This window comes from Papilio polytes, unplaced genomic scaffold (genome assembly GCF_000836215.1).
Source record: "Papilio polytes unplaced genomic scaffold, Ppol_1.0 DF823731.1, whole genome shotgun sequence".
NCBI classification, from domain to species: domain Eukaryota; kingdom Metazoa; phylum Arthropoda; class Insecta; order Lepidoptera; family Papilionidae; genus Papilio; species Papilio polytes.
Window position 1 is genome coordinate 1,398,366 of NW_013525473.1, and position 60,201 is coordinate 1,458,566.

At 31.7% G+C, this 60,201-nt stretch overlaps 9 protein-coding genes and 1 non-coding gene across 10 annotated transcripts; 5 read left to right on the forward strand and 5 right to left on the reverse strand.

Annotated features, from left to right (window-relative positions):
• Positions 1–25,489: 25,489 nt before the first annotated feature.
• Trnag-ucc lies at positions 25,490–25,561 on the reverse strand. The gene has a single exon. It is a non-coding gene; the product is annotated as a tRNA-Gly (tRNA).
• Positions 25,562–29,075: 3,514 nt separating this feature from the next.
• On the forward strand, positions 29,076–32,575 carry LOC106103575. Its single transcript, XM_013283355.1, has 4 exons — positions 29,076–29,156; positions 30,803–30,898; positions 31,059–31,142; positions 31,279–32,575. Exons 1-4 carry the CDS (start codon positions 29,099–29,101, stop codon positions 32,505–32,507), a joined length of 1,467 nt encoding a protein of 488 aa, XP_013138809.1. The 5' UTR covers positions 29,076–29,098; the 3' UTR covers positions 32,508–32,575.
• Positions 32,576–32,640: 65 nt separating this feature from the next.
• Positions 32,641–33,749, reverse strand: LOC106103526 (signal recognition particle 19 kDa protein). Its single transcript, XM_013283305.1, has 4 exons — positions 33,571–33,749; positions 33,313–33,490; positions 32,900–33,039; positions 32,641–32,746 (listed from the first exon to the last, which is right to left on the reverse strand). The coding sequence occupies exons 1-4, from the start codon at positions 33,624–33,626 to the stop codon at positions 32,677–32,679; spliced, it is 444 nt and encodes a 147-aa protein (XP_013138759.1). The 5' UTR covers positions 33,627–33,749; the 3' UTR covers positions 32,641–32,676.
• A 201-nt stretch (positions 33,750–33,950) lies between these two features.
• LOC106103525 (tRNA (guanine-N(7)-)-methyltransferase non-catalytic subunit wuho) lies at positions 33,951–35,304 on the forward strand. The gene has a single exon (XM_013283304.1). It carries the CDS (start codon positions 34,094–34,096, stop codon positions 35,204–35,206), a length of 1,113 nt encoding a protein of 370 aa, XP_013138758.1. The 5' UTR covers positions 33,951–34,093; the 3' UTR covers positions 35,207–35,304.
• A 504-nt stretch (positions 35,305–35,808) lies between these two features.
• LOC106103686 lies at positions 35,809–44,990 on the reverse strand. Its single transcript, XM_013283512.1, has 14 exons — positions 44,579–44,990; positions 44,148–44,352; positions 43,436–43,632; positions 42,438–42,690; positions 41,952–42,123; positions 41,375–41,514; positions 40,238–40,784; positions 39,980–40,164; positions 39,376–39,677; positions 37,336–39,289; positions 37,012–37,259; positions 36,828–36,924; positions 36,581–36,750; positions 35,809–36,214 (listed from the first exon to the last, which is right to left on the reverse strand). Exons 1-14 carry the CDS (start codon positions 44,704–44,706, stop codon positions 36,040–36,042), a joined length of 4,773 nt encoding a protein of 1,590 aa, XP_013138966.1. The 5' UTR covers positions 44,707–44,990; the 3' UTR covers positions 35,809–36,039.
• Positions 44,991–45,452: 462 nt separating this feature from the next.
• Positions 45,453–48,811, forward strand: LOC106103692 (zinc finger protein 830). The gene is made up of 4 exons (XM_013283519.1): positions 45,453–46,014; positions 46,159–46,277; positions 48,303–48,472; positions 48,616–48,811. Exons 1-4 carry the CDS (start codon positions 45,555–45,557, stop codon positions 48,758–48,760), a joined length of 894 nt encoding a protein of 297 aa, XP_013138973.1. The 5' UTR covers positions 45,453–45,554; the 3' UTR covers positions 48,761–48,811.
• Positions 46,699–48,089, reverse strand: LOC106103691 (ATP-dependent (S)-NAD(P)H-hydrate dehydratase-like). The gene is made up of 2 exons (XM_013283518.1): positions 47,697–48,089; positions 46,699–47,592 (listed from the first exon to the last, which is right to left on the reverse strand). Exons 1-2 carry the CDS (start codon positions 47,925–47,927, stop codon positions 46,855–46,857), a joined length of 969 nt encoding a protein of 322 aa, XP_013138972.1. The 5' UTR covers positions 47,928–48,089; the 3' UTR covers positions 46,699–46,854.
• Positions 48,812–49,273: 462 nt separating the features above from the next.
• LOC106103690 (26S proteasome non-ATPase regulatory subunit 5) lies at positions 49,274–52,475 on the forward strand. Its single transcript, XM_013283517.1, has 7 exons — positions 49,274–49,538; positions 49,609–49,753; positions 49,820–50,041; positions 50,588–50,840; positions 51,175–51,366; positions 51,604–51,924; positions 52,186–52,475. Exons 1-7 carry the CDS (start codon positions 49,354–49,356, stop codon positions 52,380–52,382), a joined length of 1,515 nt encoding a protein of 504 aa, XP_013138971.1. The 5' UTR covers positions 49,274–49,353; the 3' UTR covers positions 52,383–52,475.
• On the reverse strand, positions 52,419–55,067 carry LOC106103693 (dnaJ homolog subfamily C member 9). The gene is made up of 5 exons (XM_013283520.1): positions 54,839–55,067; positions 54,264–54,530; positions 53,377–53,504; positions 52,995–53,136; positions 52,419–52,658 (listed from the first exon to the last, which is right to left on the reverse strand). The coding sequence occupies exons 1-5, from the start codon at positions 54,927–54,929 to the stop codon at positions 52,489–52,491; spliced, it is 798 nt and encodes a 265-aa protein (XP_013138974.1). The 5' UTR covers positions 54,930–55,067; the 3' UTR covers positions 52,419–52,488.
• Positions 55,068–55,835: 768 nt separating this feature from the next.
• Positions 55,836–56,765, forward strand: LOC106103694. The gene has a single exon (XM_013283521.1). The coding sequence runs from the start codon at positions 55,897–55,899 to the stop codon at positions 56,686–56,688; it is 792 nt and encodes a 263-aa protein (XP_013138975.1). The 5' UTR covers positions 55,836–55,896; the 3' UTR covers positions 56,689–56,765.
• The last annotated feature ends 3,436 nt before the right edge of the window (positions 56,766–60,201 follow it).

Below are 60,201 nucleotides of genomic sequence, written 5' to 3' on the forward strand. Positions count from 1 at the left end.
CAAACGAGCGGCGGGAACACAGAGGTGGTCAAGGACGCCCATAGACATCCGCAACACCAGAGGAACTACAGATGCGTTGCCGGCCTTTGGGGAAATTGTAGGCTCGCTTCTTGAAGGTCCCTAAGTCGTATTGGTTTGGAAATACCGCCGAGGACAGACCGTTCAACAACGCGGCTGTGCGGGGCAGAAAGTTCCGCAATAAAGTGTAGTATTATAATTATTTACTGGTTATTTTTAATTATAAATTTAAAAGAAAAGTTTAAACTCGTCAATACGGAATATATTATTTATTGTGTATTGGAATTACTTTGTGTATTAATCCTATCAAAGGTTTAAATTAAAATTGTTGTGTTAACCAAGAAGATTAACAGTCAATATTTCATTGGCATACATTTAATTAATAAATACAACATTGTTTCTATATAATATTGTGCAGCCATCACCGAGAATTACGTACGTTATTATTTATTAACGCTTGCCGCAGGCGATTTGCAAACATGTGCAGATTAGAATAATCTTTGTTATTTATGTGCTGATTGTTGTTCTAATATTCTAACATTAATTCCTCGAAAATTATTGTTTATTGCTGCTTTTATAAAAGAACATACGAATGAATTCTCGAAATAAAATGAAATCTTAATGTCCTAGGACCCAAAAGTGGGACAGAGTTGTATTTAAAGTAACGATTCATCATCACCAAAGGAATTTAGGTTTCATTGAAGAGAGAGCAAACTGATTTATACAAAATTTTCTAGTACTACGTTGTAATGTTATAAATTATTGCTCTGTTATTATAGAGAGCGTTGTCTCCTAGTAACTTGACTTTTGATCTCTGTAGATTAGTGCCCTTGTACTGGATTCATGTTTTTCAATTTTGGAATTTTATATGTACCTGCCTGTTTTTTTCCTTCACCTTAAAAAAGTTATGGTCAAGGAAAACAACGAAGAAATTCTAAGATATGTATGTCAACCAATCCGTACTGAGGTATGTTTACTATGTCCAAGTCACCCCTGTCTTACAGTATGCTCCGAGACGTTCAGTGGAGACGTACAGTGAGCCGATAATGATGGTAATTTAAATTCCCAAAGCTGTTGTATTTAAAATGTGTCATGTTACATATCTATTTTCTATTCAACGAGGCATTAACGTTGTATTTAGCTAACTACTTACAGTTTACTTAATATATCGCTGATGTCTTTGAGATATTAAATACGTTTACACGTAGATGCGGGTCTCTTATAGCCATCGATGAATACAAATTCGACCGCTTCTAACGGGGAGAACGGCGGAATCCGTTTAATGAACTGAAATCTCGCGTGAGGGTTAGATACCCTCGCTTACGAAATTTCTTCTCGCGTTTCTAATACTTGATCGAAGAATTCTTTGAAATTCTTTCATCATAAATATTTATGCTGTGATGGACCTCTATATAAACACATGTTTTTTAACATTATAAGTGAAATATTTTATCAAATATTAGTATAACGATATTAATCTAAATAATATTTTATGTTACCCATGTTTGTATTTATAAAGCAGTAATTTTGTAAATACAGAACGCAGTTCATTAGTCAAATTGCATCACTTCGATTGACCGGCGCTCAGTCTTGTTTAAATACATGTACGAATGGAACTTACGTTGCAGTTCCGACGACTTGATGTGAGGAAAATACCGAAGTAAATTTCATTTACGTAATGGAAATTTGATGTTCAATATCTATTTAAATAAGTGACTCGATAAACATTTGAACTTACTATTTATTGAAGCGAAATTGAAGTATTTAAATTTAATAAATCGTCTAGTTTAGTTTAACTTTTATCTCACTCTACAATACATACAAAACTACTAAATCAAATCAATATAAAAATATGTTTTAGTATGTACATTAATATGTCTTTTTAATCTTAGATAATATGCTAAATACATTTTATAACATCCGAATGTTTAATTTAAATGATAACAACAGACTTTTGAAATTTAAAAAGGTAATTTCGCTAGCAACATAAAATAAGAGGCCGTAAAGTTTGCACTACTAAAGGAATACGCCTAAATACAATGTATCGCCGACGGTTATTGCCTCGACGTGACTGTCGCTTGCTCAACACCCTGTATATCAGAACATTCGACGTCTAGAAATTCTTTTTCAATTTCATGCAGCATTTTTCTTCTTGACATGAAACATTTTATTATTTCATGTTGTGGCAAATTCAAACGGATTGAAACTCAATACCATTACAGTTTTAATTAACTGATTTATCATGTATTTGTCGCTTTTTTTTATTATTCAAATCATAAATAAGTTTGCCTAAAGCGATAATAAAATTGTGAATTTATTTCGCAATTTAGTTTTACAGATGAGAGGAAAATGGGAGCAATCTAAATATCGTTTATGTCAACTCAGTATCGTTCCTTCTGATAAATTTTAAGCAACATCTTTATGTGTTTACTTTGTACCATAAAATGTTATGAAAATATAAACGATCCTACGGAACTTTGGCGGAGCGATAATATTTGGAGAAAAACATTCAATGTTGCAGCAATTGGTTATACTTTATCATAGTAATTGTGTGGGAAATCTTTCATATTTTCGTTGTTAAAATGTTTCCTTGCTGTACTTTCATATCCTTTTTGTTGTTAAAATTTTTTTTATTAGTACAAAATAAAAAATAAACCAGAATCGTACACGGTGTTAATAAAAAGAGATTCTTTAGTTACGCAATAATCTATCACGATAAAATATATGGTATGTTTACGTACAGTAAGAATAAAAAATAACTTTAACAATCCAAAAATAAATAATTTAAAATTGAGCATTTGTACAGGTTAATAGATATTAAAGCACCAAAATTCCATTAAGAAAATCGGATTGACTTCCCTATTTTACCCTCTTCAAGTTGTCGAAACTGCTAAGTACGTTTTCATCGGTATGTAAATAAGAAGTCGACCACTAGCAGATCGACTCGAAATGGAACTCCGCAAAACTCTATTCCCAAGTTTGTAGCATTTAATTTACAAATTTAATTCCTTTACGGTTTCAATTTAAATTTATCAGTATTTGTGTATTATTTTATTTCATAAACATTTAATTTAATCTCGATCGAATCCTCTAAATTAATCGATTTATAATGTTCACGTTAGTTAGAAAACAAGAACAATAAGTTCGTGTATAATATTTATAACGTACTAGCTGTTACGAACAGACTTCATCCGCATAAAATTATGAAAATGTTATTTTATTGTTTACATGTGTCAAATTATCAATTGCAAATGTCAAAATGACATGACATAATTACAAACCATGGCAATCTTGCTTCGTTGATGTTGGCAGCAACTTATAGTCTATTTCCCACATTAGGGTTTTTATCCAAAAATTTAACCCCCTAAGTTGAATGGCGTGAAAATGTATAGTCTTAAGCGTGACGTAAGTGTAGGGCTTTTAATTAAGAAAAAGAATTATTAAAAAATATGCTGTAATTGCTGACATCTTAGGCAACAAAGAAGTGTGTGTTTACGCTTTATTATAATAGTACAGATACAGATAACATAAATTTGAAGAAATGTATGGGTCCCTGTCCGTGGATTCCCGTACATATGAATCAAGTGGTCTTCAGATAGTTTCTTATCATTACTACATACATAAATTACATTCACTAACGGAGGCTTGACAAGGGTCAAGTTTGCGTAGTTTTATGTTTATCATTTGTTGCTGTACTTCAAATAAAACGTATACAATTCTTTTATTAGCATAATATGTAACCCTTCTAAAATAATAAGTGCGTATATTGCGTATATTAATCTCAAGAATAAACAAGTAGTTAAATCTTATGACCAAGAATTTTAATTGGTTGGTATAGTTGGCTATACTATTGATCTAATATAATAATTTATATTACTTTGAATATAAAATTACCCAGTATAACATTATTAGTTGCTGATTTTTGACAAACTGTGTTTTCAAATAACGATATCAAAAAACACGTACATGTTAAAAAAGGAAAAATTAAATGTTATCATCGTAAAATTGTTCTAAAATGATCCCATAATAAACAGAAACTTTTCCTATCTTTTAATATCCCTTCAGGGTTCTTAGGCCGCCTTATCATTTTTATTTGAAATTTCATAAAAGTAAAAAAGGTCTTCCTTTGTTGAGCTTACAATATAACGTAATAATAATTTTCTGTTAAAACAAAACTTGAAGCTATGTGAATTGTGAGAAATTTCTCTTAAAATATTATAACATCGGAATCAATATACTATTTAAGAAATGACTAATTCTACTTCACACGTCACGGTATAAAATTGGTCATACCGTTTAAATTATAGGCAGTCACAATAAAAACAAATATCCCAAGCCACATTTAAATACATACGCCTAACATTACCATCCTATCAGTCAGGCAATTACATTTGTTACATAACAACATTTTCACGCAAAATTTGTTAAAATTAGACTCGTCCCCTCAGAAAGAACAGCCGTTTTTGGTAATAGCAACGAGCTTTATGGAGCATAAAATTTAAGGTAACGATACCAAAGAGATGTATTGAACTTACAATGTCTTTTTTGCACGTTATGCTAATGTTAAAATATTGCAACTCTTACATGTGTTTTTGCAGAAAATGCTAACATTTACATGCTATTTTTTAACACGATTAATGGTTAAAATAAATTCGTATTTTTGTGCTGAAGGTAAAAATATTACGACATTTATCTATGAATACGTGAAGCGGAGACTTTTTACTTTAAGGAAATTGTTTGAATAGATAAACGTCAAGCAGCGCATAAAGCTACTTTAATTAAAAAGAGATGAATTTGAATCATGATCGAATTTCAAGTATTAGTACTGAAACAAAAGTGCAATATAATGCAGTTAAGTATAGAGTAACTTTATTGCTTTATGCGACTAGGTAACTTTGAATACTCCATGATCATCTTGCCCTTATCACTACGGAGGGTCGGCACAATATATGCTGCTCTTCCATACATTTCGATCAGCCGTCATATCTGAATCCACTCCCTTAAGGATATCCTCTTTCACACAATCCATCCATACTTTTTTCAGTCTTCCTCTACCTTTGTAGTCATCCGCATTTAATCTTAACACTTTCTAGTTTATGTCGCACGCTAATAATCGTGACTGAATACTAATGCTAATATTAATATGCATCTTTAGCATATTCATTAGCATCGTTGAAGCGTTCAAAATGGAGCCCGGGTATTGGAACGTATTCGAAATGTTGGCACCATGTTGGATCGATCACAGCGTGTGGTACGTGCATACCTTCACATCGTCACAACGCCACAGTAAGACAGAGATATTTAATCTGCAGTTTACGAGTCACCGTAGTGTTTCCACTATCGAAGCACATGTACAATATGTAGATATCGCTGTTTCTTTAAAGAGCATGAGAGGACCATGTATAGCGCTTTCGTTGTAAGTAGTTTTAGATATGACAATGACAAGGTGTTAACGTTATAAAATAGTTACGCTATTCATAAGAATTTTTATTAATTCCTATGATTCAAAATGAACTCCTTGGAACCTCAGATTTGATTTGTTTGATTGAAAAATGGCCCCTAGTTATGTTTTATTTGAATTACTAAACATAAGAAATGTTTTAAAGGAAATAAAAATACAAATTTTGTACGTACTAGATAGTATTTATTGAAAATTCAGAGCTGTAGCTACAACCGTTTGTGGTAAGAGCTCGGAGCTTTATGGAGCATAAAATGTAAGGTAACGATACTAAGATGTATCGAGTTGAAACAATGTACGTAAATACTCTTATTGTACGAAACCTTTGCAACTATTTTATTGCTCAACATTGTTTTAATATAAAATAACATAATTTTGCAACCATTATGCATCAAGATTTCATACATTTCTTGCAATTGGTACTAGAATAATTTTATTAAATTATATCAAATGGCGAGAAGACTAAATCAAGAAATCAACACACCCATGGATATCATCTAAGTTAGAAATATTTTTTTAAAGAAAAATGTACTTGTATGCCACAAAAGCGATTACCTTGAAACTTCAATAAATAGATAATTAAAATAAGTTAAACGATACTTGCAAAACAAATTTCTTTCTTTACCTTGAAGTATATTCTTAGAAAATTTTACCTGTCAAATTTCTTTAATACAAATTGAAAAGTAGTTAAAATGACCATAACGATCTAATTATTTTATTCTGATACGTTTATGTAATTGAAATAGTAAGAACATAAATAAATGTTTTTTCTACATATATTACCAATTAAGAGACTATAAGTTGAGTGAAAGTCGAAAGCAGAATGTTTTATTATCTACAAGCAAAATTCATTTGCGTATTTCCGCCGCTTAATTGTATTCTTTGGTAAAATGAAAACAGAAAATAAAAATCATTCTGTTAATTCAGCAATAAAAATGTATTTTATTGGTAAAAGTATACGGATTTTGTCGACGTTTTTTTTCCTTTTAGTAAAAAATGGCTACAAAATCATGCAAAAGATCAACGTTCTCTGCTTACCCATTTGGTTCAATGTGCATATACATTTGTTATTTATATAACTTATATAACATTTTGAAACAATTGTTGACAATGTTTGCGGTTCTAGAAACGATATGTCCGTTCCGAAACCAGATTTAAATGAAACTTTGTATTTGCGGTTCGTATTGTTACCTGACAAATCTGTCCGCAATGTAAATTTTTGTCTCAATACAGAATTTTCCGGTTACCGATATTTATTTAACGTCAGCGTGCAAATTTTATTCGTTATTTTTCATGAAATATGTGTAGCATTTTTAAATAACGGGGCTCAGGGATATATAGAGACATGCTTTTCTTTCTAACATAGATTTTTTTGCAAAATGTTTTGTGCAGTATTAGATCCTGCTCAATTATAAATCCAGGATAAAGAAACATTCTTGTAAAATAGTAATAGCCAATAATAGTAACCCGGCCTAATGTTTGTTTACTGTTTATTTTTATGTTCTTCTATTCTATGGCTAGCATATCACTTCCTCATAATTTCATCCAACGCGAAGTTCTTCCTCATCACAGTCCTAAAATAGAAAACCACTTTGTGGCACAGAAAATCTTCAACCTACAAAATAAAACGAAATTTGGTGAAAGTTGTGTATTCAATAGCAGCTTCTGAGTCTTGTAGTTGTTTGTTTTTAAGCCGGTAAAGTTTGCGCCGCCCAAGTTCACTTGTTAACCTCGAGCGACTTCGTTATACTAGAGTTGACGAGCTTTGAGAAATAATGCTCTTGTATTTTTCATTCAAATTTCCACAATACGATATCATATTTTCTAAGTCGAAGTTAGTACTTTACCAACATCTCATTAATGCATAAAATGTATTGTAATTCAAGCGTTTGAACACAGAATGTGAATCTATAGTTAAGTAGAACTATGTAAATAGTTGCACAAAATCTTTTTATTAAAAATTTGAGCATTTCGGTTGGAATATATTTAGTATTCGCAATCCGGGCACGAAACAGACACGAGTAACAGCTGAGGAGCAAGTTTAATTACTCTCTCCGTGCCACAGCGAACGTTGACTTGGTGTATTTTAATGACCAGACCAGTCTATACTCTGGACGACATTGTTTTCTCACGTCACGTTACACATGTTTTGTTTTGGACATAGTTGTTCACTTGTGCTACGAAATAACGACGTATCGGTTTACCTATTCCTTTAGGAAACACTTTAGTGTAGCAAACTTTAATAGACAAATAAATGTCCCTTCAATAACCGTTTACCTGATGATAGATGTTTAAAAATTAGCGATATCCTCGCTATATTAGGGTTACCAAGTGACTGCATGTTCATTTAACACATTCTGTTTCGAAAAATAATCATTTGTAACCATAAACGAACTTTTGTTACGCCATTTGATGGAGTAATTATACAACTTCTAAGGTCACGTTTTGTAGTCCGGTGTGGGTACTGACTAGTTTCGGTCCCACCGGGAATGCTTACTCTATTTCAGTGGAACTAGTAATAATTGACGTCCGCAGCCACCTCCTTCTTTAAAACATCGGCATTTTAAGATAGAGTAAAAAAAAACGTTTTTTTTTTTATTTACAATATAATGAAATTATTTAATAACCTTTCTATTATTACCTTTCTTAATATTATTCTATTACCTTTATTAATATTCGCTTGTAAATGTTAAGTGTTTTATCTCAATTAATAATTTCAATATATGATATTCATAAGAATCTCTTGACGTCTTGATCCAAAGTTTATCCGTCGCATAGACGGGAGTTCCCAGTTAATACAGGCATCCAATTTGTTCCGCTAGCTTAAACAGTGATGAGCCCGCTTGCAGTTAATCTATTTTGCAACATCTAAATTTAGTCTATAGTTACGAGATTTGAAAATTTATTCAATAATATAATAATTATAATTTTAAAAACGTATTAGTCTTTTCTTAAACGTACGACAATGAAAGAAATTTTAAACATTAGCTGTGTTCCCAGTATTATTAGTTTACGCCTTTATGCAAATATTTATTTGTGTTTTAATTAACGTTTAAAAAGTAAATGTCTACGTCTCTCTGCTACTGACAGAGACGGAGTACAAGTTCTTTTGCAGACGAAACGTGACTGGAATATAAAAATGTTTCACAACTCAATTATAATACATTTCACTTCGGTGTATTTGTAAATATATTTCAAGTGGAAACGTGACAAACAAATGCTTAAATTAATACCTAATGAACTTTAATAGCATTACCACAAACATAGACATTGTTTAGTGAACTCAGTTTCAACTCTTTGAACGCTGAATGTTATAATGCACTTCAACACGGTTATATGATAAATGCTTTCGTCACAAAACAAAAGAAAGTAGCCGATGAATTCTTCCAGACTTTTATCTATATCTGTGCCAAATTTCTTCGAGATCCGTTTAACAGTTTAGGTTATAAACTCTAACAAACATCCATAGTAAGGAGTAAGATCAGTCAAGATCACGTTTTGCAAGCCAAAGCAAAGTAAATAGTAATGTTTCAATAAACCAAGAATTGTTAATCCACGCCGGGCGCTAATCAATGTCTATAAGACCCTATAAGACAATAAACATATGTTTAAATTAAAATGATATTGAAAGAATTTCAAAATGTAAAAAAAAGGTAAAATATAAAAAGGCAATTGTGGATAATAGACGCAACTCATCACTACACTTTTAAAATATACAGACAAATTGAGTACCTCCTTCTTTTGGGAAGTCGGTCAAAAAGTTTATATAGTTAATAGGTGTTAAATAAATAAAAAGATTGCATACATTTAATAAGAATTAAGTTAAATCGTTATTCATTACCCTATCCTTTGTTCCGTATAAAAAAACAATGGTCGTTACTAACATATACAATTTCAAATCAATTTATGTAAAGTGGGGTCGAGCCTTTTTCTTTTGAAATGGATTTAGTTAAGACAACAATATTCCTCTGTAATGGAATTGTACTTAAGTGAGATCTTAAAGAAAATAACCAATACGTACCCTTTCCGTATTTCTTTGGCATTTTACGCAAATTCTTATTTTAAAAAAAAAAACAGCGTAGTCTGGTGCTAAAGTATCGTTTAACATTTTCTCAACACTAACTGTAGCACTCAGAGTTTACCAGCCACTCAGGGCGTTTCATAGCGTAGTTAAAAAATTACATGTATACCACATATGTAACCATTATGCTAAAAGTTTAAAGAATATCAAAAAAATAAATATGTTCCTCAACTTCGAGTTACGATACATTTTCTGTGTAGGAATTTGAATATTAGTTAGAAGATAAATATTTTCTATCAGAACAGTCACATGTTGTATCTTTTGCCCTGTTATTTAGGTTATTTCACCATCTCTTTTGGTTTTGATTAGCAGCTTTATAAAACGATTGTCTTGTACTAATAAAGTAGAGTAAAGTGGCGTTTTGCTTTTTAGCGACGTAACTGAAACCCTCTTCACATCTCTGGGAATGTGTCGCCGCAGGATCCTTACGCTCTCAGCGGACACCTGTCTCAAAGTTACCTCTCGACTTTACTCTTACTTTTCCCTTTGTTACATAGATAATACTTTATATCCCTTTTTCCTTATCCCTTTAATGTGTAGTTGACAAACGAGCAAGCGGTCTGGTATCTTTAGGCTGGCGTGACCACTACCCACAGACATTAAGAAGTTAAAAGTTTACCTTTCCTATTTTTAACTGTAAGAAGTAACCTGCACACGATTATGCAATAGATTTAAAACATAAGAGAAAGTGTAACCTCTGATCAAACCTAGACGTAAACTATACATCTTCGTAGATTCACATAACAACTCACTCATAAGATAAACAAATACACTGCAATTTAAACTTACATTATAGACATTAAACAAATATTCTATAGAGAATCAATCACTAGTATTATATTGCTTTTGTAATGTTTGCTAAGCGGTATGATCCTCGGTCTTAATAACAAAAGCCCAAGCTTTGTCAATACAACTATTGAAACTAAATCATTGGAGAAGGAATCTATTTCTACTGTATAATACTCTATGTAATTTGTATCGATTAAAAGCTATAAGTAATAAATCTCTTTTTTAGCCCAGTTCATTCTAAACTATGTAATCGCATGAATTACTAAAATACCTTATAAAATGTTATTAGATTATTCCAAATCATTTATTTTAGGCACATTGACGTCTCATTTACAAATATTGTTTTATGTTTTATTACAATACTAACTTTCGCCCGCGACTCCGTCCGGGTGGCATTAAAAAAACAATTGTGACAGCCTATCTGTTCTTCCAGACAATCATTTACGTCTATGCCAAATTTCATCAAGAACCGTTCAGCCGTTTAGGCTTCAAATTTAAAAAAAAATATCTATCCATCCATCCATCTATCTAAACTTTCTCATTTATCATATTAGTACCAAATTTCATCAAGATCCGTTCAGCCGTTTAGGCTACAAACTCTAACAAACATCTATCCATCTAAACTTTCACATTTATAATATTTGTTAGTAAGATTCTATACGTATAATTTGATTCATAAGATACACATAATTGGAGAAATAAACAGTTTCATATTTAATAATTACTACGATAAACATTTACATACAATTAAATAAAGCTCATTACGACTGATATTTGCAGAGAAGAAAGAGGTACATGTTCGCAAAGTTAACATTTACGAGCGTCATCCAATTTGCATGTCTTTAGAGTCAAAGCAGATGTCACTTATCCTCGTACACGCGTGACTGGCATCAACATTTAGTCATTTGTCTCCTAAAATATCTTACCATGTTAAACATTTACTTAGCATGTTACTAAATAAGGCGTCAATATTTGGACAAAAACAAATCTACCTGAGGTTGAAAACTTACCACACACAAAACTGGCAGTGGATAGATAGAAGATGAATTAAATTCAACATAATCTAAACGTAACTTTTTTACAGAAAAATCAGGCGCAAACGAGCAGCGAATCGCTTGTTATCAAATGATCCGACGCCCATGAACATCCGCAACGCCAAGGGAACTACAAATGCGCTGCCGGCCTTTAAGGCCCTTTACTTGTTAATAAAATAATTAAATATCACTAATCTATGTAGTGGTAAATATATTTTGGTATAAGCTCATTCGACCACAAATATTTTACAACCGATAAACTTTGTGAATAGTTCAATTTGTAACTATGAATAGTTCAGAAAATGGTTTACAATGTTATTAATATTATACTATGCTGATACATGTTAATAGAAAATTCCACGATTCCTGGATAAAACGTTCAAATAATAGTATAGATATCCATTGTAATCGTGTTTACGTAGAGTTTTATTTCTTCAGGGAGTTCCAGTGAATTATCGACAGCGTTCGACTGGAGCCAGATTGACACACGGATTTAAAATGTAGCGCTCGCTCCGACGCCGACGGATTTATGGTTGAGGGCATTCGAAAAACTCCAACGTTAAAGTGCTTATTACGCTATGTAGGTAGTTGCTATTTAAAATGCATATATGTAGGACCATGATTCGACAATATAGAGATACTTTGGTCTTTATTAATCTAATTACAATGTAGAATGATTCTTAAATTATGCTTTTAAAACTGTAAATGATTGACAAATCATAAGCATTCTATTGATTCCATGCTTAGCAAGAACCGGTGACCTTACTCATATTTAACATGATTATTAAATAAATTTACTTTTTAAAATGAACCGATCGAAGATCAATATTCTAATTCTAAACGTCATTTTGCTTGTAATTTGTGATTGTTGTGTGTCAACAGCGAATACATTTAGGGTTTTCTCTAAGTATTTCGGGTGATTTCGATGCCCCACTAAATATTAAATGTTTTCAAGTCAAATGAAAATTAGGTAATCTACGAAATAAACTTATGATTGCTTGTCAATCTCCATTTTGTTATTGTCACACTTTAATACCTTAAACATGTATAAAAGTTTTAGATAATAGCGATATTCCGTCCGCTGACTGTCGCGGCTTTCGGTATCTATAAATAATTATCAGTTTCGAAACAATATATACATTTGTTTCTATACTGTGAGATGAGATGCATTGGGTATTGGCTTACGGGAATTCCAACTATTGACTTAACTTTGTTTAGTTCAGTTAGACTTTGAGATTCAAGTTTTTGTTCCGTCATTTATGGTCATCGATAGCACGCATACAAACTTTCAGTTTATTTCCTTCATTCAGAATTGCTGCATTATATATAATACTTGTAGAAATATATATCTAAAAATATATGGCCAAAAATTCGACTTTGGAATACAATTTTAAAATTATTTCTTATGTACTGAAGTACAAAAATTATTAGAGTTTCGTTTAAAAAGATCATTTTTGATTGCTATTGCTTTAAGATAGGTTAAATTTTATCCAAATGGATTAAAAACGTTACTAAAAAATTTGGCGGATAAACAAAAGAAATTGATTATTACCTATTATTGAGAAGGTTAATAAAGTAATCATTCAAAACAGAGATGTCAAACTGAATAGCAAGAGTTTACTAATCTACCAATCGGTTTCATGGCGACATGAGCAGCGTGTACAAGCGATTAATCCTTTGACACACATCGAATTCTGGCCTCAAGAGGTGTACCACAAGCTTTGTGTTGAACGAATACTATTGTTCACAATTCTATTTATCAAAGCGGTTACACCTCACGCACCATTCGTGTTCGTTTTCTCTGTAATTGCACATTTTTTACACATGATAATTGTGATTTTTTAACTATTTTATTGATACCACTAAATTCTATAAAATTGGATACTTTGTCTTGATTACCTCATTCAGTTACTGTAAAAAATGAGCAAATAAATTTTCCGTATAAGATGAATAGTTTTGGTTAATTTTTGTCAGTTCTTAAAACTGCCGGAACAAATTTGCAACTCTACTGAATTTATTTAAGTCGAAAACATTCTTTTTATCTTCTACATTTAGTTAAAAAATATTTTAACACAAACACGATTTACAGAATAAAGTCAAGCACTAAATTTACTCAATAAACGCACAATACTTAGCAATTTTATAAAGAGCAAAATCAATTTAATCCCTGTCAAAGCCACTGGTTGTTATTGGCGTGTGTCGAATATGCGAACGCCGTGCGTAAAATACAACGTACTGTTTACTTTTTATTCTCACAAGCAAAATATTGCTGAAAATACGAATATTTTGTGTGACGTAATACAACCCGGTCAACGCGATTCTTTTTTGTTTTAAAGCTTGAAACTATGTGAGGACAAAGTGGGGAGTTACAACTACAAAAAAACACCTACCTTTAAAAAAATGTTATAAATCGTATAGACGTAGGAAAGGAATATATTCGCTTTTTGTGAGTTTTCTCCTTTGTGATTACAGGTAGGCAACGCATCTATAATTGCATGTACATGGCCAGCGGTCGCTTAGTTATTTTGCGAATTCAGGCGGCAGCTTTATCTTTTGCTACCATAAACAAAATTATGCTATACGGTAGCCATAAAATTACACGGAATTATTTAAAAAGTTACTCTACATTTTTAAAACTCAAAGTTCGTCTTTCAATTACAAGAACCTCTCAATTTTATGGTGAAATACAGTTTAGAGTTACAAGATTTGTCTTTTAACGTCTCAACTGTTCAAAGATAACTACAACATGTAACCGGAGTCATTTAACTAACCCCAATAAAAGAGAATGGTACATAAAAACTTGTAGAAAATTTACTACAAAGTCATAAAAGTTTCTTTACAATATAAATTATTTAACAGCGTAGATAAAACATGCTTCAGACAAGAGGATACTGCGATTCCAACAACTGCGAATTTAAGGAAACGAGAATTATATTGTATTCTCCGCTCGTCGGATCATTTTATAACGAAACAAGGATTTCGGTTGCGATTGTTGACTGAAGGAGATCGACGGAATTAAAATAAATTACGGCCTTGAGAGTTGCGTATTTCTTAAGCCTTGTATCGATATTCGGTTCAATTCTGTTAGGACGTTATTGTTTTTTACTTATTTCCTGTAACATATGTATACCTTCGTTTATCTTACATTTGTACATTTCTCTTTTTGTAATTTCCCCTTAAAATCGCTTGGATTTAGCGCAAAGTCTTACAAGTAGTGTTTATTACTTTTTTTAAAAATGGGAGAGTAATGAGTTTCATGACAGTGGTAGTGCCCGCTTTAACATCTTAGCACGAATGGGCCGGCACGCCCGGTATAATACCACGACCACACAGAACACAGGCGTGAAATGGAACCAATGTCGTGTTTCGCCTGATGAGTGTGGTGCCGGAGGCCTAATTTAAGTCCCTCTCTCTTTACCACCCTTTTCTAATGAGAGGATGGGAAGCGCAAGTGGATTTGACGATGTAGGAGATGCATAGGAAGAGGAAATATCGTCTTTATGTGAGTCTCCTCCTACGTCGGATGGGGATAAGCAACGCATCTGCAATTGCAGATGTCTATGGGCAGTCGTCGCTTCGCCATTTTGGCGGATTCAGGTGGTCGCTTGCTCGTTTGCCATCTTATGTTATAAAAAAAATGACGGATGACAGTTATTTGGTGGACCAAAATATGATGCGCTGCATCTACGGGAGTAGAATAAGATAAGGAAGATGATGATGTTATTGTTTTTTTTTTTATATAAAGTAAACTTACCAACAGTAAATATGTTTTTATCTCCTCTCGTATTTTGCGGACGAGGCAGGAGTTTACCCCGAGTCTGCGAGTTTTCTCGGATCGTGTAATTAATCCCGCTGCTGTTTTGTAATAAAACCGCTCATAATGAAAGTTCAACGCCTCCATTGCTCGAACGCTTCTACACATTCTTTTTAAAATTAAATGACGTAAAAGTATTTAATAAATAATAATTAATTTTAAAAATAAACTATCAAGACTAGCGTACGGTAGATACTTTATAGAGTCAAGAAACACGGATCGAAGGATACCTCATTCTTCAAAATCCTCTTGTCAGTCAGGCAAAAATATTTATATTATTTCTTTTACCGTTAGTTCGAATTGCTTAAGAAAACGTTTACATGAATATTTATTTTTCGATTCCATTTATTTTCAGAACAAATAATCTTTTTTTATTAGAGTTGCTTTCATTTTCATTTGAAAAACAGAGTGATAGAGCATTTTCGGATCAGTAAATTTCTCTACAATTAAGGTAATTAAATACAAATAAGTTAAACTGCACTATTTTTGAATCGTCGAAATTAAACAATGTTCTATTCCGTTCTAATTTTCATTTTATAAACTAAACAATCTTTCACGTTATTATTTACATCATTAATTCTGCTAACTACTGTTTAAAATGAAGTACAGATTATAGTTAAATATATGCATTTTTTTTCATGTTCTGTGCAGACAATTTAAACATACATATATATTCACACATAGTAAGTATACGCTGAGTGCAAGAAATTTATTACCAGCTCTTAGAAACTACTTCGGAAAATGTTTGTGTTACAGCATACGGTAAAGTGAGTACTTAAGTTCTCTACAAATTTGTCTATTTATACTTACACTATCTTTTTTAAACCAGTTTCTAGGAAATGAATAATTTTCCTGGTTTATGAAACTAATTTAAAATGTAATGAAAATTACGATTGAAGATTCACCCAATGTCAGCACTGAAAGATAATTTTCTTAAAAACTGTAAATTATTATTACTAATTAATATTAGAGCGTCGGTAGATCAGTGGTTTGAGCACTTGACTTGTAATTAAACATATCTTGGGTTCGATTCCCGCCATGTATTTTCGATTTTTCGAATTTCATTACATAATTTACCCGAAGTTCTTACGGTGAAAGAAAACAGCGCGATGCAACCGCACATATCGGCGAATAAATTCAAAGATATGTGTGAAGTCAACCAACCCGCATTTGGCTAGCGTGGTTGACTATGGCCTAGTCACCCTAACTTAGGGTTGGCTCCGAGCCCTTTGGTGGGGACATATGTTGAGCTTGATGATGATGATTACAATTCTGTAAAAAAAAACTGCAACAAATATGCGAATCATTGTTAATACCAATTAAGATTTGATTTGCCAATTAATGAATAAAAGTGTTAAGATTGAATGTGGATGGCTACAAAGGAAGAGGAAGACCGAAGAAATTATGGATGGATTGTGTGAAAGAGGATATGCTTAAGAAAGGAGTGGATACAGATGATAGAGATGTATGGAAGAGCAGCACATACTGTGCCGACCCTCCGTAAGGGATAAGGGAAATAGATGATGATGATGAACTAGATACTGCACAATAGTAACAAACTTGTCTTCTATTGTGCTGCAAAAATTTTAATACTAACAACTAAACTACTAAACTACTAACAAATAGTCTCAATAAAAACATTGCAAAAAAACAAAAATGTCTTTACAATATAGGATATTAAAGCATATTTTGTTCACTATACAAGAATAATAATTACCTACTGTTTTGAATAGAGGCTTATCGTGTCCTGAGAATTCTAACTACATGATGACTAAGTAAGCTTAAAGCTTGCGCTGTTACGAGCTGCAATTTATTTAATAGTTTATTAAAACTTAGTTAATTATTCTTTACTAAACTAACACTTTTTAGCCAAATATTTAAAGGAAAATAAACTCCCTTTCATGTACACAATAAAGATAAATTGTTTCACTTGAAACTTTAGGCTTTGTTAACATCGTAAAAAGTTAGATTTTATAAAGTCTCCTGAGAACTTTGGTCATTATTTTCTATGATTAAGCCACTTAAATTATATTTAATACATCTTAATTTTTTCAGAAGTAATGATTATTTTAAATTGGATTACTAAAATATTAATGTTATTCTATATGACACTTGAAGGTCACAAGATGTAGAAGGTTTATTCTTACTTTAGGTACTGAAAATAATTTCCTATACATCATTTAAACATTTTATATTCTTCCAAAACAAAAACGCTTTTGTTAACATAAAAAACAAAATAGAAACGACATAAATCTTGCAACACACTTTTTCCAACATGTCTCATTAGTTAGGTTTAAAAGAATGTTATGAACTCTTCACTTCTTTTGCGCACAAACTTTTATTTTGAATTCTACTGTAGTTTTATATATTGTACGACCGAATACTGAAAAACATCTTAAACACTACGCTTTGTAAGCACCACCTACATTCTGACAGACTGAAAAATGGACATTTACAAGTTTTGTTAGTTTTATATGACAATTGAGCTATTTAGATAAACCTGAACGTGTATACGGGCTAAGCCGGTTGCTGCTGGTTAATACAAATATCAGGGTAGTCTAGAGTTCATAACCATTGTTTAATTTTAAAACCATTTCATAGGAAGTCCTTAGATTACTTTTTACATCATTATATTAAACTGGCTGTCGCACGTGACTCCGTTCGCGTGGAATTAAAATAAAAACAAAACAGAGTAGTCTATGTTCTTTCAGGCTATCCTCTACGTCTATGCCCAATTTCATGGAAATCCATTCAGCTGTTTAGGCTACAAACTCTTACAAACATCCTTCCATCTAAACTTTCGCATTTACGCCATTAGTATGATTTCTACTATATTTTAATAATTAAAAAGTTTATCTGAAATTTAAACACAAATTATTGCAGTACTTGTTTTGCTAGTGTCGACAATCACTGGCATTATCTTGAGGGAACAAGCAGTGCCTTTCCTCAAGCGTATCTTAATTTTCATTTCCTCGGGCTTGAATATCCATTTTGATTCGTAAAGCACGATAACATTCAAAGCGTTAGCTCAGTGGGACACTAAATCCTCATTAATGCTAAATCTTCAAATGCTGCTAACATTTCAAACTTAACTACATTTCCCTTTGAGTAAAATTGTAGTAAGATTGTGTGAATGAGTTTTTTTAGTTATCTCTATCTTACGTTTATGTTTTTTTTGGTCATTTTTTTTTCAAAATAGCTGATTATGTATTCAGTAATATATGATTATGTATGTGTATTCCAAAGATAGAACTCATTTATTTATAAATAGGGTTAACAAAAGTTATGGTACAGGTTCAAAAAGCTGCTTGCTCTTCCCGAGGACGAAACACAAAGACTTAAAAGCGCTTTGAGTTGTTTTCAGAAAGTTGCTTTGTGTCCTTAGAGTGTACGTAATACAAAAAGTGTTTCATACATAGGTTAAAAAGAATGAGATTAAGTTTTCCGAAATTAAGAAATATAAAGAAGGAACTTACAGAAGTTACTTAGAAAAATAGTTTGCGTTAAGAGCATAAGTAGTAATAACGCATTTTAATGTTTATTTTAATCTTCGTCACTTTTTTTTCTGCTTTATATAGGATCGGTATGACAGGTTCTTGATTTTTAAATCTATCTATCATTAGCGCAATTTTACATAATACACCTGTCTTAAAATGAAAGGTAAAAATTGCGTTTTTAATTTTGAAATTACAAAAAAATTCAAACATTCCAATTTTGTCAAAATTATGTCTCTTATTTCCATCGAACGCTCTTAAATATCCGACAATTTTGCTCGAGAATTTCTATTTCGTCAGTAATAATAACGTTGCCGGTGAAATGTAAAATAAATTATTAAATTACGGCTTAACAACCCTTCTTCAGAAGGGACGTAATCATTTAGTCAATTGAAAAATATTTTACCGTGCATTTATTTCGTATCTTTAGCACTTGACTTTAAAATCTCCGGTTTATGTAATCCATTTTTGATATTTTTATATTTATTATACTTAATCTATGTAAATTTTATGAGTAATTCTTCGTTTTATAATTGGTATAGGATTGTTATTAACTAGTAGATAAGGAACACTCCTTATCAAAATCCCAAACTTGTGACGTAGTTAATTATTTTCAATGTATAATGAATATTCTTTCAATCTTTGTCCATTAAAATAAAACCAGAAAACGATGATTCGATAAAAATATCAAGAAATATAATACAGGCCATAAAGTCGCTTAGGTAGCGAGGTCACAAATAAATGATCAGATATACCAACTAGGAATATTCCGACTAAGTTGGCAAAAGTATTTTGTATTTTTATGATTCCGTGCATACGTCGGCATAGCATCGGATCCTCGTTAGCGCGCCGCTTGCCACCTTCAGTTCGTTTGTCCGACACGCTCGCTACGTAAGTGCAACAAGTTAACGCATTCACTTCCACACCGGCTGTTACTAGTGTGCATTTTTATGTTTTTATTCATCTAAACTAGAGAATTAAATAAATGTTTTAAACCTTCTATTAGTAAATGCAACTAAGCTTTCCTTTTTATAGCTAGACTTTGATTTTATTTTTGTATTCATCTGATATTGTGTTTCATATTTTGAAAACCAGTATTTTACAAATATGTTGCAAACGTAATGTATGTTAAGTACATATAGGTATTTGTAAGAAAAACATAAGCAAGCCGGCGTTAGGAAACTACAAATCAACTATCCTGGTAGCATGTGTAAAAGAAATACATCTTTATTCCCCATACGCTTATTGTTATGAAGGCGGTGCGAAATCAAAACTATAAATCTTTGCTATAAGAACTGTCGCGACATTCTGTCTTCTAAATCATATAAAACAGCACTTACAATCTACATATCATACTTAAAGTTAGGGACACGGTTTCATATTCCATTAAAGAATAGTTACTATCTCTCTACCACTTAATTTCTGTATTAAAAACTAACGCGTAGTATATTTAGTAAAATACTGATGCAAGTAAAAATACTTATTAAGTTAATTAAGGTTGTCTAATCAATTTCCCTTTAAGCTGAGAGATTTGCATGTTAAGGCGGGATATTGGCACGTCACGCGTTAATGAGATGGAAACCACCTCGCAACAACTTGCTCATCGCTTTAATCTACTAACAGGCTATCGATCACTAATCGTCCATTTATTTAGTCAACTACGCTTATAATTTTAGTAAAAATATCTCTACGATAAATGTAATTACTTAGAGTGAATAAAAAATGGAAGTAATAGTAAAAATATCGTCGGATTAATATCTATGAATTAAAAAGTAGACAAATATAAAAAAGGGACTCTACTTCTCTCTACTCTCTCCTTTCCTCAGGTATGTATGCGTGTGTCTTTGGAGGTAAAATTTAATAAATAAAGGTGTTCCTAAATTGAAACAGCTTATTCAAATTGATTAATGTTACCTGCATCGTAAACGTGCTAACGTAAGCGTATTTTTTTCGTTAAAATATCAAGCAGCATTATCGCGCTTTGGGGCGGTGTCGGAGTCCCCATCAATTGACATTTTGTGAGGACGTTAACGTCAATCGTTAACACGCCGCCTCTAACAATGGGGATCAAATCTTGTCGTTTAATTTTAAGGTAATATCAGTTTGACGCGTCACATTATTTTGTATTATATCTCGGGCGTATACCATAGGAACTAACGTCTGTTATAATCGGTTATGGAAAATGTCACATTTGGTATACACGTCATGTCATGGAATCTCGTTTTAAACTAAATCAACGAAAGTGTAGGTGTGTAACAAAAAGGTAATGATAATAAAAAAATTATCAATAACCGTGATAAAGCAAAAAACGTCACTAAATAGTACATTAATTAGGGTAATATTGTTGTGACAATATGGCTATAATTGTGTAGTTTTCGAGAATTTTCTTCTACCGAATGATAATTGGTAGCGCGTGCTCTGTGGCTAACGTCGCGTCGGCAGAGCTTTGATCGTGTCATCCATTAGTAAATTGGTTACCGTGTACCGGCAAATACCGATCCTCTTTGACAAAGGTATGTCAAATCGACTGCACAATTGACGATTAAATTAATCGCCTTTGTCCTTTATACGTTACGTAGTTGGGAAACAAGATATATTTTACAATTAAGAGGCTAGTAGTAAATTTACTTTTCTTTCAAAAGTGAAAGCTCGTCTACATGTTGCCATTAATTATAAACTTTGAAGTTATCTATGTGGATCTCTATGAATGTAGATATCATAGTATTTCTAATTAATTAGTATGTGATTTTATAACTGTTGTCTCCTAAGCGACACCTCTGGCGACGTCCTTGACATTTTTCATAGCACGAGTTTAAATATTTTTACAGTACATGCTCGTATTGCAAAAATTGCATTGTTCAAAATGAAAATACGTGTAAAATGAATCATGATAATGAATGGTGTCGAGTGTGAATCGCTTGAAAATATAACACTCGTTAATGATTCAGCGGATATATGTTTAAAATCATTTATTAAATTTATATTCGCTGTTCGTATGCTCGAAATATCTACAAATAATATTACTTATGCGAAGGCTTTCATGAGACTTTTTGAAAATGTGTTTTTTCTTTACTCTATTTTTATGTTTGTTTAGTCTATACTAATATTATTAAGGGGAAAAATTTGTATTTTTAGTGTATTGAAATAACTCCAAAACTATTGGCCCAATTTCAAAAATTCTTTTACCAATACCAGTGAGTAACATAGGATATATTTTTATACTATTTGTTTATGTTCCTCGCGGACAAAGTCGCGAGCAACAGCTGGTAAAATATAGTCTTATTAATACTATATTTTAAATAAGTGCGAAAGTTTAAATAGATGGATAGATGTTTGTTAGATTTTGTAGTTAAAACTGCTTACGGGATCACGATGAAATTTGGCATAAATGTAGAGATAATCTGTAAAAAACATATAATTATACTATGGTTTTGTTTTAATTGCACGCTGTCAGAGTCGCAGACGAAATTATCATAGTTTTATTTCCATTTAATGTATTTTTAAGTAATGATAAAAACAACACATTCTATAAATTGCAGAAAGTGCAGATAAATTCCTCGTATGTCAAAGCATCGGCTTTAAATCCATGTCTTACATCGCACAGTACGTCGGTTTCGATTCAATACATTTTCAGTGTTATTGCGCGCAGTAAAACCTCTTCAGTAAATACGAAGTTAAGGGTAAAGGTAACCTACTTGCATTGTAATGTTTTAACTTATCATAAAAAATCATAAATGTATTTTGTTAATCGGTTTCGTAACAAGGACTATAACACCTAAATATCCGTGGTATAGTTGATTCAAAATTTGTAGCAAAAGATACAACTGTTTAAGTAATAAAACACATATGTTCATGAAATATTATCATCTGTTATAACTAAAATTTTATAGGTTTATTACATTAATGGTTATTGGTGAAATTAGAAAATTACCTGTTTAGTATAAGTTTGAAATTTCGATTTGTAAAGTAACCATTCGAGCTGATACTATAAACATAGGTTTTATAGACCATAAACCGAACACTAGTGGCAATAAGGGACCGGTATAAATTAGAGCAATGTCTATAAACTTTCGGATAGTGACTTTATAGCCAAGTGGACGTTATGTTTACTCGTTTTGCTTCCTAACTTTAAACAAATATATTCTAATGAAATACGATATTGCCAATAGAATTGCTAATAATGTAAGAATGGCCGGGGTATATTGCTAGTAGAATGGTCTGTGGCTCCAAAAGGTTCTAGAATAGTACATCATAAAGCAATATATAATAGGCGACTGTAAAATGGACAGTCCATTCGAACAAGATTAGGGCAAAGCCCTAAGTGGTTATTCTAGGCGAGAAAACTATGTAGACTATAGGTAACGTAGAACCATTTACCATTGTATTTTATCTGCAGAGCTAATCATAGATAAAACCTCAACCTTCTTGGCTATTTAATATACCGTGCGAAGTACTTCGTTTATAGAAGACATATCGTATCAAATCGATATTTCAAATACATTTGACGTCGTCATACTCAAAATATATTAAAGTTCAACACAGTAATTAATTTTAATAAGTTATTGAGATTTTAAATTTCCCAGTTTTTAGGCAAAAATAGTTTATTAAAAATGTTACCCAATTCACATCGTTAAAGTCAGTTCAGCAAAAATTCAAAGCTGAAACTAATATTCGACGTTTGTACTATCATAAAACACTAATATAAGTATTTAAATAATTTAATAAAGAGTTATTGAGAACTAAGTTACAAATTTAGATTTTTATTGCAGTGGCAACACTTGTTGCGCGAATCATGCAAGTCAGCATATGTCCGATACATTAACTCAATAGCGTCGTAGCACGCTCTACGTAGCTCGTAGCTACGTAGCTTCGTAGAGTCAGCATTGTAAAAACAGAGAAACTGCCATTGTTCTTCTTATTTAACATACAGTAAACAGCTTAAAATAGAAAATTTATTAATATCATAAAATGTAATGTACATATATTTATAGTCACTGATAAACATTTGCAACTTTCATACTTTATAAAAAAGCTGAAATTGATTTTTCGTTTTCAAGCTTTAATAAATGTGTTTGTAATATTATCTTGTTTTATTATCATTTTTATAATAACATTTTCTTTTGTTCAGTTTACTGTGTGGGTATGTTTTTTAAACAATAAAAGCATCTTTTTAAAAATGACGCAAAACAATTAAAAAGATGAAAAATTTACTAAACAATCCTCTAAAAACAAAATTGTTTATACCGTCATACTCAAGATCTAAATCTTCACTAATGCAGTACAACGTAAATGCTTGATAACACAGAGTATGTCAGATTGCTTTTGAGGCTTAAATTTTCCTTTTAGTGAATTGTTACTCATCTCTGGGATTATTCGCTCCCAGAGGGCGCTGGCCGCAGACCCGGAATGCTATACATCAAACATAGCTCCGATTAAAGATTGCATTACCCGATATCGAACGACCGTAATATTTTAACCACTTATCCTTTCTGACAATTTCTATGACTTTATTTTATAACATGTCAAAACATATCACATAAATTTATTTTTTTAAGATTTATTTCACATATGATTAAGAAGAGATGCAAATATAGACCGAAAAGTTCCCTGAACGACCATAAATATTTTTTTTTATCTATATCCATGTAGGTTTGATATTGTCTAACAGAATCAATCGATAGCAGTGCCTCTCACCGGGCCAGACATGCATCAACTATAGTTATTTTATTCATCTTTTTAAAAAAGTTAAGTTTCGTAGTGACCTTTTTAATTAAAGTAATTGGTTATAACCGTAAATAGTTTACAGTTGCTATATCTATACTAATATAATAAAGCGTAAACGCACACTACTTTGTGGCATAGGATGTCAGCAATCACAGCATATTTTTTAATAATTATTTCTTTAATAAAAAGCCCTACGCTTTAGGCTATATATTTTTACGAAATAGCATTGCAAAAAATAATAATAAATGAAACGACAAGCTACCAACATTAAGAAAGCCATTGTCATGTCATTTTGACATTTGCAATTGTGTAAGCAATAAAATAAAATTTTCATAACTTTATACGGATGGTGTGGCACGGGAACAGCTAGTTTTGGATGTTATGAATCCAAATTTAGTATGATCTCTAAACCATCTTGTATACGATATACAGGAAGTATAACATTTCCTCACAAGACGTGACAATGAATAAATTTTCATTTCCGTATTTGAACTGTCCTCGATATCGAGAGGACGAATTTATTCCGAGTAAACTATGAATGTATACGTGATGTTGTTTTGATATTGCATCACGTATTAAATGTTAATAATATTCGGTTTTAACTGATGTCTATTTATGTTGATCTTTGAGCATTACTATGTACATATTGATCCTTAACTTTGGGTAGTGGGTTGAGAGTTAATAGCCATGTATACTATTCACCTATTTAAATATCACCCTAATCAAGTTAAAACAAAAAATATGTTGTTAGGCCACACCAAGTCCATATCATTTCCCTTATTATCTGCCAGGACTCAAATATAAATAATGTAAGAGTTTTATGTGTCAGGACATAAACTTATTCGTAGAAAAGTACCGAATAAATAATTTAAAAAAAACTTATTTCTTACTTTGATTTGGTAACATCAAGTTAATGTGCTTGTAGTTAATTAATTTAAATTATTATCAAAAAATAATTGAAAGCGTTCAATTTGGAAAGATAATGAACGATTAATATAATAAGCCTTTTCTTTCTTAATAAAAATGACATTTTAGGTAAACTAATATTCGTTTAAAAAAGAGTAAAAAAAAATAAGCTGCGTTGGCCGGGAATCGAACCCGGATCAATTGCTTGGAAGGCAACTATGCTGACCATTACACCACCAACGCTATGAAGGCTTAGTTAGAACTTTGAATGAGTCTGCGATATTATGTAATATAACGTAAATTCTTCTTCATACGTGCGGTTTTGTGTTATAATTTTAATAAATGTACATGATGGAAAAATATGTAAATACAAAAATATCTCTATTTACAAATATTTTTCTATTTCATATCTGAAAGATTTAGCTAAAAATAACGTAGAAATAAATTTATAAGTCAGCAGAACTGTTAGCGGTACAGCCAACGTCACTCTTCAAGGAAAGATAAGCGGAAATGAAACACTTAAAATCCCTTAAAGCAGAGGTCAGGCCGTCGGAACGAAACCACTATACTCCCAGATACAAGCGGAAAAGCTTTAAGACGCGAAAACGATTTTCTGAAAAACGAAATGAAAATACTTGCTCATCTATTTTTTTTTCCAGAATAACTCAATGTCCTTACAATTGCGATATCGTAAAGATGTATATGTAAAAACTTAAGACGGTTAATTCTAAGTAAGGTGACGTACACGTAGACCTAAAAATTTTAGACAGTTAATTTAAATAAACTAAATCAGCAATAAATATTTATTAAGTCTACCTTAGTTGGATTTCGCTGTGTCAATCTACTTATAAGTGGATCTTATCTTAATCAAATAGTACAAATAAATATCGTATCCCCAATCAAAAGTAATGTCTCTGTCATAAAGACAGATTCTATCTGGCATCGCGTTATTCAAGCGGAGCGGGTTGTCGTTATGTTTTATAGCTGAAGCAAATAGTTACATGAACTCCTCAATAATCTAAGACGATTCCTATTTCATGTACTAGTATCAAAATACTATATACATTTTATATGATAACTCATATGTCTCTCTGATTTAATTTATATTTGGTAAATATTTTTAGAGCGTGCGCGCTACTTTGACTAAATTATCGCACAACTGTTCAGTCTCGCTGTGATTCCTATTAGTTTTTATTGAGGTTCGTACATTACTCGATTTTTGTTGTGCAACTAAACAGTTGAAAGGGCTGTGAAACAATCGAAAAGGGCTGTGAAACAGTTTTGCGATAGTCAGAGGTGTGCGCCCGCTTTTAATCGCAAAATCAGTTATCAAAAATCGTTTCAAAATCAAATCTAATCCAATAATCTGTGGAATGAACGATTAGTCTTCGTCTAGTCTTGAATAATGTTGTTTGTTATTTTATTTATAGGACAGACTTTTATCAATAAATCAAAATAAACAACACCAGGGTATAGAAGACAATAAAAATACATACTAGATTGACATTGAAAATTAGGAACGAACCGTATAACATCACTCGTAAATTTCAAAATTGACTTCTGTGAAGACGATACTTAGTATTGGGTAGTTCGTTTGCAAGTACATGAATACCATCTCGTTGTCGGTTAAGAGCGGTCGAATTTGTATTCTGCAATGAACATAACCGAAACCCCGCATCTACTTGCAAATGTATCAAACATTTCGGGAGATTCCATCCATTGGGCGAATAGTTGAGGTCTTTGTTATGTATGTTCTATGCAGCATGTATGTATATTTCAAACCTAGACTCCAAAAGTCTGTTTTTACATATATATTTTAGTAAGTGATAATCTCGAAATTAGTAAATGGTTAAATTAATAAAAGTCATGTTGGCATCCCTACGTTTCAATATAATGTAGTGAAAATAAACCGATAATCTCTTCGTAATAGTTTAAATTGTATCAATAAAAATGACATATTTATTAATTGACCAATTAAAGATAATAAAGCAATTGTTTATTTTTAATATAAACAAAAAAAAACGTAAAGAAAATGCGGCAAGCGCTTCCTTTAAGTCTCCCGAGGGGCTGATATCTTTGTAAGTGAATTTAATTTAATGTTGCTCGAGAAAATGAAAAACAGAATTAATAGTCCCTATAATCTTTTGTGTACATTGTTATTATAATCAAATACAGGAAAAGTGTGCTTTAAAATTTGTTAATGGTCTTAGTAACTAAAGTTAATTATGTTAATAATGTTTGCTTAACTTCGGGTAGAATATTAGGGTCCAGTTTAAAATCCAAGTAATAAATACCGGACTTATAGAGCCGCTTAAATATTGCGCCCTTTCATATATGAAATATTTAAAATATAATTTCATTTGTTAAATTTCGCTAGCGAGATTAAAGTAATTCATAAATGTACACAGATATTACAATAGAATGTATCAGTTTTGCTATTCTGACATGAATCGTTTTATCAAAGTTATTTCAAAACATAGTCGTAAACCGCAACAAACCATCTCCGCGAGGAAAGCTTGTGGCCATTTAAAAGAATGAGCGGAAATGAAAGTCCCGAGGTCCCTCATATGACAGGTCAAATCCACCCCAAGACGTCTACAGTTACGAGCGATAAAAATTTAAAACCCAACCTACTTGAAAGTCCCTTTGCGAGGAAATGTAATTAAACACTGGCAGTTGAGACGGGAATCACATTTTAAAGAGTTTCGTGGATGGAAGTTTTAGTAGCGTTAATTATAGAAATTTGGATTTTTATGAAACTTCCTAGTTCAACTCTAAGTGGCATTTGAATGTTAGGGGCTTAAAGTGCCTTGTTCCTTCCAAGGCCTACGAACATTAGAGTAACTGGCAGTTTCAAAACCAACCTCTTTAGGGCAAGGAAATTAATTAAAATAACATTCTATAAATTAGCAATGATTCATTTATTAATTTAAAATCTAAGAACAAAGATTGGATTATTCAGAAATGACTATTGCTTATTTTTCAATTTGTTTTCCGCTGTCCAAATGTAGGCAAGTTTTTTTTTTATTTCGCAAGATGGTCTTGTAGTAAGAAAAATGTAGGAAATGAAATGTTGCTGGAATACCCTCGTACGAGGGCTCACTTCATTACGCGGATTCCATTTCGCCCCGAGATAAGAACTATCGAATTTGTATTCAAATAAAGCCGACGGCATTTACTCAATAACGGACCAAACAACTTTATAGACGACCCAGAATGGATCAAATAAAGAATATTTCGCTCGCCTTCTGACTTGTGGCAATTTAATCCTACCGTTTATGAAATAAAAGCTAATATTTACTTCATTTTAATACAATTTGTTATTTTATTAGAAACTAATATGTATATTTGTGTAATAACATAACAGTTAAGTTATCATAACTAACGTTACGTTTGTACAAAATCGTTTTGTGTAATGATTCACAACTCTAGACTTGTTCATTGGCGACAGTTGGCCAACGCAGCAATTTTTAACAAATATAAATATTCATGCTCGTTTAGCATAAAACAATTAATAAAGAAACAAAGCCGACAAAGCTAAAAATTGTAAATCTGCAAAATCGCAACATCCAAGGTTAAGGTCATGTTCCACTGCTGTAACTTATATTGACACGTATCGTTGTCTCTATTTTTGCAAGGAGAACGAAAGCGAAAACAATATGATTTCATACAACTGCTTCAACAGTCGAAACCCACAGTTATTAATACATAAAAACAACACGATCCGTGAATTCCGCTTCATTACGTGTCGTGTCTTATTATCATCGAAAATGTTTGAAAATGGAAATCCGTGTTCGTCATTGCTACTTTGTGATTAATTGTGTTGTATTTATCCAGAGTGAGTATGAATAGCTTAACATTTCCTTTCACGTAAATCTTTTTTTTTTTAATGTGACGGGTTAATGGAGTGTTGGCTGTCAAACCTAATCCCAGTTCTCTTTAGGCGCTTTCCAACGTTACGAAAGGAATTTCTTAAGGCTCTAAATATACGTCAGTCACAATTTTACAGCTCATCGCTTTCCTTGTTCATTTTTGTACGGAAAAGAAAATGCGGTAAGTTGTTACGTAAACGTTATGACAAAATCTTTTCTTCCTTTCTATAGAGAAATATTTCTGAAATATTTTTTATGCACATTTGAATAATCATTTTTAATTAGCGAACTGAAAATGATTTTTTTTTTCAAATCACATAAATTAAATGCAATAATAATTTCAAATTTGAAAAATTGGACCTTTATTATTTTTTAGCTTACGATTCACGACACTTCAATATTTCTAACACACAGAGTCCAAAAAAGAGCTTTTTTATTTATTTATTTACACTTTGTACACAAGGAAAACAATCACAAAAAAAATACATATTGAGCGTTGGTTGTACAGGCGAGCATAACTCTAATAGAGTTTTCTTACTGCTAACCGTTTCGATACAAATTAGATTTTTAGCAGGTAATTACGATGTGCAAAGTAAAAAATAAGACATTTTTTTATACAAAGCTAGTGTCTGTTTTGCCGAAGTCATTAAATTATTGAAGTTTACACATTAACAACATAAAAAAATTATGTGTTCTACTGTTATCTATTTCTAATTGTGGCAAATAAAATGATTCGATAAAATTTATCGCAGTAATCCCAGTTTTTATTTCAAATGTGGCATTTACATTTTTCACAGCTTACTATTTTTTTTTAATTGGGAATGGCTGCTTTTTTTACGTAAACTACAGTAGCAAAAACAACGAGTGTACGCTGTCTGCTGTCATATTTTATTCATGAAATGAATATTTTGCGGTTAAAATATTGTATTAAAAACTATGTTTCCTGACAGTGAAATCTATCAATAAAAAGTTGTGTGTTTAGATTATTTAACTCAACTTTATTTTAATCATTTTTTCTATATTCTTGAAGGTAGTCCAATATTGTTAAAGTTAGCCATAAAGTAAGTTTTCGGGAAACTGACTTATAAGAAAAGAAAAAGGGGGGGGGGGAAGGAAAAGGGACTACAGTTGGGCTTTCAGCACCAAACTCATGAGAAACTCATCTCTTCTGTGTGGTCGCGGTATTGCACTGGGCGAGCCGGCACATTTGTGCGAAGATGTTAAAACGGGCTCTACCGCATACCTACTTACTAAGTTTTGTTTCATCTAAGCTTGTTACGGAATTCTAATAAATATCTTAATCGAATAATACAGGTTGTGATTCTTTTATGCTGTATTTATTTACGTTAACGAGCACGTATACAAATTCGTGACCCAAATAAAAAAGACATGACAATGCAAACGGTAATTAGATCAGCCATGATTTAGCCTGTAAATATGTACATATATTAATAAAAATTATAGCATTAATTTTTATTATTATACAAAGAAATAAATGTAACATTGCACCTTTTTTGTCGGATGTGTCGTAATTAAGTAGATCCTGCTGATATTCATTTAAGTAATGTAATAGTAAAATAAATTATGCTTATTTATTTAAATTTTCACGCAGATTTGGAGGCAAAACCGTTTTCTCTAAACGAGGCCATTGCCGAAGAAGTGCGGGGGAAGCAATCTTTACAAACGACGCCTCGATCCAACTCAGCAGGTAACGTAACCCAATAAGGTCAAGACTATTCCACGAAAATAATACGTTAAAGAATTTATCTCATATACAACACACACACACACAAATGTTTTATGTTTCAAGCGGAATAATGAATATTATTAGGGTCAACGTACTAACGAAATCAACTTTTTATTTTCAGACAAATTTAAAGCTGAATTAAAAGAGTACCGCTTGCCAGTGTTACCTAGAAACATAATTTTTTCGGAGCCCTATCTAAGAAAAAGTAATGTACATTATTAAGTTACCTCATTTTTAACGTATCAAATGTAAAGAGTTTTGAAATTGCTCTTATGAAGTTTAAATATCATTAAATTTGATTTAAACTGCAATTGTATTTAAAATAATTGCGAATTTTTCAGCTACTCCGAAGAAAACACCTTCTGTTCAATCCAAAAGAATATTCAAGGTAAGGACACCTATAAGACCGAACAGATTGAAAAGACAACAAAGGTTATTAAACAAATTTAGGAACAGAACGACTGAAAGATCAATAGATAGTTATGAAGCTATCAATCACAAATATATCCCGCTCTTTAAGAGTCTCAGCATTTTGTTTGATAATTTTCTTAATGCTGACGAAAGTGAGTCCTACGAAACCACCGCCAGATACAAATACAGAAAGAATTATCAATACACAGAGAATAAACACGAACCCGAATGCGCTTGCACATTTAATGGAAACATCGAGGAAACTAAGCCGACCGAAACGACAATTACTCCTACCACGTCTATTTCCACTGAGATCCCGAATGAACAGATTGTCGCCTCTGCCGAGGCTACCGCCGCCCCGACCGATTATACTACCGCTGGTTACGTCCGCAGTCTCAAACGGTATAAGAACATACCCGTATTACTTGCAAGAAATACCGCTAGCACTGGGAGAGACGATAATGGAGTCCGTGAGGGAAGCGACTCCGCAATTCACAGAAGCATTGAAAGATATCTCGCCGGGGATAATGGAAATAATGAATGTGTTTCCGGAAACGAGGAAAGCGAGTCCGTTGCACAATATTATGAAGAACATCCCAACAGTGCTCCACGAGACAATGCAAGTAGCATTGGATCCCCTGGAGGAATATCCAGAAATAGAAACGATACCAGAGATACAGAAATTGGAAGATCTATCGACAAGAGTATCATCACTGCGACAGAAGAAAATGCCTATGAAAAACTTAGACGAAACATCAATTTATTTAAAGGACAAAATAAACTCAAAGCTAGAGAATACGAAGCAAAAGGCTCAACAGCTATACCAAACAATAATTCAGGATTACGACGAAATGCAAACAAAGAGATACAAGTCACAGAATCAACTGTTACCGACAAAGATTGTGAAGAAAGCAACTTCAATGTCACACTCTTTAGCGCCGGTGATAAACGATTCCTTGACGGAAATGGCGCACATACCAAAGAAATTCAAGAAGTTCGTAGAACAAATGAAGCAGTAACCTCACGGTTTCCGTTTAATACAATGGCGCCAGTTAATAATAAAGTACCCGTTGTTACTATTTTTGATGGGTATAGTGTAGCTAAAGATTTTAATGGCGAAAATAAATTGACTGAGAAGGCAATACTTATACAAGCATAGTGTACAGATACAAATTTCACCTGTTTAGATTTAGTGTGACCTGAGTGTAAGATTAAAACATTTTTAGATATAATAATCTCAATATGAACTTTAGTTATTAATTAATAAAACCATTTTTAAATAAAACCATGGATAAAGTAAAAACATTTTATATTATTTAAAACATGGTTCATCGACGCCCCTTCTTGCCTTTATTCTTATTGCTAGCCTGTGTAGATTGTGGTTGTTGATCGGCAGGTCTGAAAACATTATATATATATAAATAAATGTTTGTATAAATAAATAAATGAATGAAATGAAATATTCTAATCAACAATAAATTAGAACAGTTTAGATATTCTCAAATGAAATCTGTATAAATAAAAAAAGGCTTCAATGTAAATTAATTTCACCTGTTTTGACGAGTTTTAAGCTTAGGAATAGATTCCCCAATATACTTCATGACAGATTCCCTTGAACCAAACTCTGATTTAACTGGAGTGCCATCATCATTTTTAATCTGAACTCGAATCCTGCCTCTGTATAATATTTCCTAGAATCATAGAGATGATAACTTAAAACTTACACAATTTTTAAAAAATTAATTATTTTATTACAATTACCTAGTGCTCGAGCACAATTAGTATAGTAGTAGTAGTTCCATTTTCATATAGCAATATATGAAAATGGAACATTTTAACTTAGTAACTTTTTATCTGATAAATGGTGCAAAGTAACAATGTTTATTACTAACCTACTATAGCTGCTGCTAAGGAAAGGCCTTATATTAGAGCAGTGATTAATTACAAAATAGTAAAATGTATACCTTACTTCTCTCCCTCGGATACAACTTGTTCTCCACACCAACACGGAGTCCAACAGCTAGCAACACATCTCGTATCTCTTGATGTGTGGGATTTTCGACACAGCTTGATTTTGGAAGTTTTCTACCTTCAGCAAGAGTCTTTTTGCTGTTTATATATGCGGGATATATGCATATCCACCTAAAATCACAATATGTTTTTAACAACACTTCATGGACATAAACTTTTAAATATGAATGTATTGTGGTTAGAAATTTTACCTCTCAACGTCACTATGTTTTTTCTCTGGATTCCAAGAGGTTATCATAGCGGCCATTATTAAAGGGTTAAATTCTTTACAAGGAAAATTAGTAGTCCCAAAAATCCACTACTTAAATGGAATATTTTGTAAACTAAATAAAATTCACTTAAGACATTGACAATTTAATGATGACATTATCAAAAAGTGTCAATGTCAAATGTCACCTAACAGAAGAAAGTGGCAAGTTATGTAAGTTTTTATTTCAAGACAAATATCTCCAAATTACTGCTACAGGGGGTCAAAACGTCTTTAATGAAAATTCAACTTTAAACTTTACTATAAGTAAGAAATCGATATAACCTTCAAGTAAATAGTTGCCAACAACAATATTTTATGTTGTTGACATTGTCACTATTTGACGTAAAATCAACGCATGATGATTGATGTTGTTGGGCGCCAATTTAGATTTGAGGTTATAAGATAGAAGTTTAGCAATAAAATATTATTATATTATTCTTTTGCAAAGAGCATGAGCTGACGAAATGACTTCTATCGCAGTGAACAATAACATCATAGCGGTAACAAGAGGTTTACACATTTACTGCTATGACTATTCTAACCACAAAGTGATTGATGTGGAATCTCAAGACGCCAACGATAGTATTTCTGATATTGTTATTGCCTCCAATTGTGAATACATAGCAATATTAACTTCGACATCGAAGCAACTTATTATTTACAATTGGCCAACGTTCAAGACAAAAAGAAGATATGTACTACCTAGAAGTGCAAGTAAAATAAGATTTTCTCCTCAAAGCGACTATATATTCGTAGCTGATAAAACTGGTGATGTTTTAATGTACGATATATCAAAAGACGACGATGGGATTAAACTTTTGGGTCATTTAAGTTTATTACTTAATGTCTTACAATCAAGTGATGCCAAATTTATTATATCATCGGACAGAGATGAAAAGATAAAAGTATCTCGTTATCCTAATACTTATAATATTCATACATATTGTCTGGGCCATACAGAATTTGTGAACCATTTGGAATTTCTACCGAATAACAATAAATATCTGACAAGTACATCTGGCGATGGTACTGTGAAATGTTGGGATTATTTAACTGGTAAAATGATTTATAGCATTGATACATTCCTTGATATAAATGATGAAAACTTAAAAGGTGACTTTGCAAAAGTTATGATTGAAGAAGGCATAGAAGTGAATAGTTTACCAATTGTCCATTATGCTATTACTAAAATAAGTGAAACATGTAGCATTTTAGCTATAGCTGTTTATAATTTTAATAAAATACTGGTCTATTGTCTTAATAATGATAATGACAATTTTAAACACAAATTATTAGAAAAAATAGATGTTGAAGTATTTCCTTCCTCCCTGGCATTTTATAAATCATCATTATTTTTGTATTTTGATCATAAAAGTATTGTTCTTATTTATACTATCAAATGTGAAAATACAAATATAGGAATAGAACTAGAAAAAACTGTTCAAATGTTTGCAAATGATTCAAGTAATGAATTAAATTTAGAAAACAAGCACTCTATTAAATTATTATACAAAAGGAAGTTTGACAATGTTCAGGAGTATCAAGAAAGAAAAAAACAAAGGTTGGGAAAAGCCTGAAATGTTAAACTGATCATTTCAATACATCTATACCAAAGTTATAAAGAGGAAATATTTGTATTTTTGTATATATTGCAATAACTACTGGGGAGATTTAAAAAATCTTTTATCATAAAAAGCTGTTATCAGTGAGTAACACAAGCTATATTTATTACTTTTTAATTTCACGACGTTGTCGCGAGCAACAGCCAGTATCAAATATTTTGTTATTAAATGGTAAAATGATTTTTGAAATTATTTCAGTACTTTTAGAGTTGTTTCTATACATAAAAATAAAAATCAAAAAAATACAGGTATTTCCTCTTTATAACATTAGTATAAATTAAAACCAGTTATTTTATATTTCATATATATACTATTGTACTATGACAACAACTATCTAGAAAAAATCAAATGAAATTTGGTAAATAAAAGATATTTTAACCATATAGTTGTTTATTTCTAATTACATTGAAAACAAAGACATTTGCATGTATTTTGAGGTGTACAAAAATAAATGAAATCAAAATTACTAAACACATTTAATGCAACAATTCTTTTCACAAAGTGAACTCTCTCCAAGTCCATAATGTGTTGGTAGAGTTTTAGGAAAGCTGACAAACAAATGATCTTTATAATCATCTAAACAAAAAGCAGTGGGTTTCAAATACTTTGTAAATTCTGCAACTTCATTATTGCTTTTTTATGCAAGAGCTATTTATTTCCAGCTTAGGTATTCATAATAATCAACTTAAATATAATTTGTTTGTTAATAACTAACAATACATGTGCCTAATTTTTACAATCATCATAGATTCTAAATGCAATAAATACAATTTCTGTGTATGAAATCTTTATCTTGATTTAAGGACATTAGCAAAGTTGCGAAGCTGTGAGCCAAGGTTGTCAATTTCATTAAGGACACTATCTACATCATTCTTGAGATCCATTAAGTCTGGTAAGTTATTGCAATCTGGTACATTGAGTAAAGTTGTAAATATCTTGTCCCACAGACTCACTTTCATATACCTGAAAAATTAATAAGAAAGATTATACATAAACTGTAAACTTGCTGTTTCCATACAGCATCATCTGTATGAAATTATAAGAACTTTATTTTATTGTCTACATTTGTAAAACTTTCAATTGCAAATGTCAAAATTCAGAAGCATAAATGACAACAATGGTCTTTTACATTGGATAACAACTACCGTTACCTATGGCAACCTTTTTTTTAATTTTTTTTTTAAATTGCACCTGCACATTGCTATGTTAATGATACAAAATTATATAATAAAGAGAGGAAACATGCACAATAAAATTATAGCAACTTAGGATGAACAAGGTTCATAAATATGATTCTTAGTCTATCTTATAAAAAATTAGAAATATTACCTTGGTAATTTTTTATCTATATTCCATTGACCAAGACGGCTAACAACTTTCATATAACTACCCATTAAAATAACGTGAATGGTCCCGGCCAAGCAGTACAAGTCAGTCTGGTATGTCCATGGCTTGCCTTCTCTCATCTCTGTACATGTGAACCCTTCTGTTGCTATTAGCTAAAATATCAAAGGTTTATTAATTAGTAAAGACAAAAGTATTTTTTCATAAATACTGTAAAATAGCATAAACTTACCTCTCTGAATGTTGTGTCTTCAGGAAACAATGACATATCTATAGCACAACCAAAGTCTATTAACTGCAAGGATGGAGTTCTCCATTCTTGAGTCGGGCTGTAAATAATACAAAGTAACAAACATATTATAGTAAGACAGGAAATAAGGATAACAAATATTAGATCTTATAACAAAAGTACTTACATTTTCATTAGCAAAAAATTATCAGGCTTGATATCCGCGTGAATTATTCTTGCTTTGTGTAGATAATGGACTATAGATAAAATCTCAGATGTCAGCAAAATAACAATGAATTCATTTATGCATTTTGAGGTAGCAATTCTCACTTTGTTCGCAACATCCAAAAGTGATCCGTATTTAGAATACTCTGATACAAATAAACTTGCATTTTCACCTAAAAAGGCAGTTGTGATATCCATGTACCCAGGAAGCTGAAACAAAAACGTTTATTAAAAGCATTTTAGGAGAGAAATATTAATTATTCATATAATTTTCGTTATAACCTACCATGAATGGATCTTTTATCCTAGCTTTTATTTCTTGACAAATGTAGAACTCCCACGGGCGACTTGGCTTTTGATATTTAACGGCCACAGACTTATTGTTATGTAAATCCAAAGATAAAAACACTGCACCATAATTCCCTTTGCCCAACTGCTTTTCAATAGAGAACTTGTTATTACCAACACTCATCACTGTGGCTAATTGTAATTTAGGTATAGATCTAACTTCGATGTATCCTTCTGCATGAGTTTTATTAGGAAACTTAACATATTCTAATAAGGAGGCAATAAGCTTCTTGTTAAAGGGATCTATTTGTGATGGGAAATCTATATCGGCAGGTCTTGGAATATCACTAGTTTCCACTAAAGATATGGAGTGTGTGGATTTGTATGCAGCACATTCCATAGAATTTTCACTATCTACGTCCATACCATAGCCATCAGATTGTAAGTCAGATTGTCGCGAGTATACTGAAGAGATTCGGCTCTCCTTACTGACGGAGTCTCTGCTATCCTCAGATTGTAAATCTACTCTATTTTCAAAATCAAGTTGTCTTTTTGATATGTCTTTTTGTTTTTCGATGTTATGAGTAACTTTAGCAGATTGAATCGGAGTGGCCGACTGCGCAGTCATGCCATCTTTACTGTCTGAGTCGGACATGCCCGATGATGGAGGTATTTGAGCCTGTTCCGGACTTGAAACATATAAGTTCTTATGCATCTTTTGTGAAATACTGGGACTATTTGTAAATTTAGGTGTATTAGCATTATCTTTAGGTTCGTTGCGATTAGATATAAAGTTTAGGTACTGGTTTGAAAAACCTATTTCAGATGGGTTTTGATGTTTGACATTTGGTTGATCATGTCTGACAGTTCTTAAAGCTGATGAAGGACTTTTTCGTGAATTTTTAGATTGCGGACTAACATTGGTTACATTCTTCTCAGCTTCCATAGATTCTTGAGGTTGAGGTATACTGGTCACATCCTGTCTCATTTGTTCAGTAGAATGGGTCATAGTGTTATGTGTTGAAGGACTTCTGTAATTATTTTGTGTATTTTGTGGGCTTTGATAGATTTGAAATGTTTGATTATTTGTCATTTGATTACTAGCTATGGCATAGCCTGGGGAGTTTGTTTCCATTTGTTTTGGAGATTGTCTATATGTGTTTTGTACTGTATTAAAGTTTTGATTGCTAGGGTGATTAGGACTGGGATACATGTTTGCATTATTGTACTGGTTATGCATCCCATGATAATTTTGTTGATTGTATTGGTTAGCTGGTTGGTTGTTTCTTTGGTAGTATTGTGGGTTTTGATACTGTGTTTGGTGCGGAGGGCTTTGAAAGACGGCCGGTTGTTGCGTCTGATTAGCATATATATGTTGTCTTTCTGTTTGATTATAGTGGAACTCTTGTCTATTGTATGCGTGTTGAGGGCTCATCATGGCATGTCCGGGGCTGTGGTAGCCCATCTGATTAGTGTAAGTGGGGCTGTGGAAGCCAGGTTGCACGGGCGCGTTGATTTCATGCGGACTCTGCATGCCAGTATGCTGAGGGCTTTGATAAGCATTAGGATTGGCATTCTGATAATTTTGCTGTTGTTGGGGCATCAGCTGATTGTTTCCATATGTAGATTGATTGTAGTTGAACCCCTGTTGATATTGGTGCATTGATCTTTGTGGTGTAAATCCGTTATAATTAGGTACTCCCGGTTTCTGATACTGATGATCATGGGTATGATAAGACACAGTTTTATTATCTTGGGGTTCCCGTTTCTGTCCATACATTCGCGAAAAATGTCCGTTGGCGTTTCTCGGTTGCGACGACACTGAATTCCTTTTGTGAGCTGCGCTCTGTTGACTCGGGTCATTAGGATTATTATACATAGAATCATAATTAGTTGTGTACCCTGTGAAATTGGTCCTTATTGACTGGCCTGATGAGCTTGAGCCAGATTTACTGAAAAGAAAATTGTATTACACATTTTAAAATATTTGCTCAATGGGGTTTACATTGATTTCTCTTCTACTAAATTTTAATTGTACCTATTATATTCTCTGGTGGCTTCCATAATGACGGAGAGTCCTGCACCCTGATTATCAACAGTTGCGTGCTGGTCCATGGCAACTCGTCTCGGGAAATCTTCTCTTTTGCCAATGGCCTGATCTGATTGTTCAATAACACTTTCATCCAAGCTAAACTTGGGTACAGATGGATATTTACCCGATTGGTCTATACAACTTGTTGGTTTTTTAAACTGTGACATATTAGGTGTGCTCGCGTCTTTGATGTTAAAATTGAATACCTGAGTGCAGGACGGTTCTTCGTAATATGCAGTTTTATTTACCTGTAAATTAGTATTACTTATTAATCCAAATGAAACTTATATAATACTCGCTTTCGCCCGCGTCTCCGTCTACGTGAAATTAAAAAAAAACAAAAGTCAGTAGCCTATGTGTTCTTCCAGACTATCCTCTACATCTGTACCAAATTTTATCGAAATTAAGTCAGGCACTTTAGCTACAAACTCTATCAAATATCCATCCATCCATCTAAACTTTCGCATTTATAATACTAGTATAAAATAATATATGCATAACCTTACTTACAAAAAACATAGGTAATTAATTTTAACTAATTATGCTATACCTGTTGTGGGGCATGAACAGCAATTGGTGTAGGAAATTTATTAGCATTTTCCTTATCCTCTGGTAAAGCTCTAGTATCAGGAACTTCAAAATTCTTCTTATTGATTGCCATAGTCATAGATCTATCTTCATGTATGTCAAATTTCGGCACTTCAAATTGTTGCACTGGCTGCACCATAGAAGGCTCTAATTCAAACAGAAATGATTATAAACAAAAGTCATAATGTTTTTTAACTAAAAATAAACAAATACAACATACCATTGTCATTGAAAATGTTTCTCAACTCCCACCTCGCCTCCTTGGTATTAACTGTAACATCATCTAGCAAATTTCCCATTAGACTTCTATTGAATTCTTCCATTAAACTATTTTTCCCGAAACTTGCCGCATTTGCTGCAGCAACATTTTGTGTATTCAATTTTTCTGCTTGATTTTCTTTGTCTGATGACGAGGGCGATGTTTTTTGGTTATCTTCATTTCTTTTCGCTGCATGTTCACTTAATTCTTTTGAATCCAGATTGACTAAAACTTTGGGTTCTCCCGGCGAATGCATATTATTCACTTTAGTGACATTTTGTAGAGACGGTATTGATAATGGCATTAGTTGTCCTAAATGTTCCTGTTCAGTATCTAAGGCACAGTTTGCTAAAGTTTCTAAAGCACTGCATTGTGCGAGAGCCTCATTTACATTGTAACTTTGTTGTGTTTCAACACTTTCTACATTTTCAGACTTAATTTTTCTTTCTAGATTGTACTTCCTAGATCTAATTTCTTCTAAACTGTATTCTATATCATTAACATAAACCTGCAAAACAATTAATTTTGTTAACGGCCAAAACTGAAACGAATCATTGATCCCACCTTGCATTTATCAATATTTTAATATAATTATGAATTTAAGAGCTTTATCACTTAAGACACTACTAATTACATTTAAATGTCGTTTCAGTACTTAGCCATAAATGGCGTATAACAAATATACATCATACATTATTTCTATACATAATTGCTGTCATCAAGTTTTTTCTTCAAGTAGTTTTATTAATCTAATTGTCCCAGGACATTACAAAACATTGCTGCTTATAAAATTTTCACACAAAACATAAAATAATTTAGTAACCCTTAATAAATTATAAGATATAAATATGACTAAACAGGCAAAACATTTTAGAGGTTACTTTAAGCTTATACATAACATCTATTACTTGAAAATCATTGGATCCCAGACCTCACAATTTTTTTTTAATGATAATAACAAGCTCTAGGCTTGTGCTAAGATATAGTTAACGACAACAGTCAAATGGCGGGATTCGAATCCTCGACCGCAAGATCGGCAGTATCCGAAACCATTAGGCTATTGACACTTCATTTTGCATAAAAAATTTGTAAAATTACCTGTGTCTTATTGTAACAAGGTATTTTAGTAGGGTCCACAGGGTCAGGTACACAGAGAGGCACATTAAATGTCAAGTCGTCCACACAATAAGGCAAGTGGTTCGCTGACAGTTTCAACACATCATCCTCATCTTCATAAGCTGTGTAAAGTTTAAATTCAATTAAAATTAAGATAATACACTATTGCAAAATAATTCCATTAAAAACAGACAAGAGTTCTGACTTAAATACTCAAGTTAGCTTCTTTTGTCTCATTCTTCTAACGTAAAATATTTAAAAACCCCTCTGAACTTTGCTTATCTTAAAATTTACTTTACAAGATAGTTAACAAGTTTCTGGACATACTGATACCCACTGTATAGCCTGACTAGGAATAAACCCCAATCATATTACAAAAAAAATGTAGAACTAATTTCTTTGTATACCTTAAAAACTGATGCTATAGAGAAGACAATTTAAGCGCCCTTAAGGCAAGGATTTTTATATTCTTGGTAAAGATATATATACATCCTAATCGAATAAGAGACTGAATATGTTCCTTTAAAGACATTGAAAACAAATAAAAATGATTACTTACGAGTAAATGGAAGAGGATGATTTGGCACAACATGAGTATGTACCATTTTAGTTTTAGGGTTAGTCCAGACTCCAACTTCTTTCTCATTTTCAACATTACAACAAGTTTGAACTATAGAGGCTGGTCCCGGGTCTTCCGCGACGGGAACTGCATGTGATGTGGAAGGAGCATCCTAATAAAAATATGTAATTTGAAATAACTTCCCAATAATTAAGCTATAATAAGTAGATTAATTATGAACAATATGGATTAATATGAATAGCTTAAATAAAATCAATTCTAAACCAAAATCAACCTTACTTCTTCCCTTATTTCATTAACACCCTTATATTTATACAAGTGTTTACATGTAACTTATAAAACAAATCGCAGAAATGTTTTACGATGCTAATAAACTGTCAGTTTGTAAGTCCACTAATAGAACTTTAAATAACAAAGAAACAAAATTTTTTTCTTTAAAAAAGGTATTAATTCTTCAATATTTACCTCATACACATTCACCATAACATTTGATCCGTGATGCCTTTTTTCAGAGTTACCAGTTTGTCTTACAACACCAGGTATACCACTTCTAACACTATCTCCTATTCTGTGAACTGGAGCATTGGCGATATTACGTCTCTTGAATGATTTCAGTGACGTCAGCGCCATCCTTGTCTCAGCAAGAGCAGATGCTGCCTTCCTTTTAGTTGGGGAATCATCATGCAACATTCTTTGGGCGAAAAACAATTGGAAATTCCTAGAAATAAAATACTTAGTTACACACCTCTCATACTTTTTATCTTTTTCCTAATACTAGCTGTTGCTTAAATAATTAAATAATAAAAATACAACTTATTACTCACTGACAATATAGCTTTTTAATGGTGTAAGAATTTTTGAAATCGGGTCAGTAGTTTTTATTCCAGTACACACAAAAATACAAGACTTTCCTCTTTACAATATTAGTACAGATAAAAATTGATAAAAATTAAACATATCTTTTTTCATAATTATAGACTAAATATTTAGTCTACATCTTGATCTAAACAGAAGTATTAATTATAATGATTTACATAAAAGGTAAATCATAATCTACTGCCCAAATTTTTTATATAGACAAATAATGCTAAGTCAGTGATTGAATTTTGCATAACTCATAATTTACTTAATGTTAAATTTTTAGGTCAAACTGAGTTCATGAAATCTTCAGAAATCTTGCAGAGTAGAATAAACCTAGCTATTAAGTTTAGTTAGCTATTAAGTTTTTTCAATAGTTACTACACCTTAGTTTTAGCTTGGCATATTCCTATTTACATATATTAAAAAAAAACAAATGCAAGAATTAAAAAGAGAGTAGTTAAATGTAAATTAAAAACAACTTATAAACCAAACAATAAATATCAAGTATCAAGGTTAACTTGGTAAATAGACTTACTATACATTACATAATAGCATTGTAACCTACATTAATTAGATTAATAAATAAAATCTGTTATACTTACATATGTGCTTGTTCAAGTTCATCCAATGGCTGTGCCTTAGCTTGTAGACCTAACATATACACCTGATTAGCTTTCTTAAAATCACCAGACTCTTCACAGTAACAAGCCCATGCACGGTAAAACTCTGAGCATTCCACACCTATTCCTGTATTGTACAACCTTTGGTATATCTCCAAAGGATTTGATAAACAGTCCACCTTAAAATGTTATTAATATGTTTAAATTATAAACATTCATCAAAATAATATACCAATTCTCATTTTATAGGAATCAAATCTTTAGATATGAAATTGCAAGAATTATTGTGAAACTTTTAAATGATCAAAGATAGTGCATTTAATACATGCAATGCATGGAATTTTAGTCAACTGTATTCAAAAACAGATTAATAAAAAAATATGAATTTAGTTAGAAATATACATACTAAAAAAATCTTTAAAAAAGACATTTTAAATGTAAGAAGTTACGAATGTAAGGAGTACAGTCCTTTAAACATACTGAACTATTTATTAAATCTATTGACTATTGCAAGAAAATTTAATAATGCTGTAATATGTATTTATGAATGAAACCATATCTTATCAATAAATAATGGAAAGCTTTTCATACCTTTTTTCAGATTACAAAACATTATAAAAAAGATAATATCAGAGAAATAAAGTATTTTAAATGATTCTGAGGATATATTCGAAATTAAAAAAAACCTGCTCACATATTTAATCCACAGCTTTACAAGTCTCCTGTCTTGATAATACCTTTCATCTTTTTCAAATAATTGCAAGCAGTCTTTTATTAGTTTATCTATATGACCCTCGTGGCCATGCTTTGGAAAGGATTGTTCAACCCATTGGATGTAATTAAACCATGGATCCAAAGGATCCGTGCCTTGGTACTGCCTGATAGCTGCTTCATGTTCCCTAATAAAAATATGTACAAACAATACTCAAATCACCTTTATTGCCATCTTTAAACCATAAGGGTTAATAAAATAAATAATTAAAGCAACATGAAGCTTAGCAAATGAATTGGAGCTTATTTAAAATTACTTAGCTTAAGTATGTGTCCTTAATGTTTTTAAGTATATTGAGATGTAAGCAAGGTGTATTAAGCTGGGATATAGATATAGAAGGGATTAATACTCACTCTTTTTGTAATTGAAGCTGCCTTTGAGCGTCAACATCCGACTGAGCTTGCAATGCAGTCCCCAACTGTTGAGGGTTTCTACCACCTCTTAAAGGTTGTATATTCTCCTTACTGACGTCAATATCCATAATAGGAATCAGAATATAGCCAAATATCAGAACATCAGGAATAAACACTGAAAAACTGAACACAAATACGTGATTTCCGAAACAGCTTTAGAGGCTAAACTGAATGTTTGTTAATCACTCAAACGCAGTCCGTGTTTACTAAAGCAGTAATATAGACACAATATAGCTAAAATTATTTTGTAATCATTGGGATTCAGCTGTTAAATCCAAGAAATTGTCGTGACTGTTACCAACTGAAGCACCAAATCAGAATTCAACCTCCATCAAAATGACAAAATAGCTCGAAAAATGTACTCTATGGTAAGATTTGAATTTACAAAAAAGCATGGCCGTTAAATAAGTGCCCTACATACACAACGATCATAACGTATCTTTTCTATTATTAATTTATTGCTTCATTAAATTAAGTGTTGATAAATAAATATATTTACTTTATAAAACGCGTATTTTTCCTGTTAACATAATAGTTTCGTCTTTTTCTTGCAGAATTTTACATTTAACATAAATGTTTTTTTTTTTCATCATCAATTTAACGAATATTTAAAGGCCGAGCCTTTACTTAATTTAAATTAAAGATAAAATAAATCGGTTTACCTCTAAAGATTTATCTTTAAATTGTTAAAATCTTGTAATATGCACCCATAGACATTTCTTCTCCTTCTTTCTTTAAAAACTCACTTCCAACTTCCCTCAAGCTCTCAACTGTCAACGCAGAAAGACTTGTCAATTGTCAATTTGTTATTGTCATCAATTGTCAATGTCGTTCGTTGAATAATAAATCAAATTCACGTTTTACCAAGAAATTATTATTTTATCTATTATAACATTTACAATAACAACAATTTACCATGTCGTTACGATTAGAAGTTGAAAAGAAAAAGGCTTTAGAAGAAATGCGCAAATTAATGGCAGACCGTAAAAACAAAGATAAAAAGCCAATAAAAATAAACAACCCCCTTGCTAAATACAATAATGCTGGACAGCTTATGTGTGTATTGTGTTCTTCTATAGTGCGGTCTGAAAATGTGTGGCAAGTTCATGTAAACAGTAAACAGCACAGAGAAAATGTTGAACAAGCAAAGAAGTTAAAAGAACTAACAAATAATTTCACAGACAAAAAAATTAAAAAGAGGCCAAATACATCATTAGGAGATCCACCACAGGAGAAGAAATTAAAGGGAATTCTAAAAAATACCACTGGAAATCCAGTTATACAAACTGCTAAACCAAAAAACAATGCCCCTACAATAGTAACTTTTCATAATGAAGAAATTAAAAGGACTATTTTAGACCCTAATATTAAAGAAAGTAAATCATTTGTCTTCACTTTGAATATTTAAGTTACATGTCATATAACTGTTAAACTTTCTTATATATTTATAACAAAGTTACAGATCCATTTCTCTTGATACCTAGTTTTGATAAACAGTAATAAAATGTTTTTCATTTAAGGTACAAGTAAAGAAGTAATGTCAAACTCAGATACAGCAAAAGAAGATTCAAAATCCCAGGAAGGCAGTGATCAACCAATCCCTGAAGGATTTTTTGATGACCCTATTTTAGATGCAAAGGTAAGAAATAATTTGCATACTTCATTCATTGTTATAAATTCTTATATGTAAAAAATATTAATAAAATAATGTTTAAACCTTATCAACACTACAATTACGTAGCATTCATTGTAAATCCAATAGAAAAATTCCAATCAGTAAATGTTTAAATTAATAAGGGATAGTCTTCACATTAGTCAGGAAATACAAAAACGACAAATATAGAGAATGTTAATGTTTTAAATTTAGTTTTGGATATTATTAAGTTTTACATTAAAATTGTGATAACAGCAAAAAGATTTGTAAAAATAAAACTAATTTGTTGATTGAATTATTCATAAAGTTTATTACAATTCTATATCAAACTTTAGCTTACAAAACTAAATAATAAACAACCAAGTGAGTCAGTCAAATTACAATTTGAGACCTAGCATTGGTTATATATTTATGTAAAAAAAAATATCCACTCCCTTTTGATTTTAAAACAATAAAAATTGCTATACATTTCTTGAACAGCATTTAAATAATCACCATTTTATTTACTAACAGATTTAATAACAAAGTATGAAGTTATGAAAAAAATATATTTGGAATATTTTTATTCTCCATAAAGTTCTTGAAATGCTTCATGTATAAATCCAATCATATCACCGGCTACCATACTGCGTCCATAGATACTAAATGCCTTTTCATTGCATTTTCTCACTAATATGGAAGCAGCATAGCATGATATTGAGGAAGTCATACATTTGTCAGCTGGTGACATATTTAATTTGTCTCCATTACTGATCATCCAGTGTAAAAATGTTGCAATAGACCCCGAAAGTATATCTCCTTGGCCACCACATCTACGACCAGATCCACCCTCATTTGATTTCCATTGAGCAATGTTACTAGCACAAAAAATTTCATCCGTTTGACCTTTTTTAAATACTACAATATTTTCTCCTAGCTTATTTAGCTCAGAATACCCATTTACTTTCTCACATAATCTTTCAAATTCAATCTTATTTGGAGTTAATATCACTGATGATTTGAAATTTCTGATCAAATCTAAATTTTGAGTTATTAAAAATAAACCATCCGCATCTATCACAAGAGGTATGTTTTTTGTGTTTATTGTTTTAATCAACTCTGATACAACTTCTAATGTTTTATTATCTCTGCCTAGTCCTGGTCCAATGACAATAGCATGCAATCTGTCTAGCCAAGGAGATATGTCATTGACTGCATTTGGATGGTCCAAAAGTGGGTGAACTATTAACTCTGGACTGTAAGATTTTATGACAGTAGCTGCTGAGGATGCACAGAAGATGTGCACTAAGTCAGCACCAACCTATAATTCAAGTTGATCCAATTAAATAATGGTTACAAAAATATAAATAGGATTATTCACACTTTAATTAAAAATTCATGTAGTTAATGTAATGGTGTTGTTACCTTTAAAGCACTAATACCAGCAAAATATGGTGCGCCAGTATACTCTAAGGAGCCGCCAATAATGCCTATTCTGCCAGACTGACCTTTATGACTATTACCATCTAAAGGAGGAATGCACGATTTCACCTTTTGTATCATACTTGACTTTTCCATTGTGGATAACATACTACAGTTATATTTAACAAAAATAAACAGTCGTTTTCTATTAGTCAATAGATTATTCATAAACATTTGCTTCTAATTTGATTAGAAAAATATAGTAATTCGTTAAAACAACATGCGTAATTTGCTTTGCTCAGCTATGTTATTGTGTTAATTTAGTAATAACATTACTAGTTTTACCAAACAATTGTTATCTTATCATTTTATTTTTGCCATTTTATGACATATGTCAACATCAACACTCTTAAGTCATTTGAAACTGACAGTAGTTTTTTTTATTTGAATTTAGTAACTTACACAGACTTACTGCCAAAAAAATATGTAACATAGTTAAGGTGTTAGTTGTTAATTTATCAAAAGAACAATAATTTATCCACTTCTGTCTAATATTATATATTACATAAGTTATTATTGTTATAGTAAAAAAGCTTTGTTATCTTCCAGGTCAGAAACATTGAGTATAAAGATCCTGTAGAGGAAGAGTGGGAGAAATTTCAAAAGGAAATCAAAGAAGAAACTACAACTTCCGCCGAAATTATAGCCGGTGAACAAGAAGAAGCAACGGCGGAAAGACAAATCGATGAAATTGACGAACAAATCCGAAATTGGTCAAGGTAGAAACAATCATAATGATTATATTGTAATTATAATCTTACAGATTCTGTGAAACATGCTCAAACTATAACCAAAAGTTCGCACAAGCCTGTCATGGGCATTAAATCTAAATGGTAAAATTTTAGGACTTTTAATTTTGCAGAGTTCTTGATTTGGAGCTAAAAAAAGAAGAAACGAAGAATAAGAAGCAAGATGTGGAATTGATGAGTGAAGATGAAAATGATTCAGAAAATGATGTAGACATTGATGAATTTTTGGACTGGCGAGCTAAAAAGTCATATAGCTGATGTATTGTAAAATGTCTGATCCCATGTTTCTGTAATATATAATAGTTAAGAAACGTTGTTTTATTACTTTTTTCATATGCCATTTTATGAAGAAAAATTGCTATATAATTAGTCCACGTACATACATAGGTGAGTAAAGGGTTACCTTTTTCTATTTTAGTAGCCTAGATGATTTTTCTAACAATCAGAAAATATGAAATCAGGGCATAAACTCAATAAATTGATTATAATTAATTGATTTTTAAAGTAGAAATATACCTATTAAAATCTAATGGAAACGTGCAAGAAAGTGTCCCTCCTGTCTATTCCTCTGGGTTATATGGAGTCGTTACATGATACCTGTACTTTTATATCTTATAGAATTGGCTAACAAGTTTTTTTTACTTATTCATGGTCAAAGAGATACAAAAATATATTTCTTAAAATTCTCTTCATGGTATAATTTATAGTTAATAATCTATACGGACAAAGTCACAAAAATCAAAAGTCACTGCGATTTTATCTGTAGGATTTGTTTTGACATTTATTTAAATCCGTTTTTGTTTTCTTTTCAACAAACTTTAAATTCAGTTTTGTGCAAATTGTGCTTGATTATGCCGAACGAAGACCGTGAGCTATTTCATAATTTCGTCACAAAACTTCAAACAGAAAATGACATAAAACCAATTTTAAATGATATTAAAAACATGTTTAGTTTTAAACCACCTTCTAATGCTAAGAACACCCTGACCTGCCTTGGTGTGTCGAATATAATTCGGTGCCTAGATGTTCAAGATAAGTAAGTCATCTAGGATTTGTGTAAAACTTTGATAATTCAGATTAACAACCAACATTTCAAATATTTACAGGGCTAACGTAGATTTAACTTGCGAAGTCCTAAAAATATGTTTCGACAAATTTGGTGCAGGAGATGTAATAAAACATTTCACTGGCCATATTATGTACTTACTTCGCCACGATAAAGACTGCGTCAGGAGACTAGCTGTTGATGAGGTAATGAAAAGGTTTTTTTTATATTGAAATGAAGATGTATTAAATAACATTTCAATATACTTTCAGGTGTTCAAGTCAGTAAAAACTGATCAATCATCATTTCCAGTTGCTCAACACATAGATGTGTTTGTAGCTGTGGCACAACTGATTTGTGATAAAGATGTAGGTGTTGCCACCAAAGCAGTAACTATTACATCAGATTTGCCACCTGAAGTATACCCTAAAATATTAGAAGAAATGAAAATTGCTTTGGATGAAAACAGTAGCTCTAAATGTCATGCTTATGAGGTATATTTCATGTGTTTTTTTTTTCTTTATAAGTTTTTTGATTCATATCACATCATAAAAATATTATTAATGCGAAAGTTATGATCGATGGATGAATGTATGTTAGCATTTGTAGCCTAAACAGCTGAATGAATCTCCATGAAATATGGCACAGGTTTAGAGCATAGTCTGGAAGAACACATAGGCTACTATGTATTCTGGGAATAGCTACATTGTTCCGTGGAATTCATTAATTTAGTTTTTTAATGTTAACTCAATCACTGCCACGGTCCAACATATCTTATTAAAATTTGGTACAGATATAAAACAAAGTCTGGAGTACACATGGGATAAGGTTCATCCCCGAGAAATGTGCGGTTCCCGAAGGATACATAGCTTTTTGTTACTCTTATAGTTCATATGTTTTCTAATACCATGCGGACGAAGTTGTGGACAACAGCTTTTTACATATTTTTCATATACAGACATTAGAACTTTTTCTCATTCACTTTCATATGTAGCTCTAATTTATGTGTAAGAATTTATTGAAGCATTTTTTATTTTCAGGTTGTCTGCAATATAGCCATGAAATCACCAGAGTTATTTACCTTATGTGTTGAACATGGATATATTGATCACATGATATCAGAACTCAGCACAGATGATATTTTATATCAGCTCAATATTCTTGAATTGTTGTCTAGGTTTGCTGTCAAACCTTATGGTATTCATTATTTAGTTAAAGAAGGTGGTTTGGATAAAACTGCCTCATTAATTGGAGATGTTCAAAGGAATCCTCTTAGTGGGCTTATGTTACCAGGTAATTTTTAACTTAACTTATTCAAGAAACAGCTTTTGCCTGCTACTTAAGCCCTGTGGAATAGAAGAAACTTAATAAATAGCATAATATTTCTTCCAGACCGTATTCTACATCTGTGACAAATTTTATTTAAATTAATATATATTACACAATTTCACCCTTGTTTATTGAAATATTAATACAAAATTACCTTTCTAATGGTGAAAGAATTTTTAAATTTCTTTACAGTAGTTTTTGTGTGAATCAAATACAAACAAAAAAAAAACAAATTTTTCTTCTTTATAATATTAGTATGGATTTACTAAACTATTGTTTAACTAATAACCTTTTACAGGCTATTTGAAGTTCTTTGGAAGTATTGCGCATCATTATCCAAGAGAAATATTTGCCAAGTATCCAGTATTTTTGAATAGTTTATTTGAGGCAATTGACTCCAGTGACCAGTCAGTGGTATTGCCAGTGGCTTTGGATACATTAGGTTTCATTGGCACTACCATTGAAGGAAAATTATGCCTGGCTGCAGTTGGTAAGACAGTGTAACATTAATCAAACACAAAAAAAAATATAAAAAACAACTTTAACTGGAGTCATGTTTATAATACTCAATCTACAGTTTGTAAAACTAGTTAAAAAGGTTATTTTTGCAATAAATCATGATTTTAATACTAATAACAGTGGACAACATGGACGTTAACCAAAGATTGCAAGTGAAATTAAACCATAACCAAATATTGGGCAATAACTTATACAGATATTGTTACAGGGGGTCAGTTTATTCAAGCAGTAGATAAAGTTGGAGATTTGATAAAAAATAATGTTACTGAAATAAAAATTAGAGCATTAAATTGTTTAGCCAGTTTAATTAATGTGGAAAGGGATAAAGCAAAATCTAATCCTATTGACCATAGAGTAACATTAATGACGAGGGAATGGTTTAGAAGTCTTAATAAACCTAATGGATCGATGGAGTTTCTGTTTGAGATGGTCAAAAATCCTTTTCCCGATATCAAATTAGCTGCATTTATTCTGCTTGATGCGGTCTGTCAACATATGTGGGGTGAACAGGAAGTCGCAAGAGTTGCAGGTAGTTATGAAATTTGAAATTTCACTTATAGCTAAGATGATGATATTGAAGAAAAATGCATAAACATTTCGTATTTTAAAATTTATTAAAAAAAAAGTTAACCAGCTTTATGAACTTTGCAGGGCACTTTAAAATTCTGTATGTGGTTTGCTTATTTTACATTACATATGAGAGGTTCGAAATTTATCACATTGTTATCACTGATACATTCTAAATTTAACATTCATTTGTATACACAAATTGTTTATTTATTATTTTTAGGTTTTGTAGAGTACCTTCTAGATAGGTCTGTAAGTGATACAAAGGAGACAAAAGAAGCAAGATACGACATAATTAAAAGATTGGCACGATCATCTGCATTTGAATCCAATATTCTGACAAGATTACAAAAATATGTTGAGGATGGTCCGTTTTATATGGAAACTAATTTACAAGTCGCAATGGAGGAAGGGGACTGATTTCTATATTGTACTTTGTTTAACATGGCTTATGTTTTAATTGAAATAAATTACAGAATGTAATAATAATTAAATTATTTTAAAACATTGGAAGTTAAATATTTTGTTAATTCTTTCTTTTCCTTTTTGAACCTTTTGCGTCTGATGGTGATTTACGTTTAGTCGCTTTAGTCTTTTTGCCACCATACTTAGCTGCGATGTCGTCAATCAAGGAATCCATTTCTAATGATCTTGATTGTTGTCGTTGTTTGATCAATTCTTCCAAACTGTTTTTACCTAAATAAAGTGTAAAGTGATTATTAAATAAGCAAAATGATAAAACATCAACATATTATCTACTATTCAGTAAAACTGGTAAACAAAATTCCATCCTTCAACAACATCTTCACTTTGGTCATAGTGTCAAGCATTGGTTTATACATGATAAAAAAATGCCACTAGAATGGATGGCTATAATTATTTTTGTCTACACTTGATATACAAGAAAAAAGGTTATTTATTTTCACATGAAACATCTGATTATCTATGATTCAATAGTTGTGCTTAGAGTCTAAGTGATTGCTAAGTGTAGGAGTAAGAGCCATAAATGATTGAAATATATTAAATTTATACCTGAACCTAAACCTAATTCAGATTTCAATTCCTCTGCTTCTTTTTCTTCCTTCTTTATTTTCGCAGTTCTCTTCTGACGCTTTTTGGTTGACTCATGTGTGAATTTTTTGTATGATGGAATTTCTTCCTTTTCAATCATTTCCTAAAAAGACAGGTTAAGTGCATTATCTTATACTATTTCAAACACTCGAGTTTAAAACTTAATTATTTTATATATACTATAATTAAAAGATGGTGTGCTTAAAGTAGAGTTCCTGATCTTTATTAATTCTATCTTAAATTTTACCCCATCTTATAAAAAATATCCATATCTATAATGAACCATAATGATTTTAAACCATAGAGTTAGTTGTCTATAACAGCAATCTTTTAATTTACTTACTGTAAGAATTTCTCTGATCCTAGATTCATGTTCTAATCGATCAAACTGATACTGATCAAGAATATAGTCCATATCACCTTTTCCATCTACATATAATTTTTTTAAGTCATCTTTTTCTTCTTCAGAACCTGCACAGATATAAGATATTAGAATTAAAATACACACTGTATGTTAAGAAAATTGGTTACTTATTGAATAATATTTATTAAGTTGCAGAATGTGCTAGAAACCTATGCCTATGATGCTTTTTTTGGCTGAACAAGGTAGAGATCCTCAATTTGTTCAGCATTGAAATGAAAATGATATAAAGGACATTGGATCAGAACATAATTTATAGTATTAATAAAAAAAATTAAATCAAAAGTGGCACATATCTTTGAGTAAACTATTGCACAACTGTTGTGTGATTGTTTTGCAGCCAATTCAACTGTTTGGTTGCACAATTCAAAATCAAGTAGTGTGCACACCTCCATATACGCTCATAGGAATCAAAATGCGACATCAGTTGTGCGATAATTTAGTCAAAGGTGTGTGCCACTCTTAGTTTAAAAACTTTTTTCTCTAAATATGTCTAAACTAAAAAAAAAACAAATCCAAGTCGCTTAACAGTTTGTTAATGTTTATGCTGTATTTAAACACCATGAGACAAGCCCAGTAGTGATTTTTTTGTGACTGAGTTGTTACTGTTGAAGAGGCATTTACAGATTCACCGGGCTTGAGATGGCCGAGCGCAGATGGCGCTTAACCTAAACCTCTTTTATGAGTAACTAGGCTCGAGGGTTCGCTCAGGAGCCTCGGCTCGGGTCGTTACTTCATTATTATTACCGGATTGGGCCCAGCAGTGAATGTCACCAGATTTCCTTAATAAATAAACAAAAATACATTACCAATATATTTCTTTTCATAAGCTACAATGTCTTCTTCAGTTACTGTTTTGAACAATCCTCTCCAATAAACTGACCAATCTCGTTCAAAACTTAAATCATCTTCATCAACACACTTTGTTTCATCATAGATAGTTCTCTTTTCTTTGTCACTGAGTATAGCATGTACTGCACCCAACACTTTAAACTTCTCAGTAGCTTCCAGTTTCTCATCTTCACTAACTCTGTCAGGATGTATTTTCAGAGATAACTTATGATATGCTTTTTTGACTGAAACATTTTATAAAAATAAATTCAAACACTCAAGAATTCATGAAGTCAACTTCAATGTAAGCAGATATTGTGAAAGATTACCTTTACTATGTTTAATAGGAGGACTTAGTTTAAGTCTTAACTTTTAACTAAATAAATTTGTGAATTATAGTTGGTTTATCTAATTTGAAATTTTTTTCTTGTGGTCTTACAAATCTAATTATTAGAAATGAGTTGCAGGCTTTGGAGTCTTATGAATAACGTTACTTCTGGGGGAAATAAATTGAAACGGTCTTAATCAAAAATTCAAAACAAACAGTATATACCTTCTTTTTCTGTAGCCTTCTCCGGTATTTGAAAAACTTCGTATAGGTTAGACGTATTAAAATACTGTTCACATAATTGTAAAAGGCCCATTATAAAATTTGGTACTCAAATTACACTAAACTAAATACAGAAGTTTATCAGATAGTTAAATAAGAACTATCGCCAAAGAAATCACAAATAAAATATCGTATACGTTACGACGTCAAAATCAAACGTATGTTTTTGACTTTTAAATTGACAATGACGTTTGATTATTCCCGCCAAAACCATAGACTTAACAAGTCAATACAATTCCTTTTTATTCTGTTTATGGTCGAAACAAAATTGTTTTTTGTAATGCTTGTTTCTGGTTTTATTCTTTGACTATAGAGAAAAGGACTATAAGCTTCTGCCCTTTGCCTTGGCACTTGATAAATTCTGCTAATTTTCGCGGGATATGAATTAAAGATGCTAATGACACATGTGCTGTTGCTGATATTTCTATATAATTGGAATGATTTTATAAATACGCACCGATCCAAAATTACCACAATTTCATTTCAATAATAAGACAAGCGGAGAACTTCTTATTCGTTTTTATTTTTCAGATGGTTAGCGCGCGCTAAGCAGGTCCCATCTCTTTAAAATCAAATGTTTTAAACATTTACTTCTAAGTTTATTTTTTATTGTAAGCAATTTTAGTTTTCAGTAGACCTAACATAAAAAGCTAAGGACAGGACAGGAAAAAATGTCTCGTCCAAAAATCAGTCTGCGCTAATTGTCTTGGTTATTGATGAAGCTTGTTAAGGATTAACAAATTGCAGTCTAAAATCAGTTGTTTTTTTTTTAAGAATATCGCTATTACAGTTGAAAGCGCAGAGCGCGAAAAATTAGCAGAATTAGAAGGTTACTTTAGATTTTAGGTACTTTAGATTTACCAATTACACAAGGTAAACTTAAAGTAAAAATGTAAACTTTTTTGTGCAGCAATATGATTTTTTCATAATTTGACGGGAGCCTTCATATTTGTTTGTAACATTAAAACGAATTTTACAATTTTGAAATACTTTACTTTAAAATGGATAGTAACAATCTTGCAAGTGGCGATACAAACGAATCTAGCACACACGCATCACCGAGAACTTCGGGAGAAGAAACTCACATATCTGCAATAGAGGAGATGAATAACAAACAGATGAGTCGTAATGAAATAAGTCCAAAGGACATAGATGATAATGAAACTAATTTGAAAGAACGAATAGCACAGTGTAGAAGTTTAATCGAATCATTAAAACACGAACTTAGTGAAGAAAAGTCTAAATTAGAAAACGAAAGTAAAACCGCGCAACCTGATATAACTAGGATCAACCCTAGTACGTCAGACGATGATAAACTAAATACAAATAGATATCGAGAGAAGATCAACTCAAGGAAAGGTGCAGTTCTTGAACTTAATTCATATGCTGCTATGGACAGCAGATTAAATTGCGACGAAAACTTGATTGAATATGAAAAGCAACTTCAGCGATACCAAAACACATTAAATATGGCTCAGATAGAAAAGAAAAACGCAATACGAAAACAAATGCTATCAAAAGCTTTTAATCTAAAACTTCTTGAAGTTGAGAACCAATGCAATATAGAGTTACTTCGAGTAAAACAAAGTCTTCAGTGTTTGAAACCTTTACAGATGATAGCGAATAAATGGAAAACTAATACTGATGAGACGTACGATTTGAACAATTACGAACTGATTCCAAGATATCCAGAAATTAATTCCGACGCATTTACCGACTTCAATAAAACAGCAGCTTTAGATATAAAAATTACCGATGACAAGTTTGAAAATAATTTAGAACGTACCGATTAGCCGATGGTTACTTAATTCCATTTGAATAACTTTTAGACATGTTTTGTTTCTAATGAAATTAAACAACCTTTGTAAAATGATGCGTGTGATTTTAAATCCCTTATTACCGGCAGATATTGGTTATTAGTAGTCCTCTTTGTTTATTAAATGTCGAGATAACATAAATAACAGTAAAAATGTTACCAAAATAATGTGTTGAAAGTATCTGTTACGTTAGATACTAATAATAATATCAAATCGTTAAAAAACTGTTACATGTAAAAGATCGTGTTAAAACTTTAATTAAAATTTCTTTTAAAAAATAATTGCACTGCAAACCTTAAATAACTGAAATAAGAAACCTTAAAAATATTTTATAAAGTCGAGTTATCACTTAAAAACTTCCGCATTTTACCATAAAATAGTGTTAAAGGTGTGCATAAAATTAATTCAGGTTCACCTGCAATTTAATTGAATAAAAAGGGTGCGAAAATCAGATTTCAATAAATCAAAAGTCGAAGAGGACCTCCAAAGTAGACCACACACATCGAGGCACGCGCTTCGAATGCTGCTTACTTTTTCTTCTTGCCGCCGAGCGCCAGTCGGGTAACTTCGGACGTATTCGGCCCCCGTTCGGAAGGCGACCCTGTCGACATGAAATTCGTCCGCCGCCGTATGCCTGCGCCTGCGCCTCGCTACCTTCAGTTACGAACTTGAATTTTATTTTAATAAGATTCCAATTTGTCAATTAGAGGGCAACGCATGATCCGAACTGGTTTGACTCCTTTACACTTTGTATCTTTATAAGTTAATGTCCATTTATTATGGCTTTAAAGGACGAAACTTTGAGACGATAGAAATTTTAAAACATAACAAATTTGAAATAAGTCAATTCATACAATACGACTTTAGTTTTTTTTTAACATTGTGGTTTATTACCCAAATGGTTATATATTAACTAAAAATATTTTTTCTTTGTCTCTGTCGAGTTAAATATTGTAAACTACAAGTTATACAGAAAAGAGTTTTCATTGCATACATTTTAATATAATAAATCACTTTATTTCCAAAATTTTATGAGCGTTATAAATGAGTATTTTAATGTTGTAACATGAGGTATTTATTAAAATAATTTCAATGCTACCAGACATAGACTAGGTGTGATCATTTTAAAAGTTTATGAGATTAGAGTATTCGGCAAAGGACTAGCGAACTCGTATCCTGGCGCTACGGACGCTGGCCCCTGTCACCGGTCTGGATTTTTTACTTTTTTTTGGACATCAAGCGCGTTGTGAGAACTTTTGTTGGCATGTTTCTTATATCTTTTGCACAACATGATACGGTGATGGAATCTGACAGCTACTCTAAAATGTTTAATATTACGTTTTTTTTTTCTTTTCTGGTTGATGTGCAAAAATACATAAAACGTGAATTAGTCCAAACAGTTAGATACGATAACAAAATCGACTATGTTTTACTTTTTTAAGACCTAGCTGTTGCTCGCGACTTCGCCCGCGTGTTTTTAAAAAAAAGAATAGTAAAAATGTAGCCTATCTTACTCAGCGGTAACATATCTTTAAGTGGGGCAAGAATTTCTGAAATCGGTCCTGAAGTTTCTGAGTCACTTCAATACATACAAAATGACATAAATACAAATCTTTCGTCTTTATAATATTAGTATTAAATGAAAAACTGAGGACTAAAGAGCGACCGTATAGTGTGCGAACATAAATCAAACAGAATCCATTCATCAATAATAGTCCAGTATTACATAGTGAGTGAGCCACCGGACGAATGTATGTGCTTTGAGAGCTTTATGGTAGAGTAAACAGTTTAAAACACTAGAGAGCCGGGCGTATTGGTTCAGCACTCTCCTCCATTAGTCTCCACCGACACCTCGGTCGGTCTTTTGTCGAAAATAATGTTTGCTCTGGCACAGAGTCGTAGGTGCCGGCGCGACACTTGCTATAGTTTGTTTTGGCTGCCTTTAAGCGGCTTGACAGATCACTGGCGTTATTTTACATGTTAGGTTCCGTAGCTTTTTAAAAAAGAAATATTAAAATATGCCAATCAAGTAAACTTTTTTATAACTAATAACAGAAAAAGTTTAGCAACAAGTAAGTTATATTTAAATTTCTGTAATTAAAAATTACTCAACAATAATTCTGCTTATACGTAACAAGGCCTAGGTACTTCCTTTATGTGCGTGTATCAAAATACAAATTTTAGGGCACAGTAAATTAGGCAATTCAGGAATTTCGCAATGCCTTTACACGTTTGTTATTATTTGTGTAACATCTAAAACGAAATAGGAAAGATAAGAAATATTAACTAGAATGTTATTAAATAAGCAATTTATGAATGAATAGATATCGTGATATCGCCGAAGCAGTAATATCCTCGCTTATTGGCTTAGTTTATTGCGTGTGAATGATGGCTATTGTTCAGTGGGACACTTGCTCAGTGGTTTGCCGCTATCATCGTAGGCGCCGGTTTTTCTGTAAAAAATAAAAAGAGGTCATAAACGTTGTCCTTATATCTCACTCTTACGTCACTTCCTACCTTTTCATTTACTAATTACTCATTATTAACAGTTACACGTAAAATGCAGGTGTTTAGACTTGATTTTTTGCAGCAACAGATAAATGCAATGCGGAGGAAGTAAAAAAAAGTTTCCTTTAGTTTTCGAACGGATTAAAGTAAGCGTTGAAAAGATGTTTAAGTCATTGATAAGAGTTCGGAAATGCGGAATGTTGGTTCCCAAGCTCAAGACATTCACGCTTTTTTTATTTTATCTACAACTATTACTATATGGGTTCGTCACTTCTGGGTATATTCGATAAAGAATGTTGTGAACCTTTGTTCTGGTTTTCGACAAAACGTATTTAATAATAATTGTTAACCGGTTACGCTGTTAGAATAAGACGTATGTATGTATTTTTGGAAAAATGAATTATTGTTATTTTAAGTTTTTATTAATTACAATTTAAAATAAATAAGTTTTCGTAATTTTTTACTGAAAATAATAACTTTTACAAATAAACTTCAACATTTAATAAATTGTCTTGTCTAATTTAATAAATTAAAAATTAAAATTTTGGTATAATTTAATTGACATTTTGACATTGACAACACCTCTTTGATTGATTGAAATTCATTCGTAAAAGTGAACTAACCTTAAGTAAAACTTATATTATTATACTATTCATAGTACAACTCAAACTTATATGTCAAAACTATAAAACTCAATAATTTAATGTCGGCGTACTGAATTACGCGGTGTTGTTGCAGATTTGCTTGTACTATGATGTGCTTGCGCAAACCGAGTTCGATTGTTGTGGTTACCGCGATAACATGTTACGTAAGAACATAGATTTCGTTAAAAAATTATAGCGTAAGCGTAAAATTATAGCGTACTATAAGGTACTACACACACTTGCCTAAATATGCTATGTCGCTATTAAGCGTTGTATAGCAGCATTTGGTATCTCCCAAGCAAGTGTTTGGGATAAAAACAAAACGTGAATCCGTATG

Coding starts and splice junctions, on each gene's coding strand:
- LOC106103525 (XM_013283304.1), top strand. CDS start 34,094: ATGACTTCTATCGCAGTGAACAATAACATCATAGCGGTAACAAGAGGT.
- LOC106103691 (XM_013283518.1), bottom strand. CDS start 47,927: ATGTTTATGAATAATCTATTGACTAATAGAAAACGACTGTTTATTTTT. Junction 47,593..47,696: donor CTGGTATTAGTGCTTTAAAG/GTAACAACACCA, acceptor CTTGAATTATAG/GTTGGTGCTGACTTAGTGCA.
- LOC106103686 (XM_013283512.1), bottom strand. CDS start 44,706: ATGGATATTGACGTCAGTAAGGAGAATATACAACCTTTAAGAGGTGGT. Junction 42,691..43,435: donor GAACTTGAACAAGCACATAT/GTAAGTATAACA, acceptor TTTTATTTCTAG/GAATTTCCAATTGTTTTTCG. Junction 36,215..36,580: donor ATAGATAAAAAATTACCAAG/GTAATATTTCTA, acceptor TTAATTTTTCAG/GTATATGAAAGTGAGTCTGT.
- LOC106103690 (XM_013283517.1), top strand. CDS start 49,354: ATGCCGAACGAAGACCGTGAGCTATTTCATAATTTCGTCACAAAACTT. Junction 51,367..51,603: donor ATTATGCCTGGCTGCAGTTG/GTAAGACAGTGT, acceptor ATATTGTTACAG/GGGGTCAGTTTATTCAAGCA. Junction 51,925..52,185: donor GGAAGTCGCAAGAGTTGCAG/GTAGTTATGAAA, acceptor TATTATTTTTAG/GTTTTGTAGAGTACCTTCTA.
- LOC106103526 (XM_013283305.1), bottom strand. CDS start 33,626: ATGGCCGCTATGATAACCTCTTGGAATCCAGAGAAAAAACATAGTGAC. Junction 33,491..33,570: donor AAACATAGTGACGTTGAGAG/GTAAAATTTCTA, acceptor TTGTGATTTTAG/GTGGATATGCATATATCCCG. Junction 32,747..32,899: donor CTTAAAACTCGTCAAAACAG/GTGAAATTAATT, acceptor TAATGTTTTCAG/ACCTGCCGATCAACAACCAC.
- LOC106103575 (XM_013283355.1), top strand. CDS start 29,099: ATGGAAATCCGTGTTCGTCATTGCTACTTTGTGATTAATTGTGTTGTA. Junction 30,899..31,058: donor GCCTCGATCCAACTCAGCAG/GTAACGTAACCC, acceptor TTTTATTTTCAG/ACAAATTTAAAGCTGAATTA. Junction 31,143..31,278: donor GGAGCCCTATCTAAGAAAAA/GTAATGTACATT, acceptor CGAATTTTTCAG/CTACTCCGAAGAAAACACCT.
- LOC106103693 (XM_013283520.1), bottom strand. CDS start 54,929: ATGGGCCTTTTACAATTATGTGAACAGTATTTTAATACGTCTAACCTA. Junction 53,137..53,376: donor GGATCAGAGAAATTCTTACA/GTAAGTAAATTA, acceptor CTGTCTTTTTAG/GAAATGATTGAAAAGGAAGA. Junction 52,659..52,994: donor TGAATTAGGTTTAGGTTCAG/GTATAAATTTAA, acceptor CACTTTATTTAG/GTAAAAACAGTTTGGAAGAA.
- LOC106103694 (XM_013283521.1), top strand. CDS start 55,897: ATGGATAGTAACAATCTTGCAAGTGGCGATACAAACGAATCTAGCACA.
- LOC106103692 (XM_013283519.1), top strand. CDS start 45,555: ATGTCGTTACGATTAGAAGTTGAAAAGAAAAAGGCTTTAGAAGAAATG. Junction 46,015..46,158: donor AGACCCTAATATTAAAGAAA/GTAAATCATTTG, acceptor TTTTCATTTAAG/GTACAAGTAAAGAAGTAATG. Junction 46,278..48,302: donor ACCCTATTTTAGATGCAAAG/GTAAGAAATAAT, acceptor GTTATCTTCCAG/GTCAGAAACATTGAGTATAA.